Source organism: Dipteris shenzhenensis, chromosome 9, assembly GCF_047967505.1.
Source record: "Dipteris shenzhenensis isolate YYH24624 ecotype China chromosome 9, Dip_SZ_1.0, whole genome shotgun sequence".
In the NCBI taxonomy this organism is placed as follows: Eukaryota; Viridiplantae; Streptophyta; class Polypodiopsida; order Gleicheniales; family Dipteridaceae; genus Dipteris; species Dipteris shenzhenensis.
Window position 1 is genome coordinate 17099505 of NC_141604.1, and position 72089 is coordinate 17171593.

A 72089-nucleotide genomic window follows, 5' to 3' on the forward strand; every position below is an offset into this window, starting at 1 on the left:
GAACTTCAAGCCCAAGGAGTATTGTATGCCTAGACGAATGGAATGGGTAAGATATTTTAAGGAGAAGGGCAAAAGATTTGGAGAAATCTTCACTCACAAACACATGATTACTCTCAAATTCAAATGGCAAAAAGTTTTGAGGGGATGATCTCCTAGAGGTATTTCAAAAAAGAGGCTAAAAATAAAAAGTGTTGCCAAAGGCAACATGGATGATGAAGAGGACATTGAGCTAGAAGAAGAGAAGAAAGAAGAGAACCAGAAGTAGATCTAGATTGAGAAGAGGTGGATGATGAAATGATAGTAATAATGAGGATGAGTCAAATCAATCCTCTTTAGATTAGGTTACTCGTGTTTCATCTATGTAATAGTTTTAGGGGTTCACATTAATCCCCATAAAATGCACTACTTTTAGGGGTCGCATTAATATTTTGTAATATAATAAGTCCTTGAAGGTTGATTGGTCCCTAAATTTCTAGAAAAATGAAAATTAGTCAATTTATAGTTTGAGGGTGCCTTACTTGTAAGGGAAAGAAAGAGATTATGCGCTAACTATGACAAGGATGTGATTGTATATATCATGTTATGGGTTCTATGAAGGTTGATTGGTACCTTAAGTTGTCCATACCAATGACAACTAAAATATAGTTTGAGGATGCATTACTTATTAAAAAAAGAAGAAAAAATTATGTGTGGGCCCTACAACTACAAACTACAAAGCAAAATGTCCTATTTAGTGAATAGAAATACTCACATCCCTTGTGAATGCCTTAGTAGTCACAATTTTTAACACTATAGAAGATACATTGCTTAAAATAAGATTTCATGAAAGAAACATAAACATAGATTGTAGCCAAATGAGAGCTAAACTTACTTTGAACTACTAATCTACCACACTAAAGAAATCCTACTCCCATCTCCTATCACGTTTAGTTGAAAGATCAGCAAGTACATTCACATGAAATGTAAACCCAAAGTCAAGTTATGATACATAAGAAGATAATGCTTTATATTTAGATGAAATTTAGATTACATCAAATTCTTATTTCCTCTTTTTTGTTTTGTTTGAAGAGTAGAAGAGGACATATAGAGTCATCATATGTGAAGCGAGCTTCATGTCTTTTTGAAAGTTGAGCTAGATCCTTGGTTCTTTGTTAATTTCTCTGGTACACTACTAGATGGTTTCTCATTCAAACGCCTTGAAACACCAGTAAAAGGCTGAAAGGTGGATTGCGTAGGCTTCTTTGAACCTATAAAAATACAATAAAAAGCCAATATGAGAATATGCATACAATAGAGAAACAATAGTCGTAAAGCTCCGTAATAGGAAGACTTGGCATTACACTTTTTTCATTCCATCATTTAATGTGACATCTACCATAACTTTGAAATAGATACTAAATGAATAATCTATAGCCAAAAGGATCAATACAATCCATCTCTAGAATCTAGGTAAAAGAGTGGTTATTGTGATGGATGTGAAGAAAAAGAATAAAAGCATACTACAAACAACCAACAAAGAATAAAAGCATACTACAAACAACCAATAAAGTTAATTACCACAATAAAGAGGATACTCACCTTCCTTCTCTTTCCTTTGTACAAATAAGCTCATGGAATGTGCAAGGGGCTATAATTAACATGAGTTAAGAACTTCCACATCATCCCATGAGTGATCATTGATGCTATGTTTCCACCACTACATCTCTTTTGTATTTAGTTTTCCCATTGCATGTCACAAAAAGTGTTCACTTATCTAAACTTTTAGTTGGTTCTTATGTGTTTAGTTGATGGAAGGAGAACAATAGTGCAAACATACTATGTAAATTTGCTAGACATTGGTAGACATAATGCTTGATAAATGTATTAGCCAACAAAAAATAGAAGAGTAAATTCAGATGCTAAGTACTACACTTGACCAGAGAGAAAGAGAGAGAGAGATATAGATACATAGAGAGAGAGAGTATTAATGTCTATGAAGATGGTAGGGTCTATAAGACTGAAAATAAATGAGATACAATGAAATCTAAGAAATGCATCTACTAGAAAATGGAGAGCACAAACAACCCTTGGGTACACAAGCATGTGTACACACAAACACACTCATACTTGCACGTGTATAGATATATAAAGAAGAGTAAGCATAGAGACTATGCACTCATACTTGCATGTGTATAGATATACACACAAACGCACTCATACTTGCATGTTATAGATATACACAGAAGAGTAAACATAGAGACTATGCATGTCCAACGCTTTGGCAGACATGAAGAAGTAGACATTGGTAGATATAATGCTTGAAAATCCATAAGTTAGCCAACAAAAAATAGAAGAGTAAATTCAGATGCTAAATACTACACTTAGCCACTTGACCAGAGAGAAAGAGAGATAGATATGAGATAGATAGATAGATAGAAAGAGAGAGAGAGAGTATTAATGTCTACTAAGATAGACCTTAGAAGGGTCTATGAGACTGAAAATAAATGAGATACAATGAAATCTAAGAAATGCATCTACTAGAAAGGGACACCCATATCCCAAGTATGGTGTCTGAAATAAGAAAATAAATAACCTATCTAGGGCCCTTCTCCTTCGCGAGAGAGAGAGAGAGAGAGTACGTCCTCTTAGTTGACAAAAATTGGACACACTTAACAACTTTCTAATTCTACTTTACAAGTAGAACTAGAGAGTATGCTCAAGTTATCTTCATGAGGACCATAAGGGATCGCTCTTTTAAAACACATATAGCATGTACAACCAAGCACATACTTAAAATACACATACAATCAAAATTTTAGAGCTCTTTACATAATACCTAATCAAACTTTAGAGATTTTCACTAGTTTTTGACCTCTTCCTTAAAACCATACATGTGTGAAAATCGAATCTAAAGCTCTACTCTTGTGTACTTGTAAAAACTGCAACCCGTAATTCAGAAATCTCCCAAGAAAAAAAGAATGCCCCAAGGAAATTGAGGAAATTGATATGAGTACTACCTGGGGATGGAGAAACCAGCTCCCCGTGAGAGCCAATATTAATGGCTTGACCATTTGGTCGTGAAATAATTGGGTTCTTGGCATCGAGTTGGATTGCCACCATTTCGTCTTTCATCTTACCTCCCGGCGGTGCCACCACCTCCACCTCACAATCCGTTTCGATTATACAAATCGCCTCTGCTGGCTTTGCTTCAATAATTTCTACCGTAAATTCCTTGTTATCGTAGGCTACCACGATGCTGTGTCCCACCGTGAGACATGAGAACTTGGCCAGAATGGACTTCAGCCTGCAGCATTGCCAAGAAGGAGATCAGAATCCGGCACTACTTCCCCGGACTTCAAAACGCAATGGGAATTATGGGGTTTGGAGTCGATGGTAAAACTTACACAGCTTCTGGGTTCTGCATGTTCAGAAAACCCTTCTGCTGAGGCTGCATCTTGACATAGGTTCCCTTCGGAAGATTTACTGTCTTTACGGTGACGATATCGCCCTCCTCGAGCAACAAGTTTTCCATAATCTGTATCATTGGGATGACTTTTCATGGGAAATCCTCTAAACTTAAGATGGGCAATGTTCAAAAAGATAGTTCAGTGATGGATTATCTGGACGATCTATGTACCCAGCATGGAACCAACATCGTGCCTTCATCTGCGACGAACTCTTGTACTCCGCAATGTGCAGTGCAATATGTTGCCGGATTTTGTAACTCAAAAAGCATCGGGTATTCCGCATCTGACGATGCTGTGTACCGGGCAAAAAAGATTACTTCGAGAAAGAGAAAAGTCAAGGCTGTCTCGAATCGAATAGGGGGAAATGAGCTTACCCAGGCGACGTAGAGCTGATGGAGGAAGTATCACTAGAAGAACGCAGCCGTAAAAATAAGAGCAAGGACGTAACAAACATACCGTCAGACCATGATGAGCTTGTCAAATTTTCCATAAGAAACACAAATCAACGCAATTGTCACCTTTATCGCCACATTCCAAGTGGGACTGCAAAGGCAAAGAATACCGATCCGATCAGAAAGAATGAGCTTGACGGGCCCGGATTACGCTTCCGCAGGAGCAGCATCAGGTTTCACGTATAAAAAGTAATCACCTTGTCTGCCGAAGATGCTGAGTAGCAAAAATAGACTTCCTGAAATGGCATGCCTGAAGGTGTGCGCAATTCGCGATCGCTCTGGAAACAGTTCACAGAACTCATCTGAGACCAACTTCTATCAAAACACAACTGGATGATTGTCATGGAGTGATAATCACATCTCATTTTCTCTGGAATTATTCTACTCGTAACCGCATTTCTTGGGTTATATGCGCCAAGCGAGGTGCAAAACTGAGCGTACATTCACGTGCGCACACAAAATAGAAGGCCTTTGTTAATCCACCTATTTAATCTGATTAGGAGAAGACTATGAAACGTAAAGTGAAACTTTAGCCGTTCTTAATTAGAACTCCAGAGGGAAAGGATTGGGTATGAAGGAAATAAGGGTTGAACATACGAAGTCTTCAAATTCTGCGAGGGCACGAGCCATGGCATCCATCTCTCTGATCTCTCCCTCTCGACTCTCTGTGTGCTCGATCAGGTCTCTTATTCCTCTTCCTTTGCTCTTTCCTGCACAAACGACCATAATATATGCTATTCCTTACTCCATCACCTCACTGTACAGCCCACTATCGCCTCCAAAAAAGTTCCGGTCTTTTTTAACGTCGCATCTTAGAAACCTTCGTTAAAAATATTGATCCATTTGGATTAAATTAAAAGATGCCTTATTCCCTTGTGAAGATTTCATTCGGGCACATATGCCTTATTCCCAAGTAGTGGAAGAATCGAAAGGCAACTCACTTACATAAGGATTGATAGGGTTTAGTCCATCCTACCTTTTGCCCTTTTAATGTCCCACATGTATCTTTAGTTGGTCTTTTGACTCCTCTTAATGGTTGGGATCCCCAATCCATAACACACGAGTACCTTAATATCTTGACCCTTGAAAGACCACGTTCTTGCAAGTTTGCATTTCCTGGCATAAGGAGAGTCCCCCAATTTTGGAAAATTACAAAAATAGAGAGGGGGGGCATGCACGGGACTTAATCTCACCTGCTTTGAGGCCTGTGCAAAGTACCGTGACCATCATGTCTTATTTGTATGGTGGTTAGGGGGTGGTTAGACATCTATTATATATACATTTGATGAACAAAAAATAGTCATTATATTATAAACATATATAACCAAGGGTTCAATATGAGGGGGACTTTTAATCTAATAAGTTTATACGATATATATATATATATATATATATATATATAGAAGGGGTTTTCAAAATCATAAAATGTGATTTTTTAAAAAGGGAAAAGGAATGTAGGAAATGTGTGTCATAAGGGGTTTAAATATTACCCCTTGAATGCATGTAGTATGTAAGGTATTTTAATAGTGTATCGGTTGCCTCTTATAACATTCTTTATAGGCTCTTTATAGGCAGGGCTTATGAATCTTACTATGGATTTGTAAGGCATCCAAACTCAATACAAATATGCCCCTCTACCCTCCCCCAATGAAAAAAGAGCGCATCCAAACTCAATACAAATACGCCCCTCTTCCCTCCCCCAATGAAAAAAGAGTGAGCAAATCATTAGCTGAGTTTTTTAGTCAAAAGTGTGCCAATTTACTATGAGAAATATATTAACAAGAATTGTCTACCCTTAAATAACATTTGTCGTTGTAGTGAGTCTAGACTATATAGTTAAAGCTATAACTACATAGTTAAAGCTATAACTACTCTCTACTGATAAGTATGCATGGTATTCAAATAATTCATACTTCTTTTTATAGGTGCTCCCTTTTAAACATCTTTGTCTACTCATAACTTACAAGGCTCTCCCTACACATGGCACTTATGTGACAAAGCTAAGATGCTCCTTCCACGCTGATCTTTCTTGACTGATTGGTTGTAAAAATGCATTTGGTATTTGACTGAGACATTTCTTTTAAAAACATCCTTTTGATTTACTATCTATAAACAGCCTAAGGGCCATTTAATCCATGAAGCTAGCTAGAATTTGATTTCCCATCTTGATCATAATTTTATTAAAATCTACCAATCCAATTCTCCCATGCTAGCTTAGTGGACCATATCATTCACCACACTAGGTATCCATATATTATAATCATATTTTAAGTTGGAATTTCGCTAATTTGAAGTATCTTGGTGGCCCATGTATCCATATGCTTGCAAAATTTAGCTATGCAAGTTGATTGTAACATTATTCATATCCACCAATTTAATTTCCATGCATTTTTGATGGGTCACATCGACCACCTCACAAGATGCCATCCATGACTCTGGCTAGAATTTTAAAATCCATGTAGATCCTAATTATATTCAAATCCACCAAATCAAGTATCCCATATCCTAATGGGCCACCTTGACCATCTTATTGAGTGTCATCCATCACTCTTGCTGGAATTTAGCCACTAATTCGATTCTCCCATGCTAGCTCAATGGTCCATGTCAACCATCTCATTGCCGCATCATCCACCATGCTGGCTAGGACTTAGCATGAATAGTTCAATTCTTCCATGCTATCCAATGGGACAAATCAACCATCTTGATGGTCATCATCCACTACATTGGTTAGAAATTAGCCACAAAGTCAATTCTCCCATACTAGCCTAGTGGGAGAAATCAAACATCTTGCTAGGGGCATCATGCTAGGCATGAAAATTTGATCAAATTTTAGAAATATGTACCTGTTGTAAGTAGTAAACTCCAAAGCGATGGTGGTCCTAATCGCAGTGGTGCACATGTGTGTTCAATTGCTAGCTTGATGTCTATAAAACAAAGTGAAGTGACCTTGATTCTTCCACACTACCATGCAAGCAATGGTCCTCCAAGTGGTACAACTCCAAGTGATCATCTAAGTGGTGGTCCTCCAAGTAAGGCTCATGCCAATTCAATTAGTATCCTAATGGTTACCATGAAAATTGAAGTGACTTTTAGCCTTCCACACTCGATGATAGCCTTAGCCTCTGACCCTCAACCTCTCCATTTACTCTCAACACCTTGCTTTTTGCACTTTAGTCCTCCACTCTCACATACAAGTCTAAGCATCAATCTCTTCGTATTACTTCCTACTCTTGAGATCTCACTCCCTACAAGAAGGGATTTGCAGTGGTATTAATACATTCTATCAAAACATTTTGAACGTTTGATAATCAACCCAGGGGCATTTTAAAACGGGCCAGTAGCAAATTTTAACTAGTACCTACTATGGCAAGTTATCGCATGGTATATACTTATAAAATACCATGCGGTAAAAATATATACCGTGCGATGTTATGTACACCGCCCGCATGGTGTATCCATATACCGCACGGTAGAATGGATCACACTACGTGGTGTATCCATATACTGCATGGTATAATGGATCACACTACATGGTGTTTAGTGATACTAAGCGGTGTTGTTAATCTATATAAACCCATGCCACATTCATACTATTCACAATATTGAGATTCATAGTACTTCGTGGAGTCTTGGGAAAAACAAGAAGCATAAGAAAGAAGGATAAACAAAGCTACAAAGAAATTTGTAAGTTTTGTTAGTCCTTCTAAGTTCAAAAAAGTATCGGTTGACAGTGGTGGGCTCGCTTTTGCCAATCAGAAACCACTCGCACTCAGATAATAATTGGATATTTTGCATTTACATAGTATTAGGTAATGAGTTTGTTAGTTGCATGTAAGTTGTAACATTTTAGGTGTCTTTGGAAAAATATAGGATTTTAATTTTTTATGAAGTATTTGAGTTGGACCTTGTCTTTGGAAAGACTTAGGATTAGGTACTGAGATTATTAGTTACATGACTTAGGATTTTAATTTAGTTGCATGACTTAGAATTCTAATTTAGTTGCATGAAATATTGTAGGAAGCTTTAAAAAATGTAAAAGTTGACATTATGAGTTGCATGTTGTGATTCACTTTTGGAAAGGCTTAGGATTTTAATTGTACTTGCATGAGGTATTGTCTGTATGTTTTTTTAAATTTTAGCGTATGTATTTATTTATGAGTATGTAGCTATAGCCTATAAGTTATAACTATATTTAAAAAAAAGTCTATGAGCTAATTGGAGGTTCGCATAAGCTAACCTGGAACAACTCGTTCATTAATGAAGAATATTATACCACCTGCCAGTTGGGGGTTCCGTTAGGCCAACTTGGAACATCTCACATGTGGTTAAAAATATTTATATACTAGTAAAATTTTATAAAGTTGGATTAAAGAGTGACGAGAAAATATTTGACTTTGGGCTAGTTCCGGGCTCGCTTATGCTAGCCGTTTGCATCTCACTCAAAGTCTAGCCGGCTGTGGAGCTTGCAATAGCCGGCTTGTAGCAACTCACAAAATTATGGCGTACATCTATGGAGAGATTATAGTATACATAGGTTTACAATCCTTGCTTTTTATATATTATTAGATGAAAAAAGCTAGATATGATCCTGTTGCATATGTTACAATTTATAGCCCATGTTAGAATTCATATATACGCAATTTGTAACCCATGTTAGACTCCATACATACGCAAAGAAAAACAAGGACCCAAAGGAAGGTGACCTTGCGCTACTGTATAGTGTTAAGAACACAAGCACAAATTGAAATATACAAGAATGGGTTCGTAGCGGCTAGTGGAAATCACACCACGGGAGTCATGGAGAATTGCGACCCTTGATGATATTGAAATGGATGGTTATCATCATATTGAAATTAACCATGAAACATCATATTGAAATTAACCATGAAATTAACCACGGATGCTTTGCAAATCATTTTATGAGCCCTAATTTTTTTGCTTTGGCTTGATGCACCCTAGCTTCTTCTATCGCTTGTTGCTTCATTCGAGTGACTTCTTTTTTGAGTTCTTTTTCTTGGTGGATGGCTTGCAATGCTTGAAGTGTTAATGGGACGTAGTATTGACGATAACCATCCATTTTTGGCTACTAGCTATTAGTGGATACAATGGGGATTGGTTCCAGAAATATTGCTTCTGACACCGATGGCTAGGTTGACACCTGAGGTTCTATTAGCACCCTATTCTATCTAGGAAATGGATCCAACAAATCTATTGGTTCAATTAGTCCAAGCCTCTTCATCGTGTTAGAGAAGGTTTCCCTTAATTTAGCTGTTATAGAAGGAATAGGAGACTGGGATCATTAACTTTGGTGCTTGGAGCCATTGAGACTCTAACATTGGAGTGTTCTCCCATGTCTTCGCCTAGGCTCATGGACTCTTTTGAGCTAGACAGGTCACCTTGTGGTGGTTTGTGTAAGAACCAACTTTCGAGCGTGTTGACCCTAAGGATATAGAGCTAGGTGTGTAAGTCGATAAGAGGGTACTATTTGAGGCACTATCCTCAAGCTCACGGTTAGCTCCTAGAACTGTTCCTGATCTCAAGTGCATGTGTTGGTCAGCACAGTTGAGGCCCCAATTCTAAGTTGATTCCACTTCAACGTGGGGTCAAGGGATGACGTTAATGCTAGCATAGTGAATTGATAAAGCAGCAGTGATAACACAATGACTAACGTAGTGACTTAATAATGCAATGACTTGATAATGCGATGACTTGATAATGCAATGACTTGATAATGCAATGACTTGATAATGCAGCGACTTGATAACACGATGACTTGAGCGTGATAACTTGATAACGTGGTGACTTGATAATGTGGTGACTTGATAACACGATGACTCAATAACATAAGACTTGATAATGCAGTGACTTGATTATTGCAATGGTCTTGGAGTTGATGTTTTACCACTATTGCTATAAGTTGACTTTTTTATTCAAAAATTGTCAGTGTATTTAATGACAGGTGGTGGGCAATAGGTGAACTGCCAGTGGTAGGTGGTGTGAGACATTTAATGTAATGGATAACTGTGTTGATAACATAGCCGATTGATTGGCTCACTATGTTAATGATCTGACTCCTGACTAATTGTCTACTGCATCAATAATGCAATCACTCAGGAACACGTAGTTTCATCAATGACTTGTTTTTGGGGATTTTCTTGATTTTTGGAGTTTTTGTTCAAGATTTGTGGGGTGTGGGGATGCTATACTACCTTAGGATCTACCTACTCAATGCAAAAAATAACAAGACAAATCAAATTTTGAAGGACAAATGGATTGTTTTGCAAAAAGTGATGGTTTTCTTGTTTCGAACCACTTTGAAAATCACTCCTAGCATCATTTCTTAGTATTTTTGTTGAGATTTGCCATCATACACACCTTAGCAATCACCTAAATACTTTTCTACAAAATTTGAATACTAAGAAACACCAAACCACTTCAAAATTACTTCAAAAAATTTTCACACCTCTCTACACTCACACCTTCCTATAGACAAAAAACCAACAACTGTTCTCTAAAATACTCAGGGTAGGGAAATGGGTAGATGATGAGAGAAGAAAATGCAATACAAAAGCATACTTGGAACTCCCCAATAGTGGCACCAAAAATGTGTAATCCAATGATGATTCACATGTTGTGGTGATCTTACTGGTAGAGTACTCCTCCAAGCTACTCTGGCTTGAGAGCAATGCATGCAAATGCCATCCAATAGTGTCACTCTAATGACTCCCGGCTTGTTCCAATCATGAATATATAAGGAGAAGAAGAGGGATGGAAGAGGGGAGTGGAGAAGGGAGAGGTGGAGAAGAAGAAGGGAAGAGTAGAAGACAATATGGCATTCATGAGGGAACAATAGGCAACTCCATAGAGGAGAAGGAGAGATTGTAATCCAATGTGTGCAACCAATAACTGAATACCAAAGTCAACCATTTGGCCATTATACATGCCACCTTTTGAAGGGAGGGCCAACCCTATTCCCTTTATACCATTCTCTTTTCTCATTCTTTACAATCATCTTGGGCCCATTTGGCTCTAAGGCACAATTCTAGCTCTATGGACTTGTTACTATCCATCAAATGACATTGCTAACTAAAGTAGTTAACACCAACCTGATCCTCTGGGCACTAGGACAAATCCATAATAACGGAAAGATCGACTTGAGAACTCCATCAGTGTAAAGGTGACACCGCCCACTTACACACATCTTCTCCATCCATGGGCCAATAATAGGCCCTCGTGGGTAAGCAACTAGAAGAAATATGAGATCTTTCATAGCCACTAATTGAACCATAAACAAATCCAAAATCTAGATTTGACCTTTTGGGGCACCTATTGCTTAGCTCAATATCTCTCTCTTGAAGAAGTTTATGCCGATGCCTCTAGTTGAAGACGCCATCCTATACATTTCTTGTAAGAGGAGCAAGTTATATGCTCCATGCACTTTGATTGGCCCACTTTGGATGGCCAAAACTACTCTTAACCTCACAAAGGGGGTGGCCCTCCCAAAGCCAAAGATGCCACTGAGGTCCATCCTAGCTTGAAATGCTTGGCGGGTTGATGGCAGACCACTACTCTACTCATCGGCCATTGAAGCGATTCTAGGCTTCCATCCATCTTTGGGTCTCCTTCATGAAATAGTTAGAGGATCCCTCGCTACTCCATGCTCAAGAAACATGCTCAACTACTCCACCTAAACATAATACTCAATGGTACACTTATCGTGGAGAAAGAACTTGCTTTAAAAACTAACTACCAATAAGTGGAGTCTTACCTACCAGAATCGAGAATGGCTTTGTCAATGTCCCTCAGCCATGGGAGTGCCCCTCAAAGATGGGAAATGGAACCAAGCATCACCTTTGCCTCTGTGGGGAGTCTACTCTAAATCTCAAAGGAGCTGTCTAGACATTGTCCCACTATGCCCCTAGCCTATGTGAGTCTGTTGTCTGAGGATGCGATCATCATGATCCCTAATCTCTAGGTGTCAAATAAGAGGTTTATGCTCAAAGTCATCGATACAAATAGGGCAACCCCAAATGAATCCTCCGGTTAGCAGTGGTGGCTACATACCCTATGGAGACCCTATGAAGGCTTCTCATCAATGGGGAGCCGTTCCCTGTGAGGGGTGCCTAAGAGAAAATTCATGGATGAGATTGCTGCCATTGGCCACTAGTGCATGGAGTATTCTTGACAATCCCTCACTGACTTAGGAGCTTTCAAGCCTCAACACTTGGGGTAATACCTCGCACAACTAGCTTCCCCACCAGAAGGGCTTTGCTCTACATCTCTAGGCCAATGATGCCCAAGCCTCTCAATGTCTGGGGCATGATCACTATCTACCATGCATCTTTGGATCTAGTATTCCTCATGCCATTTTATACTACCCATAACAAGTTGTGCAACAAGTGCCTAAGCTTCCCCATGCATCCTTTGTGAAAGCACCAGCATGAGGCTATGTACCATACCGTGGTGAGGAGAACTTAACTGGCCACTAAGGCCCTCTATAAGGGAGAGTTTGTGATCTCCAATAGAGGAGATTGCACTTAACACTTTCTAGTATTGGTGCAATCTACTACTCTATTGATATGTCCAAGCCCGCCGATTGGCAACCAAGGTATCTCATTGTCTGCCCACACAGAATCCACCAAAAACTAAGCGCAGCCACCCAATCTTGAATCTCCTAGACCTCCTTTGTCACTATAAGGAAACCAACTGATTTGGTCCCTTTTATCCTTGGCTCGAAGGACCTATAGTAAATATATGGGCCCCTTGGACTACCCTAAACTCTTTGCTCAATCCTCCACACAGAGGGATCTGTCATCTACAAACTCTGAATCCAACAACTCCTCCTCCTAAGAGATTAGAGCGAGGCCAGTAGCCTAGCAATGCAAAAAGTAACCCAATGCCTCAGCTATGAAAAGCAAAAGGAAGGGGGTGAAGGGGCATCAATGCCACACACACACACACGCGCACATGCACACACATGCACACACACACAAAAGGCCTCACCTTTGTGGCCACCAATAAGCAGATGGTGCAAACTCCCTGCATACAAGGCCCTGAGACTCCTCTGATCCATTAGGTCTAAGAAGCCTAATCTATTCATATTGCCCTCCATGAAGGACCACTCCACCCCTATTATTAAGCCTTCTCGACATCCAAATAAGGACCACAAGAGGTTGAGACTCCTCCTTGGCCCAATCTAATGCCTCCCAAAAGGTTGTTTTGGATGATGTGTTCCTAAACAAAACCTGTCTACATGTATTGAATGATATCCCACTAGATGAGGCCACAACCACAAACTCAAGGCCTTAGCTAAGATCTTCTATGGGGAGTCTAGCAAAGTGATCGGTATCCATTGGCAAAGAGGAGACTTGCCCTCCCCCTTTGGGATCAAAAAAATACCAACCATAGCTTATAGACTACGAAAGAGAACCTGAATCAAAGATCACCTAGAAGGCAAGCAAAGGGCGGTGTGAATTTGCTCTTAGAAGAACCTAAAGAAGAGTGGTGTCAATCCACCTTCTCTAGGTCACTTCTATGGAGGGAGGGCATTGAGGGCCCCCTAAATCTACTCATTAGTGAAAGGTTCCTCCACTTGCTTGCTTAAACATGGATGGACCGCTATCATAAATGGGCCTAGACTATATGCCAAGCTAGAAGAACCTAAAGAGACTCCTCCTCAAATGCCGATCCAAGTTTGTAGTCATCTTTAAGATCTCTTAAGGGTTAAATTACATTTAACCACTCTCATATCTCAATCTATTTAGCTACATCCTTGCTGATTCAGGCCTAGTGGACAAAAAAATTAGTTTGGTCATCCTGTCACATGTACCCACCATCATGCTCGGGAAAAGAGATAAGAGTAATCTGCTTGATAGATCTCCTATCTTGGAGGTCAAGCCATGTTTGCAAGCCATTGACATCCTAAGTCTTGATTCTTGACATATTCTATGGAAGACTCAATGCTCTCTTATGCTTATATTGGAGCTTCTTACTACTCCTCCGCATTGCATCTGCTTCCCACGGAGACCCAACTACCCTCATGTTGGGTCTTGAGCTACTATAAGATCTCTATAAGGCATTTGGTATGTAGGCCCCTTTCTAGGTGAGTCCTCGATAGGCTGTCCCAAGTGTAACAAGATCGATGAGTGGCCAGACAGTGTGTTACTTATCAAAATGCTAATGGATCCCCCATTAGATAACATCCAATCACCGTATAAAACTTTTCTAGCAACTCTAGAAGCCCATGATGCCATCACTACCCAAAGGAGAAACAGAGGCTACGAGGAAGCCTAGAGAGGTGTGCCTCTAGCCAAGGGTCCCTACCACAATTGCAAAGATGAACTGCTCCCAAATGCTCCTCTCAGTCTTGTAGGCATCTCTGCAAAGAAGCTTTGCCTTGCTTGTCCTCCTAAATTGCTAAATTGTTAAAGTGCCTCCAATAATCCAAGAGTCCACATTAGAGAGGCTCTCAGTTAGCCACCTCCAAAACATGGCTGTTACTATCTACAAGGAGGGATATACACATTCAAGATACCAATTATGCTTCTAAGGGTCTTTGCTTAACCTTTTCCAAGTGGTTATGCCTACTTCCAATCCAAGTGCTTGGCCATTTTGTGAGTTGGCAAGTATTATTTTTAAATCTTGAGTTGCATTTCTTGCGAGGTTTTTAACTTGACCACTAATTGCTCAATTGCCAACTAAATTATCCTTTTCTATTAATGAGTTATTCCAAGCATTCTCACACAATAAGCTTAGCAAGACGTGGGCAAGGCCAATTTGGCTAATTGCTCCCAATCCAAGGCTCAACCTACCTATAGTTTGAAATATGCATACCTTTAATGTAATGATGTAACACCATGAGAATACCATACTATTGCACATGGTCTACATTCTCAATCAATCTTCCTTGCTTCAAAATGGTGGGAAAGAAAAGAGCCAGAAGAGAGCTACACAAGTTTTTTGGGTGGGTGCAGAACACCCTAATCTTCTATGTCATCCATATATATATGTGTTTGAGTATTGTACATAATTGGGGTTAAGGCATAGTGGCCCTTGACCCCCACAACCTCCCACTTAAAGGCTAATGTGCCTTTAAGGGAGAACAACCAACATACCATCCAATGCCCATCAATATAGGACAATACTCAAATGGCTAACTAGGTAGACTCTTCGTCAGCATATCTGCAGGGTTATTATCTATATGAACCTTGACAACCTCTATACGCTTGTCCTCAAGTACCTCCCTGATGCAATGGTACCTGACCTCTATGTGTTTGGTCTTTGCACGAAAAACCAGATTCCGTGCTAGCTAAATAGCACTCATGGAATCACTATGCAATGTCGGCACACCTATATGAATCCCCAAATCTCCCACTAGCTGATCAAGCCATATAACCTCCTTGAAACCCTCTGTGGCTGTAACATATTCAGCCTCTATGGTAGACAAAGCAACACACTTTTGTGCACGAGACATCCACGACATTGCACCACCTGCAAAGGTGAACAGATAACGAGAAGTGGATCTCCAACTATCCATATGCCCTACATAGTCTGAATCTGTATACCCAAGTACACTCATCTCTCCTTTGCCAAAGCAGATGCACATCTCCTTGGTACCCTTCATGTACCTCATGATGCACTTAACTACCTCTTTCTTGGATTAGCCATATACCGGCTAACAACTCCCACTGGCAATGTTCAATCTAGTAGCTATCATAGCCTACATAAGACTCCCCAACCACTGATGCATAAGGAACCTTGGCCATCATGGCCCTCTCCTCATCTAATGATTTGGGACTATCTACCTGACTTAGTTTCACATATAGAGGCAATGGAATACTTATTGCCTTCCCCCCCTCCATATTGAAACGCTACAACACTTTTGTAACATACTCCTTCTGTGAAAGCCAAAGCAGTTTCCTACTCTGGTCACGCGTGATGTGCATACCAAGAATATGACCTACAGGTCCCAAATCCTTCATATAAAAGACCTCATGCAACTTGGCCTTCAATGTATCCAGATCATAAGTGTTCTTGCTATCCAATAGCATATCATCGACATAAAGTGCCAGGAGTGTCTAGCTATTATCCTTAGCCCTTTTAGTGTAGAGGCAATGATCAATCTCACTTCTTCTGAAATCTTGGGACCACATGAAAGCATCCATTCTCTAGGCGTTGCTTAAGGCCACGTGTACTCTTTTTCAGCTTGCAAACCAAATTTGCAAACCAAATGCTTTCTTCAAAGCCTTCCAGTTGCACCATGTAAATTTCCTCATGTAGATCCCCATGCAAGAATGTCTTGACATCCATTTGCATAAGCTCCATATCCTATGCTGCTGTGCCACAAGCCCAAGTCTGCATCTAAGTGTGGTCATCTTCACAACCGGAGAGAATATCTCATCAAAGTCCACACCCTTCTCTTGCTTGAATCCTTTAGCAACCAAACGGGCCTTGTACTTAGGCACATCATCACCTGTGACCTTCATCTTGTAGACCCATTTACATGGCAATGCTTTCTTTCCATGTGGCAAAGAAATCAAGTACCAAGTCTTATTCTTCATGAGTGAATTCATCTCTAATTGCATAGAATACTCCCACTTGCACTGGTGCATCATAGCCTCCCTGTAGCATTTCAGCTTGTTGTCCTGCCTACATATCAGACACATTTGGCTCATCATTTCCACCAATAGATGATCCATCATCTGCTCTTGATTGTGTACCTGTGGGAGTACCTGGTGGCACCATTTCTTGCACATTTGATGCATGGACAGCTTGCTATCTATCAACATATGCGGGGTGAATTCACATCCTAGAAAGTGATTCTCCTCATTTCCACATCCCTTATGGGTGTCTTGTGCATCTTCTTCTCATTGAATACCACATCATGGCTTTATATGATCTTCTTTGCTTTTGGATCCCAGAGACGATAGTCCATCTCTCCACTTTCACCACCATAACCTAGAAAGATACATTTTCTAGACTTAGGATCTAGCTTCTTCCAAAGCTCTTTTAGCACATGTGCATATTGATGGGATATCTCAAGATGTATGCCTCAGGCACACCTTGGTTTCTATGTGTGAGTGCTAGAGGCACAGTTAGGTGCCCACAAGCACAGTTAGGTGGTGGAGAGCCACATAGGATGATTGAGAGAATCTAGGAGCAGATTGAGGAGATGATTGTGGAGCTCTGAAGTCATCAGTGATGTCAGTGAGCATGTATGAGGTGCCTACTTAAGGACCTCACTCTTCTTCATTCCATAATGCAAGTATTCTGAGTTTGTGTCCACTCTTTCCTTTCCTTTCAGTTTACCAACATGGTATCAGAGCCCTTTGATCCCCCTTGAGCCCATTTCTGCCACATCATCTTCTTCTTCTTCATCTTCTTCTTCCCCATTTTCCTCCTTCTTCCCAAAATCTTTGAGAGCTTAGTTCTCTGCCTACAAATGACCATTGCCCAAACCCTCTGAGCTGTAAACTCCTCTAGTATGGGCAAACTTCCACCTGCAAGCAATTGAAAAAAAAACGTCTCTGTTGGTTGCCATTCTTCAAACAGCACATTTTTTTGCCATTCTTCTATTGCTCAATACTCCCTGCCTGCTCCGCCATTGCTTGAGCCCTCTTAGGAGTAGATGGGCGACCTCAAGAGAAAATTTTGAGCCATTTTTCAGCTCATTTGGTTCAGTAACAAAGGAGAAATCGTCAAAACTCAGGTTCAGCCTACAGTAACTCCCCCGGGCAATAGCGTGTGCCATTTCGTCCAACCTCTGTGCTGGATCCTCTCTAGTATATGAGCTTTCTTTTGCTTTAGAAAGCCCTCTTTTCCTTGCTTTGAAGAGTGAGCTACAAGCCCTCCAAGTTCAGTCCTTTGGTTTTGATAGTTTTGATAAGTTTTTGAAGAAGATGCTACATAAGATGATATTCTAGCATTTCTGGATTTTTGAAACTTTCAATAACATCAGTACAAGTGTGGCTTCAGTTTTTCTTTCAATTGCTATACTGGGTTTTGATTGGAAAGTATTCATTTTAGCCACCTCTATGAAGCATGTAAGAAGAAGCATCATTGATTGAATATTGGTCACTAGTCTTTGCTACATCAAGTGCTTGTATTTTGGAAGCCTTTCAGTTATTTTTTTGCCTTGTAAGAGAGAAAGACACTGCCCAATATCTGGGTTAGACCCTCTCATGGCTACCCTATTGAATCTAGAGAAGTTCAATGGAAAGGGCTTCCACACATGGCAGATGAAGGTGAAATTTGCATTGATGAGGGAGAACCTCTGGGGACTTGTCAAACCGACTCCAACCGCTTCTTCTACAGCCTCCAATGCTGGAGAATCCTCAACTCTGACATGCTCGGCAAGGGATCCCGCTAGAGAAGAGAAAGCATATGGTATCATTGCTCTTGCTTTAGGAGATGATTATATTCACCTAACTTAGAGTCTCCTTCAGAAGCTTGGCAGAAGCTTGACATGATTTTTGGTGCTAGCTCTCACATCTCTAAATTATCACTTAAAATCTCTTTCTTTGAATTGAAGATGGTTAATGGCACTACTTTGGCAACTCATGTCAACTATATGCGGAGTCTTATGACTCAATTAGCTTCTATCAACTCTCCTATTACTCCAGATGATGCTATGGCAGTGTTACTTAAGAGTATGCCTGAAGATTATGATCACATAGTTACCACTTTGAAAAATCTTCCTAATCCTAATCTTGAAGGTATTATCTTTGCTCTCCAAGAAGAAGAAAGGCATATGGAGCTCAGGAAAGGCAATGACACTATTTATGCTGTAAAAGTCCAGAAGGGCAAGTATACCCCTTGCAATCACTGTGGAAAGACAAATCACCTTTCAAAGGACTGCTTCAAAATTAACCCATGCAAACACTGTGGCAAGAACAACCATCATGAGAAGTTTTGCAGAGCCAAAGCAAAGATTGAAAATGCAAATCTACTTTCACTTGATGAGCCTCCACAAGATGAGGCATCCTTTGAAGATTATGCATTTTAAATCATCTCTATGCTCTAGATCTCTCTTTTTATGTCAAGGTACTCAGCCTGGATAGTCCTCCAAAATGAATGAAATAAACTATTGTGTTTTTGTGTGTTTGTGAACACCTCTGGTCACCTTATGATGTAGGCCATGTGTATGTTTTGCTCCATGGTACCTCCTGCAAACATTGTGTGCATGTACATGCAGGGGAGATAACCATTGGAAGGTCTTTTTGTATCCCTTTTGTTTACCTTACACCCATGGAAACCCTTGCTAGCATGAGAACCTAGCCATAGATTTATCCTTGACCACCATGAGATGGCATGAGAAACTATGAGACTAGATCTATCCTTGACATAGCTTGAGGCATTCCCTTGAGGGGGGGTTTGATGGGATATCTCAAGGTGTATGCCTCACGCACACCTTGGTTTCTATGTGTGAGTGCTAGAGGCACAGTTAGGTGCCCACAAGCACAGTTAGGTGGTGGAGAGCCACATAGGATGATTGAGAGAATCTAGGAGCAGATTGAGGAGATGATTGTAGAGCTCTGAAGTCATCAGTGATGTCAGTGAGCATGTATGAGGTGCCTACTTAAGGACCTCACTCTTCTTCATTCCATAATGCAAGTATTCTGAGTTTGTGTCCACTCTTTCCTTTCCTTTCAGTTTACCAACACATATGCCTCACACCCAAATACATGCAAATGAGAGTAATAGGGCTTCTTGCCACTCCATGTCTCTTCAGGAATACCACCATCCAAACTCTTACTAGGTGATCTTCAACGAAACATGGGTTTTCTGAGGGTTTTGGGTTTTGGGTTATGGGGCGGGCTTGGGGGGCTTGAGAGATTTTGGGGGGTGAGTAGGTGTTTGAAGGGATTTAGGCCCCGGGTTGTTTGGTGAAAGAGAGGGGATTAGGGGGTTTGAGGGAGTTTGGGAGATTTAGGTGTTTGGGTGTTTGACTTGACTTGGGGGGATGGTTGTGGATGTGTGCAGGTGGAAAGGATGAGTAGTGACAGTGCATCAAATAGGGGGCCACCTCCCGGGTGTTTGGAGTGGCTTCATGAGATATTGCCTTGTCCTTGCACGCACTGCAGGCAAGGGGTTTATCCAGCACCGTATTGTCATGCGCCACTTGCAGATGTATGGAAAGGCGCCACCAGAAGAGGATATTGGTTGACATGCTAGTGCATCACAGCCCAAAAACCACCAGAAAGACTTGCATTGGAAAGCATAAATTGCAACCTTTCTTGAATGGTGCAGTTCATCTTTTCTACAACTAGATTTTGCTCTGAAGTACAAGGGTACGTGAGCTCCCTCTTTATCCCATGTGTATCACAAAAATGTTGAAAGTCATGAGAGAGATACTCTTCACCATTATCAATCCAGAGGCATTTAAGCATTCTACCTGATTGATTTTAAACCAAAGCTAGCCACTTCTGAAATACGTGGAACACATTGCTCTTCTGAGCTATAGCATAAGCCCACACTTTCCTAGTTGCATCATCAATGAATGTCACATAGTATTCACCCCTGCCTAATGATCGTGTAGGCATGGGACCACATATGTTTGAATGCACCAAATCAAGCCTTTCAAGCTCTTTCTTTCCCCTTCTTTTATGGGCTGATTTAGTCTGCTTCCCATAGAGACAGTGCTCACAAATTTCAAAATCAGAAAAACTCAAATGTGGTACGTAACCCAAACGGCATAAAAGTTTCATTCCATTCAGGCTCATGTGCCCCAACTAGCAATGCCACAAAGAGGTACTTGGCTACTTTGTTATTGCAACAACATGATCAGACACCCCTGATACATGTAAGGGATCCAATGTCCCACACTTTTCACCTCTTGCCAAAACAATAGAGCCCTTCTAAATTTTCCAACTTTCGAAGCCAAAGGTGGTTTGAAAACCAACATCATCTAGTTGACCCACTAAAATGAGACTCTTGGTCAGCTTAGGCATATGTCTCACATTTTCCAAAACAAAAGCAGGCCATTTGCAAAAGAAAACTTTATGTTACCTACTCCCACTATGTCACATGAATAGTTATTTCCAAGATACACACAACCTATCTTTCCACTATCATAAGTGGAGAACCATTCCCTATGGGGAGTACCATGGAATGAAGCACCATAATCCAAAATCCAATCCTGGGAATATGCATCATCTGAAGTGGTAAGCAATTCTTCTGCAGGTATACTAGACATGAAGAGAATGTCATTGTCACTATGGGGAGTAACATGGAATGAAGCACCAGAATCCAAAATCCAATCATGGGAATATGCATCATCTGAAGTGGTAAGCAACTCTACAGGTAGATTAGACATGAAGAGAATGTCATTGTCACTATCATCAATGATGGCTACATTGATCTCCTCGATCTTCACTTTTCCTTTATCCTCCCTTGGACTCTCTTCCTTCTTATTTGCACCCCAATTTCTTTTTGCTCTCTTTTCAGTTTATAGCAATCCTTTTTCATGTGGCCCTTCTTGCCACAATGGTAACACTCAATGTTCCATGCCCTGGATTTGCTACGAGACTTCCCTCTTTCTTGGGACTTCCCCCTAAACTGTGATCTGCCTTTGTGCACATTTAAGGCTGCATCTTGCTTGTTGCCATCCATAGACTTTCATCTAATCTCCTTGGCCCAACAACCTACCCACAACATCATCAAACTTTAGTACTCCACTAGGTGCAGAGTTACTGAGACAGCTGTATGAAAAGTATCCCATACGGATGGCAATGAACATGAGGAATATTACCTTAGTCTCCACATCACAATTTAGTTTCTAAGCCTAAAGCTAGTTGAAAATAATATTGAATTCATTCAAGTGAGAAGAAATGGAGACCCTTTCCTTCATTTGCAGCTCAAACAACCTCTTCATGAGGTAAACTTTATTAGAGGCAATTTACTTCTCATAAGTGGTAAATAATTTCTTCCACAAATCTTCCCTAGTCTACTCATTTACTACTGAGAAATAAACTAACTCTGCAAGATGAAGTCTAACAGTAGACTTTGCTAATGCATCCAACTCATTCCAATCATCCTTAGACATAGTTGTAGGCTTAGCTGCAATCCCTTCCAAGGGTTTAATCTGCTTCTTTTGAATAAGCACATCCCTTATCTGTTCTTTTCACAGAGAAAAGTTTGTCCCATGAAACTTTTTAATGTTGAAAAACTCATTTTCAGACATGGAAGAGGATGCCATGATGCAATAAAGCAAAATCCCAAATGCTAGTGCATGCAAGAGAGAAATCACGCCAAATACCAGGTGCACCCAAATATGTATTCCACAATGAAAGGTAGTATCACCAAACCTCAAAGGCTCAAAGCATAAAAAAAATGCAACTGACTCATGTGCATATACTATGCATCCATATGAGCAAATCTGGCCTAAAAGAAAATGTCAACTTGCAATAACAAAACAATGGCAAACCCAATGCCAATAAGAGCCAAAGGCCTCAAGCATAAACATTGTCCATGGCATAAGCATCAATAATGTCTCATCCAAGAGAGCATAGCACTATCAGTGCATCAATTACAATGTGTCAAAGCTATCCCTCAGCATAAAAAAGCATCTGTGTGCTAAACGTCCATCAACAAAGCATCCCACAAGGAAATCTAGGCCTATCAATGCATCCAACAAGGATCACAATGCATCCAAATGGCCTATAAAGCATCCACTGCAACCCAATTCAAACCGTGAATGAGCACACACGGCTCAAACTGCAACTAGAGTGATCTGCATAAGGTATGTCCCAAAAATCATGGCCCCATGACAATGACTGCTACTAAAATAGGGCCTGAGATGCCTCAAAACATGGGCGTCACTACATAATCGTACTCAATAAGACAATTTGCAAATATCTCTCTTCTACTAGAACTCCAAAATCCCAACCGATGAATGGGAAATGGGGAGTCAACCCTTGCAATTGACCTGTAAATGAAGAAAGGAACAAGGGAATCATCAAAAAACGTCTTTTTGCTCCAAAACCACTGTAGGCTTGCAAAAAACCAATCAAAAAAACCAAAATGACTTTTTTAAAGGTTTCTTCTAGGTCTCTGCACACTAGGATGCAGGTAAAGTCACCCATAGAGCTTCTCCTTCCTCCCACAAAGCTGCACAAGCAGACTTTGGGCTCTAGGCACACACACGGGCTCAGCTAGACCGCCCACAAGCATCAGGTAGAACACCCAGGCTCTAATACCAATTGAGAGTGCTCTCAATGAAAATGGAACAGAAAAGGGTGAGAGAGAGGGAGAGCTAGAAAAGAGCCACACAAGCTTTTTTGGTGGGTGCTAAACACCCTAATCTTCTATGTCATCCATAGATATATATGTGTTTGAGTATTATACATAATCGAGGTTTAGGCACAGTGGCCTTTAACCCCCACAACTTTGAGAGAGCAACATGTCATGAGAAGAAAAGAAGCACTATATTTGCTATGGGAGAGGTAAAAAATCCCCCCTTATCTTTCCTTTCTCACACATAGTTGTGGCAACCAAAAATGTCTATGTGGTGTAATATAATCCCAATTCGAAATTTGGTTATTTGAGATCTCAAAACTAAAAACTATTGTAGCTTGCTTCCTTATATCGATTCCCTTGTTCGATGATATAGGTACTAAAGATGTTTCCACACTTTGACACATCTCAAAACTTTTAGGAGATTTATAAATCCTTAGTATAGAGTTTACTACAAGCAATGAGCTAGTATCAAAGTAGTGGTACCTTGCTACATCAAGTCGCAAAGGTAAGATTAAGATTAAAGAAGCTTTGAGAAACCTTATGCTAGCAAAAGCACTTTGGAAAGTGGTCAATCAATGCATAGAGGCATAACTAATTCCAAGCAAAAGGTCCATGCTAGTAGAAAGCTTATTTTGGAGGGCTAGGAAGGCCTAGAAGCAACTTTTTATGAGGCCATTCACCAAAGCTAAGGAATCTTTAAAGATAATTAACCATGCAAGCAACTCAATAAGCCACATGCTACTTGAGAAATAATAGTAGTAGCATCATGTGTGAAGGTAGAAAGACAAGTCAAGACCAAAATATTAGAAGAGCTTGAAGGTGGTTAACAATCCTAGTGATTTCAAATAACACATTGGACGAGCAAATTCTCATTAGATCTCACAATTTGTGACAATCTCAAAAGGCAAGTCAAGAGCACCATATTAAAAGATCTTGAAGGTGGTTAACAATGGTAGTGAATTTAAGTAACACAATGGACTAGCAATCCTGATCAAAAGCTCAGAAATTGTGACAAGCTCAAACATTCAAACAAAAGATGCAAGCCAACACCAAGAAAAGACTCAACGAGGCCTACCTCAAAGCACAACCCATGCATCGAGCTCAGGTAGCATGCTTGTGTAGCAACTAGTGCCTCCAACCTAAATGACTAGGGCTACAATACCATAAGCAAAGCCATAGCTAGATGATGGCAATTCTTAGAGGCAAATAAATTCTAGAAGTGAGCCTTAAGTCAATCTCTTAAAGGAAAATAGATTCTAGATAGATATCAAGGTGAGCCCTAAGTAAAGTTCAAGGCAACATAGGATTGTAATGTAAAGGCAATATTGTAGACTAGTGAAGGTTGCCAAAAAAAAGGATGCTCAAAAAGTACATGATACCAAATGATAATAAGAGAAGAGAGGCCATATGCTATGATGTCTCTTTGTAGTAGATTTTGCTGGCCATTCATTCACCATAAGAAATATTAGAGGAGCAATGTAGGGGCCCCCATAGTAAGGTTTGAAGAAGCAAAAAAAGCGAGAAGTCTTCACTGCAAGTAAAATTAAGTGTGGCATGTAGGACATCCTAGTAGTGCTCTAGGGTTTTGAGGAAGCGAGCCAAGTAGTGACAACCATCATGGAGTAGCCAACATAGTGCAAGGCCAATGGATATAAGCTTGGCTCTTCAAATCCAAGCATCATGAGCAAAGTGTAAACGATAAAATTTGAATATAATTACCAGAAATAGACCTTTAAAGCTCCAAGCTTAACAAGATCCTAAGAAGGAACCAATGGGCTCACAAGAGCAATCGTATGGTTTAGGTAGGAGCTCAAGTTATGTTGGGGAAAATATCCAAAAAATGCAATAGTAACAAAGAAGTTTGTGAAAGAGAAGAATTCTCATAATGACATGTGGTAGTTTTAAAGTAGAGTCTTAGGTAAAAGCTTTCAACACTCATGTCAAATAGAGCCTTAGGTATAGATTTAATCACTTACGTCAAATTTAAGCAATGCAAATTGAAATATGTCAATCAAGATCATCACATAAAAAGGCATCTTAGAAAAAGGAAACGTTAACATATAGCATTGTGGGAGAGGAGAATTCTGATAGTAAAAGATGGTGGTTTTGGAAGAAAGACTTAGGTAGAACTTCAACACTTGTATCGAACTACATATAGTGCAATTCATGTTGAGGTGCTGGGATTTCAAAAGACTTATCAAATAGACTTTGGGAGAGGAGAATTCTGATAGTAAAACATGGTGGCTTTGGAAGAAAGACTTAGGTATAACTTTAACAGTTGTATCAAACTACATGCGGTGCAATTCATGTTGAGGTGCTATGATATCAAAAGACCTTATCAAATAGACTTAGCATAGGCACAAATCTTAGTTTTCACCCACTCTTTTAACTTAGTTTAGCTGCAATTTGTGTTGAGATGTCAAGATTCATCAAATATATGATGATAGTGGAAAAGTTCTAAATGCCAAGAAGTCTTGTGTTTGTTAAAACCAAATTTCATTTATGGAAATGCCTCATCTAGTCCTTCTTGTGGAAAATATGCCATCGAATCTTACTTCTTAAGACATCAACACATGATGCAAATGCATCCATAAGTGATAAAAGATGACTATGACAAGCCAAATGCAAGTGCAACACTGCTTGCCACAATACTTGCACAAGTGATGCATCTATTCAAGTATCGAAAACTGTGTGCTTCATTTATAAAGGCCAAGACCCTCTTCACACATCTCGATATCAAAACCCAATTATCCAATTGAAGGTATGAGATGCTGACAAAGTCATTCAGCATATAAACAAGATGAAGGCTCTAATTGATGGGAAATGGTTATGCAGGTACAGTTTTTGTTGAAAATTTTGTTTACCTTGAAGGATTCTACAATATAGCAATAATTTCTAGAGCCACTACAATCGAATATTATTTTATAATTTAGGAAGAGGATCAATGTAAAGGAATAGGGAAAGACTATGTGGATGAAGAATTAGCTACAAATATGTTTAATATGCTCTTTAAAGGCAAGAAGCCATAGTGGAATTCATAATATAGTGGTCCTTTGTCCAAGCTTTGGACATAAAAAATGGAATCAAACCCTATATCCTCCTTAATTTAATGCAAATTTTGGTTTGATTTAGCAAGTCTTGTAATGCCTTGGGCTATTTAAGGAAAAAACATAATTGATGTGATTGTGAACTTTTTTAATGAATTGCTACATAATGCATGATGTAGAGAAAATGACAAGATCATGCAAGTTTATTCTAATGAGTTGCATGCTTGCATGTATTATCACTTTAGTAAGATAAGCTGTACAACAAGTTGTGGTCAAATATGATTCTAAAATGAATCAGACATTTAGCATTTGATTGCCACAACTATGTAGTTTGTTTATTTATGCTTGCTGCATATGATGCTCACGATCTTGATGTGTAGCTATTTGAAGTTATGTTTGTTGGTTTTCTGCCACACCATTCACCGCTAGCCGTGGTCACCCACATCTTGCTATTTTGATTGTTTAAGCCTCTTGTAGCGTCTTGGCCTTCACCTTGGTTATGAACTATGCTTTGAGCTTATCATGCTCTCCTCATTATGCTACAACAAGAATATCAAGGCTATAGTGGTCCTTCTTTGGCTGCATTATATAGGCTTGATAGAAATTATGCTACTACATACGTGCATTGGTTCTTAAGTTAGGGTTTCATTGCAAAGAATAATGCACTATTACTCCCATACTAGGTTGTTGCCTTTGAGTACCTCTCTACTTTAGACCCTTGCAGCCTCAGCAGCAACATGTGCTACCTTTGTTATTGCATGTGACCCCAACACTACCCTCCTTATTATAGTGACTAAATGCCACTAGATGCTAGGCACCCATGTTTCTAAATTAAGCATTGTTGTTGCTATGTCTCATCATGCATGCCTAATTGGGCTACTCCATGAACTAAGTCATTGGCACTTTGTTTGATATCACATGCCTTTAGTACGTCATTGCTTGAGCTTAGGTCATGTTTTGCTTTGCTTGTAGGACGTTTCTTAGGGCCTTCAATACGTTGTGGCCTTATTAGTCCTTTATTTGCTTGCCCTTCTACTTACTTGACTCTATTGAGCTAGCCACCACATCTTCTAACTTGGTTTAAACCTTTAGAACAACAATTAACATCGTTGAATCCAAGAAAGGGTTTCAACTAATGTGAAGCCAAAGGGGAACCTTTTCACTAACCTTAAGGCACATTCAACACATTAATTGTGGAAATCTCATTCTCACACTCTTTACAATGTAAAGAATGTGACAAGGGGACAAAAGGGTTCTTTTCACCCTCTTTAATAGTCTTGCACAGCCTAAAGTTCTCACACAATGGAACAAAGACGCCGTTTTTGCATAACCACCCAACAAAACAAGCCTCACAAGCTCTCCTGTACATCCACTCTTTCTTGGATTGGACCATAGGCTCTGATAACACTGGTAGCTCACTCAGTCACACATTAGGAGAAGGAACATAAATTGTTGCTATACAACATGTAAATCGTTTTACACTATGAACATGAACATGATACACTTACCATCAAACCCTAGTGGGGTTTTGCTAACTCCAGAAGGATTGTCTATATCAACTTACAAGGGTTTTGCTACTTCCGTAAGGTTGTCTACAGTTACATACAAGTGGGGAGACCAACCAAGGAGTATACATATCAACATTTGTCTATCGCTACATACAAGGGTTTTGCTACCTCCATAAGGATTGTCTACAATTATATACAAGTGGGAAGACCAACCTCACTTATACACATGAAACATATTGACTATGTTGTCAGTGGACAATGAATTCTATAGACAACTCCGTCCCTCAGTTTCTCTCAAACCCAACACCCCAAAAATTTTGACCACCTTTCTCTCTAGTCCACCTCTAGTTACAGTGAGAGCTTGCTTTGATAAAGCTATAATGATTCCTCTAGCTCTCTTGGCTAGCCTCTTTGCTAAGCCAACCTCTAGTTACACCTAGAGGTTCGTGGGTATTGCCAAGGAAAGCTTGGCCATGGGAGGGCCATGGCTAGAGATTGGGTATACAATACTTCCTTGATTGGTCAAGCCAGCCAAGCTTTGATTATGGCTAGATGTTTCCTTTGCTATGCTAAGCTCTTGCCATGGCATGAGATCTCCTTGATTGGACTAATCTTTAGTGGCGGCCAAAGATACCTTGGCATTGCAAACCTACGCCTTGCTGTTTGCCTTGTCAAGGAAGCCTTTAGCCTTGGCTAGAGGTTTTCTTGTGCAGCCAATATTGAGCTATGTGCAAGCCCAACTTCTACCCAAGGCTATAGGCCTCTTTCCTTAGTGTTTCTAACCTCTAGATGTGGCAAGACGTCTTAATGTTCAAGCCTGATTAAAGAATTTTAAATCACCTTTACTTGCAAGGGCTACCTTAATTTTGTTGCTTTGGTTTTCTAATTGAAAACGATATTCTTTCATAATTCATGAGCATTGTGTTTATTCAATTTGTATGAAACATTTTGTATGTTTTAAGACTCGAAAAAAGGGCGATAATTGAATACATTTTGCACATGAATTTCATCGAGAAAGGAACCTTCATTTAAAACAAACTCTTAATTTTAAATACTTTAGAGGACATTTATAGCCCCTCAAAAAAGGAGTTACTAAATATCTATGCGGTTTTTCTCAATTCTAAGCCATATAAAATACATTAAGGGCCGCCCCCCCGCCCCCCCGTTTCAAGACACACCCACACACTCACACATCCAACCCCCCTCGAGACACACCCACGTACTCACACACCCAACCCCCTGAGACACCCCCACGCACTCACACACCCATGGCCAGGTTCGAGGGGCCAACAGCCTACGGTTACATGGGTGCAACCCTAGGATTCAAGTGCGGGCAGCCAGCTTAGGTGGGCGAACGCCCAAAGAGAGTGTGGTGCCAAAGCTCCACATGAAAGGGCGGGTTTGGGGCATTTGAGAGTCCAATGCATGAAAAAAGTTCAAAATTCATTAATTTAGAATTGGATATCACAAGGTTTTCCCTCCCAACTCTTGGAGGCAAAGAGTGCACTTTCTACAAGTCTCACAAGCATTTCGATCGAAGATATACGAACTGTTTGGAATAAGAAATCTGGAGTAGAACTAGTCACACAAGTATTTCGATCGGAGATTCCCGAAGCGCAGGCGGAAGAAATCTGGAGTAGAACCAGTCACACACGCATTTCGATCGCATATATCTTAAGCGCCGGAGAAAGAAATCAGGAGTGCAGCTATGAATGGGAAGCATTCGGAGGTGGGAGCTGAACGGATGCAACCAGAGGTGCTTTTCCAACTTGAATTTGTTCGTCGCCACCTTCTTTTTGAATTTGGATTCGGCGAACTTTAGATGAATTGTAAGGATGCTGCTACCTTGCTTCCTCTCTCACAACATAGTTCTACCGTGTAGATGTTGCCTGCCTGCTGATCGACATGTTTGGAAGGCGTGGAGCTCAACTCTGTTCCGAGCTTGCTCAAAATGACGACGATCGAGTGCGTCGTTTCAATGTAAGTTCCTGGTTGAAGATACATCTGAAATTCCACGTGTTTTGGAGTCATTGTACCAGCTTCTTAACCTTTTTTTAGTTTACCGTCGCTTAGTCCCTTGTTTTTTGTAAGGACTTTGTGTCAAAGAATTCTGTACGGTCTACGCATTGCTGAAAGATGGTGCTCCTTTAACGTTAACGAGACGTGGCATTATGTCTACAGAAGTAACTCGTCTGCATAGAATTGAAAAAGCTGCAGCGTTGAGTCTTAAGGAAATTTTGCAACCTGCTGTATCTCAGGCAGCGCTACTATTGCATTTTTACCCTTTTGTCAAGTGATCCGCACGTGCTGCCGTCATTTAGACAATGAAAGGCTTAAGATCAGTGCTCAAGAGCGACCGAAAGCAGATCCTTTTTTGAGGCCCTGCTCTTATAGGCCGTCGGTGCTAATTAGCTGTCACGAAGTCTTATACAAATCTTATATCAAGTTTGGTCAGCTCAATTTCATGGTCCTGAGGCCTTGCCTTTTTTATATATTTTTGCATGTAACTAGTCAAAGGTACTATCAGATGTATACCTGCACCAGCGTTCAGCATAGAGAGTTGCACAGTATCTGTTTTACCTCTGAAAGCTGCATAGTTGACAGCATTCCCGAGCAGCTTGCAGTAGCAGATGAACCAGCACGAGGGTGCTGTCGTTGATAAATAGCTTGCCATCCAAGAGCACTACAGCAATTCCATCTATTAAGCGCAGAAGCAGAGTTAAAATCCACACTAATGGTATATCAGAAAATTCTGCAATTATTTGACCTCCAAAGGGGTAAAATCCGATTTGCACATCTTCTCTCAATTATAAAGAGTTTGCTGTTTTCATTTTCAATTCGCCGAGCATTCTTCCTAGTCAAGCTCACTTTTTAACTTTAGTTACGCTGAACCGTGTTTCCATTCTCTTAAAAGAAGCAGAGCTCTAACCTTGAATCAGAAGTCCCCAGGAAAGGCATTGAGACTATCAGTGCTTGCAAAATCTCCTCTGGATTTGCCATGATAGTTTAGTCCAGCTTGTGTGATCATTTTTTATCGAGTGCTGTTACTTCAAGCCTGCCTTTGGAAATTGAGGATGAAACTCCAAAGGCACTGCCTGTGGCCTAGAAATCGGCTTTTGGATGAGAAGAGTCCGCCCCTTTTCTGAGTGCATTGGCTATGGTTCTCTGGTTTGCATGCTTCAAATACAGATTTCTTTCATTGGTTCTTTCACTGGCTATGGTTCTCTGGTTGGCATGCTTCAAATACAGATTTCTTTCATTGGTTCTTGCCACACTTAACAAAAGACATACTGGTAATCGTGCCCAAGCTTGGGATCAACTCTCCCCTCTGACTCCCTTTTTAACCAGGGCAGCTCAGTCCTGTACTTCTGATTCCTCATTGTTCAACTACGATTTGTGTGCAGATACCATAACAAAACGAATTAGTACTTCTAGAGAAGCGAGTGTTGAAAGAATTATTCAGAGGCTTTGATTGTCCTGTTGGCTCTTGCTTGATTTTGTAGTTCTTCCACATTTAATGTTCTTCTTCTTAAAAAGAAAACAGAGTATTCTTTATTGAATCAAAGAAAAAATAAATACAAGAGTGCTTTGATTGCAACATTCCTGACACGTAGAGATAGGAAATAACAGCTTCAAACAAAGAGAAACCATGTTGGAGGCAGATAATGCCAGCCAGTCCTTGCATGCCTCTCGAAAACAGGAAATCCTGTCTCCATGGCCAAAGGAGAGCCTCTTGCTCGTTTGAGCTGCCTCGGAGCTCAGACTTCTCTCCACATACCACAGAGGTTATGAATCGAAGCTAAAGATGTAGATGGGAGACTCTTGAGTGGAGATAACAGTCTCTCATGGCCTGAGAGCATTATGTCCACTTACATGACCTCCATATTGTGCCCAGGGCATGTCCTAGGATAGGCAGTCATGGGATATTATGGGCGGGTGAGGTTCCTCATTGGATACTAGGGCCTCAATACCACTTTTGTGTGGCTTTGTGGAGGCTACCTAGTTGCCTACATGTACCTGCAAGGTTCCCAACTAAGGTTGGTAGGAATGATTTGGTGGCAAATTAGTGGCCATAAAGTCAACTTTGTGGGCTGCATACAAGGCCTATTGGGGGCCTACATATAGGCTTCTTACCTTCCTCTAGGCCATTAGGAAAGCTCTACTAATTATTATGCAGTTGTTATGCCTCTTGTAATCTATGTACCACAGAGCTCTGCTCACTCAACCATCATCAGGAGAGCGCCATTGGAGCAGCAGTAGGGGCGATAGCACTTACAACCATGGCAGTTATGTGGTATTTTAATGTAAGAAAGGCTAGTAATCTGATATCATTAGCGAGCTGAGGAGCAGAAAGGAGACTGTAATGATAGTAGAGAATAAGATATTTGTATTGCTTCAAATGTCAGAAGTGTGTCTGATCCATCAAGAGGCTCTCTTTTATAGAGAGCGAAAAGCCACACATGAAAGTGTTAGAAAAGTGACCTCTCTCACAGAGGGTATCCCGCAGCGGAAGATTGATTGGATTACACGCAGAAGTGCTTCACTATGGAATCAATGCTTCATCAAGTGTGTGTACTTTCACAACATTCATGTGTATGTGCAGACTTGCAAATAGACTGTGCTCAGAGACAAATATAGAAGCAACACTTTATATTTCCGTCCATCCACAAACTGGACAAGATACAATACCAGAAGGTTCTCTTCCGAATACCTAGCACCTCTAGGTCTCTGAGCGTATGTTGACTCTTTGTCCAAAGGATCCCTCCACTGAGCGTATATAGACTCTGTATCCAAAAGATCCCTGAGCGTGCTCCACTGAGCGTATGTAGACTCTCTTCCCAAAAGGATCCCTCCACCTTGCTGTCCGGAACTTCAGCCTAGGTGGGCACCTCCTTCAAGCTTAGTCTGCAGCTCTCTAGCCCTCTTCTCTCCTCCTGGATGAGGCCCATATGATGCTGATCTGCTGCTTCTTGCTGCTCCTTGGAAGGTTGCTCTAGGTGATGCTCAATGAGGCCCAAAGCCTCCTCTTATATAGGCCCAAGGCCTTCCCAAAACTACCGACCAGGCAGGGGGGAATTGGCCGACCCTCTGCCCTAGAACCAACCCCAAGAGGGGCCTGCCTCAGCCAACCTGATGCTCCCCCTCTGGGGCTCTCAAAACTAGGACCACATGGCCCCTGCTTTCATGCTAGGCCTAGCCCTTGATCTGCCTATGACCAGGCCTGGTTGGCTGGTTACAACCAGCCCCAACCATCCTGTCCATGGCCCACCTCAATGCTGGTCACCCTGCTCCATATTGCGCCATCTTCAGAGCCCTGTTGCAAGCTGTACACCTGCCCACAGACCCCCACCATGCTGTGCCATGTGTGCTGCTCCAGATCCGCCTCTTCCAGGCCAGATCCATGCCTTGAATGCCTCACCATCTGCTTGTACATAGGCACCATCTGTTGCAGCCTCACCGCGTTCCTCTGGAGCTACATCCAGCCACTGCCCTGCTCCTGGACATGCCTTTGCCAGTTGCCTACTCCACAGCGCTGATCCATGCTCCCGGAAGGCTTCAGGTATTCTCTCAAACCCAGGTTCACCCCCAATGCTTTCCTCATATGGGGGCTTACAAACAGGGAGTTGACCTATCCATTTCCAACAGAAAGGTGTGCGCTTCAAAGGGTGTGTGCATGAAGGAGTCTCTTTTGAAGGGTGCAACCCTCAATGAGAGGGTACATTACAATGTTTCAGGGGTTGTTGAAACTGAGAGAGAGTGGTAGAACTGAATGCTTGAAATGTTGGAAGGACAAACTTGAAAGGTTGACTATGGTCATAGGATTTGTGAGTGATCTAATCTATGATGTCAAGGTGAGAGCCACATGGGATGATTGAGAGAATCAAGGAGAGGTTCATGGAGTGATTTGTGGATCTGAAGATGCTCTTCCATGAGCTCGATAGTGTGTTGTATCTTTTGCCTACTTAAGGCTTCTTCCATATGAATAAATATACTTTTTTTGCATTCTCTTGGTTCTCTTCATCTCTCTATCTACGAGCCACCATAGCTTCCTATTCCCTATTAAAAATCACCCAACAGAGGGTATGCATAGTGGAAGACTGATAGAATTGCCCAAGAGCTCACACAGTGTGGTGTGGGGTGTGGAATCACAAACTTCTTAAACTTATGTGCATAGAATAGATGTGCAGACTCATCAATAGACAATGAACCAACCAGATAGAGAAACCACCCAAATAATATATTTCCGTCCAAAGCTATGGACACAATACAAAAGAGATAGATCCAAAGTCCCACCAATGGTGTGGTCCTCTGATCTTACCACAAGGTTTTTCTCCTATCTGCCGGCTATCTCTAGACTCGAGCCCGCGTGCTCCACCTCGAGCGTAAGTAGACTTTCCGTCCAGATCACAACACCTTGCTGCCCTAGAAGACAGCTAAGGTCCAGCAGCCAACCTCTAGGGAACTCAGTCTGCAGCACACCTTTCACTCTCCTTCACCCCCAGAGGCCCAAGGGAGTGGCTTCCGGCTGCTCCTGTTTGCTTCTGCTCTTGCTGGATGGTTGGATGAATTATGAGGCCCAAGGCCTCTCTTTTCATAGGCCCAAGGCCTGTTGCAAAAAACTGACCAGCAGCATCATTCTGGCCGACCCAAACAGGCCGACCAGTCTGCTGCTAAAACTGCCCCAAGGGGCTCTCAAAACAAGGGCCTTTGGCCCTCCATTCCATGCAGGGGACCAGCCCCTAGGTTTGCACATGTGCTCGCCTGGTTGGCTGGCTCCAACCAGCCCCACCAGCCCTATCCAGTGGCTGACCCAGCTCCTGCTCCCCCCCACCATGTCTGCGCCATGCTGCAGCCCTTTGCTGCGCCATGTCCTGCCCATACACCTGCTGTGTGCACTCGTACAGGTCTGTACCATTGCTGACATTATCACGCCTTTGTTCCAGGCTTGAGATGTTGCGCAGATCTGCTCTGCTCTGTCCTTGACAGTCCCCTGGCCATTTTCTGCCAGATCTGTCCTCGAGGCAAGCTTCTTTCTGCCAGGTACTCTCCTCTCTTTGTGTGTGGTGCTGCCCATGTGGCAGCCCTCTCCCTCTCTCTTTTCTTTCGCCCACATGGCAGCCATGCTGCTGCTCATGTGTCAGTCTCTCAAACCCTAGGTTCACCCCCCCATGCTCTCCTCATATGGGGGCTTACAGATGGGGAGGTGACCTTTCCAACATTCCCAATATGTGGTATCAGAGCCTCCTTGAGCCTCTAGTCCATTCTAGCTCCAAAATGCCACCTCCTCATCTTCTTCTCCACCCTCAACCCTCTTCTTCATTTCTGGCCAGAAATATTGTGTTCAAAGGTGGTGGAGAGGCAGACTGATTTCTGTCAAGCCACCAGCTCCTTGCAAGCGATTGTACCTGAGTTGTGGATGTCTTCAAGCTTTGCAAGAGACGAAGCTGCAGTTGTATTCGGTTATCATTTCTCAGAGGACACCTATTGCTCGTGAAAATCAGCCGACTAATGTGCAGAACATTTGTGCTAATGATTCAACAAGTATATTTGAAGCGGCGATATGGTTTGCTGTGTATTCCTTCCAGCTGGTTCACACCTTCAGCGGCAATGTCTTGCATGCGAGTATATTTGCGGTTGCAGCTATTAGTCTCATGTGTTTCTTGTTGATTGCAAAGAGAGCTCGTAGATCTGCTACAAGCTGCTACCATGGGACTGGTTATGTATGTGCAGATGAGAACAAGATCTTTGCAGTCACATTGAATTCAGAATTTGAAAGTTGCACCTTGGGTGGTTCATCAAAAGCTTTGACATTGAAGTCATTATGTATTTCCACATTGTCAGCTTCAGCATTCTCAAAAGAAACTGATCTTCATTGACACTCTTTCAAGAGAAGAGGTCCCATAATTATCTTTTATGTGCTTGAGTCGAGTTCTCTGCTCGGATGTTCCCCAAAATGATTCTAATAATCATGAGGTTTTGAGTTCTGGTTAACCTTTCAGCTTTGAGATTTGACAAACTGTCAAGTTTGGGTTGAAGGCTCTTCTTAAAATCCCCACTTTGTTTTGTGAGGGATGTTTCTTTGAGTGATCACCCGTTTTGGGCTTTTACACCGACTTTGTTTTGTGAAGCTCTTTTGATTTTGAGCATTCACTATTTTGTCAGGGGTAAAGCTATTTGGACGGTTTACCATTTTATGTAAACCCGTATCTTCGGTTTGAGGGGGGTGTTGGAAGGACAAACCTTGATAGGTTGACTATGGTCATAGATTTGTGTGAGTGATCTAATCTATGATGTCAAGGTGAGAGCCACATGGGATGATTGAGAGAATCAAGGAGAGGTTCATGGAGTGATTTGTGGATCTGAAGATGCTCTTCCATGAGCTCGATAGTGTGTTGTATCTTTTGCCTACTTAAGGCTTCTTCCATATGAATAAATATACTTTTTTTGCATTCAGTCGGTTCTCTGCATCTCTCCAGCCATGTTTATCTACGAGCCACCATAGCTTCCTATTCCCAACATGAAAAGCGCCCAAGGAGCCCCTTGATATAAGGCTTCAAGAGACGGAGAAATTTGCCTGGTGAGAATGGAGGAGAACAGGTTGTCGAAGGTTGTCTCATATGTTGTTCGACCAATGCTGGATGAGTAAGTATCATTAAGTATGGCCTGCACGAAAGGAAGCAACTATTTCCATTTGTTCTGAGAATCATGACAATATGCTTTGGAGAACATCGAATGACATCCATTCTAAACTTCTGTCTGCCCATTTGACTGCGGATGAAAGGCACTGGATAATTGTAACTTGGTGGCAAAATTTTCGAATAAGGCATGCTACAAGTGTGAAGTGAACTTGGGGTCCCTGTCTGAGGTAATGGTAGGCAGCAAGTTACCAATAGGATACTAAAACCAAATGAAAGGCGAGCAATGTCTTTTGCTGTGACTGTCAGATTGCAGGGTATGAGTATGCAAAATTTGCTGAACCGATCAATGATAGTCAAACACTGTGTATTGCATGCATCTGGAGACGTTGGGAGAGGTCCCTTGAAATCAAGAGAGATATCCTGAAATGAGTCTTTTGGAATGGGCAATGGCTTGAGCAAGCTTGCTGCCTTCTAATGGGATGCTTTAACCTTTTGGCAGATATGACAGCACTGGACATAGCTGTAAACATCATGTGGCATTCTTGACCAGCTCTAACTTCTCCAATGTACGGTTGATGTCGGGATGGCCCTTGACAAGAGAATCGTGGGCATCATGGAGAAGAGATTTCCTTTTGTCTTTAAGAACACAAAGTTGATTCTTATAAAACAACCATCCATCTTGAATAGAATAATGGCCTAGATTAAGAGATGTGACCAAATGGTATTGGGTGCCGAACTTGGCTGAATGTGTATACTGTGCCTTCATGCTATCAAACTTGAATTTTGAGCACAATTGCCACCTGAATAGTCTGGATGGATGACTTGCGGTTGAGAGCCTTGTCAATTGGATTATGCTTGCCACACGGACATACTCTATCATATTGCCAAGTTGTTGAAAGATCTGACTCCATAGTGATTGTCAATCACTCCACTGCGAATTGGGCATTGTTTGTAGTCATTTAAGTGCTTGATGATTAATCTTAACCGTGAAAGTCCTTTCATAAAGAAAAGGCTTCCAGTGCTTAAATGCGTGCATAACTTCCGAAGAATTTTCATACAACGAAAAAAATTTCTCGGTGTAATTTAACTCCCGATTGTAGTAAGCCTCGGGTCCATCATCTTGTTGTAATACCTGCCCTTGCCCCAATGGCCACATTATTGGCATGTGTGATGACCAAGAAAGGATTATCCTAAGACGCTAGCTTCATGAGTGGAGCCGTGGTAGCCAACTGCTGTAAGTCATGAAAGGCTTGTAAAGTTGTTTCGGTAAGTAATATCTTCTTTCTGCGAGTTTTCACCCCTTTCAATAAGTGTGAGAGGTGTTGCATGTGTCAAGAATCCATCCATGTGAGAACTATAAGCTTGGCAAAGACCAACAAAAGAATGGATCTCGTGAGCCGTCGTGGGGATAGCCCAACTGGTGATGGCATGAACCTTTTCAAGATCCAAGCGAATGCTGTCTGCACTTATGATATATCCCAGATATTGGATCTCCATCAGCCCAAATTCACTCTTTTTCCATTCAATTTGAGCTGATTGTCGCATAATAATTGAAGGGCATTCCATACATCCTTCAACTCCTGCTCGGTTGCAGCTGAAAATACAAGGATATCATCCATAAAGATGAATAAACACACTCCAATGTATTGAGCAAATACCCATGACATCATTTTGTTGAACGTGGGTGGTGCATTCTTGAGATTGAATGGCATAACCATGAATTCATAATGAGCTTGCTTTATCTTGAATGCTATCTTTGGAATGTTGGTGTTGAAAATGCGGACCTAATGGTAGCCACTCTTTAGATCTATCTTGGAAAAGAACTTCGCACCGTTGAGTCTCTCCAAAATGTACTCGATGCGGGACATAGGGAACTTATTCTCACTGTTAGTTTGTTGAGTGCTCTATAGTCAACACATAGGCTGTTGACTTATCCTTCTTTTGAACAAAAAGAATGGGATCCGCGAATGGCGAAGAAGATGGTCTGGTGAATAAAGGGGGGAGGGGAGAGGGAGGCTGTCTATATTTACTCCCTCTAAACTATCTTTGCACATGGTGTAGGATTCTATATTTTTGTTTGTCATCTGCCAAAAGGTTCAACTATGCATCCTGGCATATTCGTATGCCATAGAAGATAACTTGAAGGGAAGACAATACTAGCTCCAGCGTATGGTTCTGCCTTTACTCAGAAGAGATTGCTTATGGTGTTGTTGGTAGGCAGACCTTGTTTTCTTGTTTATTGTAAACTGCATAGTTACATCTGGAACCCCACTGACTAACAATATTCTCGCTTATCGTCAGAATGACCTATTTGACCAAGTTGTGGACGAGGCAAATGAGCACTACCATCAACTTGAATCAAGGATGGTGTGAGTATATCTGATATGTCTTGGCGTTGCTATATGAATCAGGCATCCGTCTTGCAGTGGTAGACCTCATGATGAAATGAATTAATATTAGCCTTAAATTTTTGGGTGCCCATTTAATGCTTGAGCAAAATCTGCAGAAAAATGCAGCAGGAAGGTTTGGACATCGAGACAACACAGAACAGTGATTACTTTGGTGCCCTAATACATCACCTTAGTTTGGTTCGTAACAAGCGCTGTCTCCTGGCTTACATGTATGCTTCCTGGACTTTTCAGAAAAGGCCTTCCATTTGTCTATAAGATGCCTCCTTGCAAGTATGGCAACTTCTGAGCTTCACTTTCAATTATACTCCAGATACAGTCGGGCTGAGAGGATACAATGCTTGAGATGGCAGCTTGGCGCAGTCCTTCCAGCTGACATCCAAGAGAAGTTGAATTTCTCAGAGAAGGAGTTTTTCAAAAACTATTCAGACCTTCTTGGCTCGTATATGACAAACATAGACTTAGACTTGACAGTGGTATGGAAACAAGCTTGTGCAGCTTTGTTTTCAGACCTCCTTGGTGAGGCAAGATTACTTGTGCAGAGTTGACTTTTCTGGAGACCTAACGCTTAAGAGATCTATGCAGGATGCAACACCACCAAAGGATCCCTACATTCAAGTCAGAGTCATAGACGATATTGGTGAAGTTCTTCTTGATGATCAGTCTACCTCATTACTTCGGAATTCAATTCATTTGATGAAGCGAACTGAGGCAGAGTCCCTTGTATCTCAGGTATGGCATAAGGTTGATTCACTGTTTTGCAATGCCCTTTTCTTGGGTGAGTTTTCAGGCAACCTACATTGAAAAAAGGATTAGTATCTATATCTTTGGGTACTAAAATGCCTTGTATTAATTCTGAAGGGACATATATAGATAAACAAACACTATGAATCAGTCCGTCTCCCAATGGGATAACAGGAGGACCAAAAGATTTCCCAGAACGCAAAAAAGCCAATGCAAGGCCACCCTGCTGACCCAAAAACATCTATGTAGTGCCGATAAAGCTTCTATCAGATGTATTATGTTTTGATCATTTTATCACACTGATCTACTGCGTATTGTGATACAGGGTATACTCGAAGAATTTGTTGGATAAAGCTGTCTGTGCTTTTCCATGGAGAAGCGATAAATAGACGTTCAGCAGTTCGGCTTCGCAACTCTATTATTCATTGAAATTCTTTGCATGTTATAAATTGACACTTCGATAAAGAAGTCTCCAACACTGCTTATGTGTAAGTGGGTCTTTGATTCTCAAAGAATATTTGAATGAACTTGAATTGCCTACCATTCTGCCGCCTATGGGGTTGTGGTCTTCAAGAGACACCAGCTGCAACTAGACTTTCACCTTGTCTTGTTTCATGCTATAGACGATCAACTTAGAACATATCTTGTAACAGGAAATGTTCCGATTTGTTCAAACTAGTGATGTCATTCATGATTGCATGAGACATCTCTATATTATGATCCTTGGTGCTCTTCAGATGATGCTGCCACACTTCCTATCGTCTTTCATTATATTACATCTTCTCTCAAGTGGTACTTGATCTAGGTTTAACTGCTCTGCCTCAAAACAACAAAATAAGATTTGAAAGTTGAGATTTGGTATTTGGGTGGCTTGTGCAGTGATGCAAGCTAGCAAGGAGAGAGAGAGAGAATACATCCCCCCTCTCTCTTTAATGGGCCCTCCTCTCTCTTTAATGCGAAAAGAGGGGATAGGAAGAGAGGATAGATGCAAAAAGAGGGGATGGGGATGAAGAGGATGGGGCTAACTCTGAGAGAAGAGTATGAGTATATTGGAGATGGGAATATGGGAAAAGGATGGAGATCGATAGGATGAGGCTGGCATAGGATGGGAATACGTGCATACGTTGCACATGCTCCTTTTTCTATCTTCATCCACTCCCTATCCTTTCCATATACTATTCTTTTCCTCTTTGTCCATTACGAGAGATGAAGGATTACAGATTATAAAGGGACCCATCACCCGCCAAATGCTTTGATGGTCCTTAAGTTCCAACTATCCCTCAAAAAGTGCACCTCCCTCCTCCCCTACTTGCAAATATTACCCCTTTTATACCTACTAGGGTAGGATAATCTTTCTAAAACCTCTCAAAAATCTAAAATTTTCCAAAAGTGCAAAAAATGGCTTGAAACACTGCCAAAACTTTCCCAAACCATTTCTACATACCCAAATCACTTACAAAATTGTGCTCTATTAATGTGAGAAGTTTGATTCAATACATAGGAGGTCTTTAAGGATTACTTGATTATTGCAAACTCATTGAATTTGAAAGGGTTCATTTGTCTTTGATGCAAGAAGAAATTCTAAAACTTAAAGAGACTCTACACAATAACCATGAAAAGTTAACATCAGAACAAAAAGCATGTTCTAATTCTACTAAACTTGTAAATTCTGAAGTTAAAAACCAAAAATATGCTAATGCTAAAGAAAGGACAAGAGGCAATTAAAGATAATCAATAACAAGGAAAATTTGTTGTTAGAAACTTGGTATCTCAAGCAAGAGCTAGGTTTATTAACTAGGAAATTAGAAAAATAAAGAACTTGGTTTGGTGGCAATTAAAGATAATCAATAACAAGGAAAATTTGTTGTAAGAAACTTGGTATCTCAAGCAAGAGCTAGGTTTATTAACTAGGAAATTAGAAAAATAAAGAACTTGGTTTGGTTATAGGCATCGCAATAAAGCTATTCTACCAATGGAGTGCTTCACAAATCGTGGCGGAGCAATTACAGTGTAAGTTATATGGTATGAATCTTCTAACTATTTTTTAATTGCAAAATGTTTTTGTCAATTCTCACAAAGTGTATTTTTCTTATCACATCAGCATGATTTTTGTAGGAATATTATGAATGAGGTTATTGGAAAAGATATGTGGTAAAGAGTGATCAAGAAGAGATAATTCACTTTCATTCTTAGGGATCCTTGTTTGCGTGCATTGTAGACATTAAGACTTGGGAATTGTGTGATCAAGGGCTTGCTCTAGCAGTCATGATCATGTGTGCGTGTGACTGTGTGAAGCATACTTAGTGCCATGAGGTGTTTGGACCATGACACAGGTGATGATGTAGTACAAGGTTCGCTCTTGAAGAGGTGCTATTGATTTAGGAGTTATCTACTTTGATGTAAGAGAGGTGCCTATGATTTAGGCTGCCCTCTCTCTCTTTCTATAAAATGAGAGGCTTCCCTCTCAAATCAATGGAACATTCACTCTTTGGTTCCCATTCTATCTTCCATGATGCACTTCTACTCTCCCACTCCCCAACAGAGATTATACTTGATTTAAGAAACATGATATAGACCCATCAAAAGTCATTCATTCATGTGACGTTAGTAGCATTACTAGACCCATTAGTAGTTGTTCATGCATGTGATGTTGCTAGCATTAGTAGAAAAGCTACTTGGTTGTTTATAATATTTTTCTAAGTGCATTTGGAGGTCAAGGTTTAAAGAACCCATTGTTGCGAGACCAAAATATATTAGATTAGCAAGGAAGAAAAACAAATTTGTTTTCCAAGATTTGCTAGGTGGATTTCTTCACATATCAGATACCAATATGCTAGAAGAGATAAACAAGAGAAAAGTCCAACGTTTAAAAAAGGAAGTTGGACAAGCTACCAAGGGGATAAAGCAAAGATCAAGCACCTTTGAGCACACGAAGTTTTACAATGTTTTTTCGATGTACGCAAATTCCATGCTATAATGGTATAATTTTACAACATTAAAGCATGGAGTAGGTGATATTTCTTTATTTACTTGAGCTATACTTTCTTAAAGGACTTTCTTAACAGTTTAACTTTTATAAATTTTCAAATTGTAGAGAAATATTTACTTTTGTTGTTATAGAGTTAGATGAGTGTGATGTTGTGAAAGGCCACAAGCTAGAGAGGGTGACCATTATACTTATGAACAAAGTTGTTGAACATGAAAAAAATATGAAAATTCAAGAAGAATTTAGTGTTCACTCAAAAATACACATTTGGTGGCTTATTGCATTTGAACTATCTAAAGAGACACACTGTACTTGAAGTGGGTCTTTGATAGATCTCAGTTTCCAAGTGTCATAGATGCCCAAGCCACTAGAGAGTTACTTCATGTGTGGAAGTATTTGGCTTTTTTAATGTTTAGTGGCACATGTCAAGTGACCTAAAAACTTTGGAGTGCATATTTTGACGTGGAGACGAGTGCAAAATGCAACATACCCATGCCTTTTTTGCGTGCACCCACAATAAGGGCGAGTGAGCAAGGACAAGAATAGGACAACATAGGGTGAAAGGAAAAGGAAAGCAAATAAAAAATTCAAGAAGAATTTAGTGTTCATTCAAAAATACACATTTGGTGGCTTAATGCATTTGAACTATCTAAAGAGACACACTCTACTTGAAGTGGGCCTTTGATAGATCTCAGTTTCCAAGTGTCATAGATCACTAGAGAGTTACTTCATGTGTGGAAGTATTTGGCTCTTTCAATGTTTAGTGGCACATGTCAGTGACCTAAAAACTTTGGAGTGCATATTTTGACGTGGAGACGAGTGCAAAATGCAACATACTCGTGCCTTTTTTGCCTGCACTCACAATAAGGGCGAGTGAGCAAGGACATGAATAGGACAACATAGGGTGAAAGGAAAAGGAAAGCAAATAAAAAAAGGAAAAAACAATGGAAATGGTAGAGACATGATGAAAAATTTAGTTAAAGATATGGTAGATGATGATGCTCTTAAAAATGGATACAGTCCAAGTGGACCAATGGAGTGATGAGTTACGATCATGAAGCTACTCCCAACATAGATGAAATTGATGAAAAATTAGATGCAATTTAAAAAAACCATTACAAAGAGTATATTTTTGTATGTTGATGCTTACGAGTTCGTACAGACTCCCGAAACTAATATGTATGCAATTGTGAAAGACATAAATCTCACAATCTCATAAGCATCGGAGACTTAAAGCAAAGGACAACTACAAAGCGTAGTAGGAAAAAGAATAGACTGTATATTCATTGCAATGAACAAAATAGAAATAGAGAGGCGATAAGATGCATTGTATTCATAATATAAATAGATCTCTGTTGTTCAACATGAGTAAGATGCTCTCAACTCTTGCTTCCTCAACCGTAATACCAAAATATAATCCAACTGCAATATAGATTGAGGTATGAAGAGATGCACCCTACAGGTGGTGTGTCTCTTTGTATCTGAATACTTACTAAGGTATAAACCCGGATTATCTCCTAAATATATGTGTTGATTTTAGCTATGCATCACCGGCACCTCGATGGACAGGAATTTTGAAAAAATTCATGACCTGACACACCACTAAGTGTTAACAGTTAATTTCTAATGGTTCACAAGCAAACCCCTTTCATGAGGCAACATCTCCTCAATCCAAAACCATACGATCAACATAGAAAAGAGCTTGGTGCAATACCAAGATTCAATCTGTATCCATACACAGTTGTTTACTATTCCCCAATAGAAATTATTGCATCGAGTACTTATTTAACTATAGTATCTCTCTACTCTTTTAACGAGAGGATTTAGAATTGCACTCATAGGAGAAGCCACGTGGAGGTTCGGGGAGTTTCTGGAGCTTTGGAGAAATATTTTGGAGATTTGGGAGGTTTTGGAAGGTTTGGATCGGGGAGGAATTCCAGAGGTTTGGGGAGGTTCTAGAGCTTCGAGAAGTTCTCATGTTTGCACAATGTTAGATCATCATCCAAATGAAATTTCGCCATTAAATCTCAGGCAGAAAGAGGAGGGTGCAACGATGCACGTGGTAGCTAGCAAAATGCTGGAAAAGGGAAGAGGGAAGAGGGGAGAGCACAAGTGAAGAGGGCAGCGAGCCAGACATGCGCAGACACTATAGATTGTTGTGGGAAGCGAGTGTAGGCATAGGGCAGTACGGACTGCGCAAGCGCTATGGACAAAGGGTGGCTACATGCGAGTAAATGCACATGGAACTTAATGGAGCACATGATCGAAACACGCGTCAATAGCCAAAGGGAGTTCCGTCTTTGCTAATGGCGGGACGATTGTGGAACAATCGAGATGACAGCTAGACGAGACAAGTCACATGGGGTTGCAAGAGGAGACGAGAGAGAGAGAGAGAGAGAGAGAGAGAGGTATAGTATATATAATATATAATATATATATATATATTTATCATATATATATATATATATAGAGAGAGAGAGAGAGAGAGAGAGAGAGATCCATAGGTATAGATATATGTAGGTGTATATGTATGTACAATACTTTTTATTTGATTTTTATTTCTTTTTTAGTAGAGGTATACGTAGACAAATAACTATAGGTATAATGTGTATACATTTCTTCACACGGCAAGTTCCTTAGATGAGGCTATTAGAAGGATAGCAATTCATTGCATATATTGACAACAATTCAATAGTTTTAGGGCAGGTTCATAGTTTTTAGTATTATATATGTATATGTATATGTACGTGTGTGTGTGTGTGTGTGTGTGCGTGTGCGTGTGTGAAATTTTACAATTTGTTTCTTTTTGAAGGCATGAAAGAGAGAGAGAGAGAGAGAGAGAGAGAGAGAGGGGGGGGGGCGGGGGAGTTTTGGTGCAAATGCTTTGCCCCTTGATCAACATTACAGAGTCACTCATCTAGGTGAATCGTTTAGTAAACTGATCATAGAGCCAAGCCAAGAAGGGCCTAGGTCTTGCAACTTAAAATTGTATTTCTTGAAATAGAAGAGATTTTAAGATCCCACCTTGAGACCCAGCGAAGCGGGTCTCTACTCTAAGGTGTCGTACGTAGGTCATGCTACTCGTTTTTGAAAATAGGAAAACATATTAAAAAGAAAAACGAGTAACAATATGTGTTGAAAAACACATATGTAGATGGGAAGCATAATGAGCTTTGTACTGGTCCACAAGGGTAGAAGTATCTAGAAAAACATTGTCATCTGAGATATTTTGAGGTTGCAGATCACGATTGGTAGATAAGTGTCACTTGCAATAGTCGTGTGAGTATCTATACGAGTAGGTGTAGCAACAAAACTATGTTTTTCCTCAACAATTTGGCACACTCTGTCAGTTAGATCATTCAAGAGTGTTGCATGAAATGTATGCAAAGACATAGCTCCCTCTACTTCTTCCTGTGGAGGTGATTTATTTGAAGTTTGCAATAAAATTTCTGCAACAACCTGCTACTCTTGCACTGCATCCTAGTCTGGATTACTTGGCGATGGGAATAAAAAAGAGATTGCATTTTTTGAATGATTAACTGCAATTAAGACTGTATTGGAAATGATAGGAGGTGAGGAAGGGCCTGGAGCACTCAACACTTCGCTCCTTGCTCATCCTAAGTGTAGAGGGACTCACCCAACATAAAACCCATCTTCACCTCATATAATTCTTTCTATGAAGTCTCCAACTTTTCTTACAACATGGTTATTCTAACTGATTCCTCTATTCTTAAGTAATCTCCACAGGGGTGGACCAATGTCTCTATTATTTTCCCCTTGACTTGTTTTCAAATCTCTTTCATATATGCATTCAACCGTCTCTATATATCTTGGAATTACTGAGCACTAATAAACTTACAAAATCTGCTTATATGGTGCCATCATCCACCACTCTATTCTGGAACAGCACATTCTGAGTTTTGAGCTCTGCATTTTCTTTTGTTATTTGATCCAACTGTTGAGACAGAGCACACTTGGTATCATTCAGCCACCTGTGTATGTCCTCTATAATAGTGCTTTTAGTGGTAAGCAGGTCTGGTAGTTGATATATGTTCTCTTCAATCACTTGATTCTGATTTTGCAGGGTTTCCATAGAAGACTGGGCCTACACAATTTTCAGTTGAGATTCTTTTTTAACATCCTCTATCACCTTGATCAGAGTCTCCCTTTCCTGCAGTCATTTTAACTTTTCCTCCTTAAGGGTATGGATTTGTAACTGCAGTCTTGGCTATAGCTTATCACCTTGTTATGCATGTGATTTTTAAATTTCTCATGGCCAGCCTTGAAAGTTTCATGCATGTTTCTCTCAATGTTCAACTCATCCAATAATTCATCCATATGCTGTAGTTTCCCTCCTACGACAGTGTGGAGAAAGATGAGTTAAGTTGAGCTAATGTTGCATCACCTTGAGCCAATGTGATTCTTGGAACAACTAGAATTGCCTGTGTTGCCCCTTACATCTACTACTATACACTTTCAATCACTTCTGGCATCCTTCTTGCATCATCCAAATCTTTTATATCTGGGGAGGATATATGAATCACCTCATCAGGGTTTTCAGTGGGTTTAGGCATAGTAGACAACTTGAATTCCCTTGTTTAACTTTCCTTCTGCACCAAGGCACACTAGAACTCTAAATCTAGAGGGGGATTTCAATATCTAACGTTGTCATGCCAATTGAGTCTTGCATGCTCCCAAGAAATTTGAATCTCAACGTCATGGGCTTTTTGGTACCTGAACTAATAATACTAAAATGTGGTGGGGAAGGCAAAATGTCATCCACTACTCTGGGAATCTTATAAGATGCATGTGGTTCTTCCTATGTGTAACCTACCTTCATGAAATCAATCCTCTTCTGAAAGGTTAGTGGGTCATGAGGCTGCTCAAGTGCACCCAATGGATGTTCAGGCAAGGTGATAGCATTTGCATATTCATAAAAGGTAGCCAACATCTTCTTGAGATTAGATTGGGTAACACTACGTTTGTCTTTGTTAAATTACACGGCATAGTGGAACAGAAACTGAACAAAGAATAGAGAGTACACAGCAAACTGGAGACGAACAAAATTTTCCTTCAATACTGATGTAGTACAGATGCCACCCGTGCGCTCCCACAGTGGAGCTTAGATGGTGATCTAGATAGATACTAGGTGAAGAGCTACTAGCTGGAAGATCTGATTTGATCTGATCTTATCCAATGGACTGGGAAGGTCGCCTCTTTAAAGCTATGAGGGCGGTAGTCGGATCAATGTAGTCGGTGGAGTGGACCAGTCAACCTAGTCGGTGGAACCGACTAGTTGTCCATGGAATATTTAGGGAATATTCCCTATACCTTCCCCCAGACCCTAGTGAGAGCAAGGGGCTCCCACACAATCAAGACAACGTGTCTCATTGTGCTACCAGCTTACCTACCCTGCCTAGCCCATAGGCTAGACTCACATAAATCACCTTTCTACCATCAACGGTCTCATTGATAGACCTCATCTGACATGCAAGTCAAGATCCATCCACTGTCCTAGACTCACACATGGCTTCTCCTCATATGCGGGCCTTACAACTTGAGCACCTTGAACCACTGGTGGTTACCAGGAGGATGGGGCATTGAGCATATCTAACACCCCCCCTCAATGTCCACCCGTAGGTGAACTACCTTCTCGGCCCCATGCCGAGTCTCTGAAGATGACCCTGAAGCTGATCCTTCCCGAGTGCCTTGGTGAAGATATCTGCTCCATTTTTTATTGTTGGATAGTAGACCAATTCCACTATCCCGTCCTCAATCAAATCATGCACATAGTGATACTGAACCTCTATATGTTTTGTGCGCGCATGAAACATTGGATTTTTAGCAATGCCCATGCAACTTTGATTGTCGCACCTCAGCACAGTTGCCTCATCCTCTTGCACTCCCATGTGCCATAAGATCCTCCTCAGCCACACTGCTTCACATGCAGCAAAACATGTTGCCTTGTACTCAGCCTCAGTAGAGGACAATGCCACTGTTGGTTGTTTCTTACTGATCCAAGAGAAGATACTTGAACCTAAAGAGAAACAATATCCAAAAATTGATTTCCTAGAATCAACATCTCCAGCCCAATCTGAGTCACAATGACCAGCCAAGGAAGTGCCCATACCATAGGTGATGCCATAATCAAGAGTGCCCTTCACATACCTGAGCACTTGCATCCTTGCATTGCAATGATTCTCTCGGGGCTTATTGGAGAACCTACTCAAAACGTCAACAGCAAAACTGATGTCCAGCGTGGTGTTGCACAGATAGATGAGACTGCCGACCAACTTCTTGTACCTCCCGATGTCGGCTAGTGGTGAGGCATCCTCTATAGATAGCCTCGCATTTACCTCCATAGGTGTAGCTATCTCCTTGCACTCAGACATACCAAATGCCTTCAAGATATCCCTTGCATATTTCTGCTGAGAGATGAAGATCTTGCCTGGCTCTTGCCAGAATTCAATCCCCAAATAGTAGTGCATCAAGCCTAAGTTTATCATCTCAAACTTAATGCTCAACGCCTTTTTAGTTTGCTAGATCATGTCTTCATAGTCACCTGTAATAAGGAGATCATCCACATATAGAACAATAATAGCAAATTTTTCACCTTTCAAGTACACATACAAGTTAGCATATGAGGCACATCTTTTGAAGTTTAATTTATGACAGAATTTGTCTATCCATTGGTACCATGCTCTTGGGGCCTGTTTCTACCCGTACAAAGCCTTTTTCAGCTTGCATACCTTGTTCTCAGAATGGGGGGCCTCAAACCCTAGTGGTTGAGTCACGTACACCTCCTCCTTGAGGTCTCCAATTCAAGAATGCTGATTTAACATCCATTTGATAAACTGGCCACTTTTTATGAGTAGCCAGCGATAGTACTATGTGAATAATGGTCATTCTCGCTGTCCGAGCGAAAGATTCTTGAAAATCAAACCCTTCAACTTGTGAAAATCCTTGTGCAACCAATCTGGCGTTGTACTTTTCCAAAGTCCCATCGGCCTTGTACTTTACCTTCCAAACCCACTTGGTGCCAATAACCCTTTTGTTAGGTGGTCGATCTACCAGCTCCCAAGTTTCATTCTTCATGATGCTGTCATATTCTACTTGCATAGAATTTTTCCAATCTCAGTCTGTAAGTGCTTCCTCCAAGCTCGCACGTTCCTTTACTTCTACAATAATCTCAGCCATCAAGGCCATATTGACTATGTGAGCAGAAGCCCTCCTTTGCTCCTCGATTCTTTGAGACCACCTTAGCCCATCTACATGCTGCTCAACAGACATAGGCATCTAGTTATCATGGTCGTAGAGCTGCCTTACCCATCACAGCAATGGCTTTTTCGGTGGTGTAACAACAAGTTGGTGACTCATACCTTCATCATCTGATATTTCCTCCTCCTTTATAGCTCATGGGATAGGTCCATAGTGAATTACCTCTTCGCTTGATGATAAATTGGAAGAGCTCTTCTCTGCCTTCACTGTGGCTGCTCCCTCAATACCACATCGCGGCTTGCTATGATCTTCTTTGCCTCTTGGTCATACAACTTATAGGCTTTCTTCTCATCACAATAGCCTAAGAAGATACATTTGGTGCTTTTTGGTTGTAGCTTGTTTCTCTCTTTGTCTGGTACATGCGCATAGCATTCACACCCAAACGTTATGAAGTGGGAGACAGATGGCTTCTTACTGCTGTAAGCCTCATGTGGTGTTTTACCTTTGAGTGTCTTTGTATATTTGCGATTAAGGATGTAAACCGCAGTATTGACAGCCTCAACCCAAAGGTAGTTTGGCACTCCAGCACCTTTCAACATACACCTCCCCATCTCCACGGTGGTCCGCATTCGGCGTTCAATAACAAAATTTTGCTAAGGTGTATATGATGTCGTCGTTTATCGCTTGATCCCTTTGCTCTTGCAAAAGTCTCCAGACTCTGTAGAAACAAACTCACCACCACCATCCGATCTGATTTTCTTTACTTTTCTCCCTGTTTCATTTTCAACGAGTTGTAGCCATTCTTTCAATTTACCAAAAGCTTCAGCCTTTTTGTGAAGAAAGTACACCCACATCTTCCTGCTATAGTCGTCAATGATCAATAAAAAATAGGAAGATCCCCCCAAGGCCTGTGTAAGCATCTTACCACACAAGTCAACATGCACCAACTCTAGAGGAGCGTTTGCTCTATTCTTGCTTTCTTGTGGGAATGCCTTTCTCTGTTGCTTGCCCATCATGCAAGCTTCACAAGTTCTTTGATTTCTGCAAAAGTTGGTAAGTGAGCAACCATACCTTGCTTCTACATCTCCTTTAGCACTGCAAGTCCGATGTGGCTGAATCTTTCGTGCAAAGTTTGCTTATGCCCACTCCAATGGTGGTTGTAAGAGCACTTAGCTCATACAGGTTGTTCCTCCTTACTCCTGTGCCAACAAGATTGCCAGCACTATCTAGAATTTTTGCTCATGTCTTGTTGAACCTCACCTCATCGTCAACGTTAGTTATGGAAGCAACTGATAGCAAATTTCTCTTGATTTGTGGAACATACAGCACATTAGATAGTTTCTTAACATCTCCATTTACATAAACAAATGAAACTGTACCTGTACCCTCAACAGGGCATTTTGCATTATTTCCAACCGTCATGGTGATGGGTTCCTGTAGAGGTTGCATGGAACAATATAGACGCTTCTTGTAGGTCATGTGACGGGAGGCACCACTATCCAACACCCATGAATCAGTGGTTGAAGCTTCTTGAATTGAGGAATACTCTTCCTCAATGGCCAGAAATAAATCCAACTTTGCTTCCGCTGTGTTAGTTGTCTCTTTCCCCTTATCTGTGTTCATCTGGTTTCTTGACCCAGCAATCTACAATCACATGGCCCTTCTTCTTGCAATAGAAGCATTCTCCCTGAAACTTCTTCTTGCCGCCCTTCTTCTTTTTGTCACCACTAATAGAGGACTCATCTTTGGTTGAGGAACCACCTTTGCCTTTTGCAGTGGCAGAGAATGCAGCATCCCCATTGCCACCTCCGTCTCAAGCTTTGAGCCTCAATTCCTCCTCCATAAGTAAAGCATAGAACTCCTCAAATGTGAATGGTTGGGGTCTCACCTGAGTGTTAAGCACTGTTACTAGTCCATCAAACCTTGGTGGATATCTTCGGAGACACCGCCTAGCTAGCTCTTTGGTAGTCTTTTGTATCCCAGCACCAGCCATCTGGTCATGCAGATTTTTTATTCGGGTTATGAATGCCTCCACTATCTCTCCTTCATTAAACTTCTCAGCTGTGAGCTGATTTTTTAGGTTCTAGATCCTTGTCTGATTTCGCGTCTCATATTGACTCTTTAGTATGTTCCAGGCCATAGATGCCTTAGATGTATGCTGAGAATCAAGGTCAAAATACTATCAGTAGTACTTGTAACCAGGGCACACAAAGCATCTGCATTCCTATGTTTCCAAGCTTATAGAAGGTTGGCATTAGGAGGTATCGTTCTCCCCGGATTTGCTGGGTCGGGGGTTTCTTGTGGTTCTTGGTTAGTCCCCATTACTATCTCCAAAAGCTCATACAAATCCAGAATAGCAGTAATTTTAAACTTCCACAGAGTATAGTTCGTACCATCTAGCTGGCCTTTAGTGAAGGCTGGTGGGCAAATCCTCAATGCCTAGATTGTTGGTATTATTGGTGCAACTGCTGAACTCAAGCCGCTTCCTGATGCCATCACTCTGTATGAGGTTGAAGCCCTGACACTCTTCTGCTCTTTGATCCTTAGAGCCACCTGCTCTGATACCATGTTAAATTACACGGCACAGCGGAATAGAAACTGAACAAAGAATAGAGAGTACACAGCAAACTAGAGACAAACAAAATTTCCCTTCAATATTGATGATGGCTCCATCCACCCGTGTGCTCCCACAATGGAGCTTAGATGGCGATCTAGACAGATACTAGGTGAAGAGCTACTAGCTGGAAGATCTGATCTTATCTAATGGACTGGGAAGGTCGCTTCTTTATAGCTATGAGGGCAGTAGTTGGATAAACGTAGTCGGTGGAGCCGACCAGTCAACCTAGACGATGGAGCTGACCAGTCAACCTAGTCAGTGGAATCGACTAGTCGTCCATGGAATATTCAGGGAATATTTCCTATACCTTCGCCCCAGACCCCAGCAAGAGCAAGGGGCTCCCACACAATCAAGACAATGTGTCTCGTTGTGCTACCAGCTTACCTACCCTACCTAGCCCATAGGCTAGACTCAGATAGATCACCTTTGTACCATCAACAGTCTCATTGATAGACCTCATCTGACATGCAAGTTAGGATCCATCCAGTGTCCCAGGCTCACACATGGCTTCTCCTCATATGGGGGCCTTACAACTTGAGCACCTTGGACCACTGGTGGTTACCAGGAGGGTGGGGCATTGAGCATATCTAACACCCCCCCCTCAATGTCCACCCATAGGTGAACTACCTTGCCGAGTCTCTGAAGATGACCCTAAAGTTGATCCTTCCCAAGTGCCTTGGTGAAGATATCTATTGCATTTTGCTATGTTGGACAGTAGACCAATTCGACTATCTCGTCCTCGATCAAATCATGCACATAGTGATACTGAATCTCTATATGTTTTGTGTGCGCATGAAACACTGGATTTTTAGCAATGGCCATGCAACTTTGATTGTTGCACCTCAGCCTCATCGTCTTGCACTCCCATATGCCATAAGATCTTCCTCAGCCACACTACTTCACATGCAGTGAAACATGCTACCTTTGTACTCAGCCTCGATAGAGGACAATGCCATCGTTGGTTGTTTCTTACTGATCCAAGAGATGATACTTGAACCTAAAGAGAAACAATATCCAGAAATTGATTTCCTAGAATCAACATCTCGAGCCCAATCCGAGTCACAATGACCAGCCAAGGAAGTGCCCGTACCATAGGTGATGCCATAATCAAGAGTGCCCTTCACATACTTGAGCACCCACATCCCTGCATTCCAACGATTCTCTCGGGGCTTATTGGAGAACCTATTCAAAATGTCAACAGCAAAACTAATTTCTAACGTGGTGTTATACAGATAGATGAGACTACCGACCAACTTCTTGTACCTCCCGATGTTTGCTGTGGTGGTGAGGCATCCTCCATAGATAGCCTCGCATTTACCTCCATAGGTGTAGCTATCTCCTTGCACTCAGACATACCAAATGCCTTTAAGATATCCCTTGCATATTTTTGCTGAGAGATGATCTTTCTTGGCGCTTGCCAGACTTCAATCCCCAAACATTAGTGCATCAAGCCTAAGTCTGTCATCTCAAACTCAGTGCTCAACGCCTTTCTAGTCTGCTGGATCATGTCTTCATTTTTCACCTGTAATAAGGAGATCGTCCACATATAGAACAATAATAGTAGATTTTCCACCTTTCCTATACACATACAAGTTAGCATTTAAGGCACATCTTTTGAAGTTTAATTTATGAAAGAATTTGTCTATCCATTGGTACCATGCTCTTGGGGCCTGTTTCTACCCGTACAAAGCCTTTTTCAGCTTGCATACCAATGGGGGGCCTCAAACCTAGTGGCTGAGCCACATACACCTCCTCCTTGAGGTCACCATTCAATAATGCTGATTTAACATCCATTTGATAAACTGGACACTTTTTATGAGCAACCACTGATAGTACTATGCGAATAGTGGTCATTCTGGTAGTCAGAGCGAAAGGTTCTTGAAAATCGAACCCTTCAACTTGAAAAAATCTTTGTGTAACCAATTTGCCTTTGTACGTTTCCAAAGTGCCATCGGCCTTGTACTTTACCTTCCAACACTTGGTGCCAATGACCCTTATGTTAGGTGATCGATCTACTAGCTCCCAAGTTTCATTCTTCATGATGCTGTCATATTCTACTTGCATAGCATTTTTCCAAGCTCAGTCTGCAAGTGCTTCCTCTAAACTCATAGGCTCCTTTACTTCTGGAATAATTTCACCCATCAAGGCCATATTAACTATGTGAGCAAAAGCCCTCCTTTGCTCCTCGATTCTCTGAGACTGCCTTGGTCCATCTGCATGCTGCTCAATAGACACAGGCATCTGGTTATCATGGTCGTAGAGCTACCTTACCCATCATGACAATGGCTTTTCCGGTGGTGTAACAATAGGTTGGTGACTTATACCTTCATCATCTGATATTTCCTCCTCCTTTATAGCTCTTGGGACAGGTCCATAGTGAATTATCTCTTCGCTTGATGATAATGTGGAAGAGCTCTTCTCTACCTCCACTGCATGTGGCTACTCCCTGAACACCATTCCCTGAACACCATGTTGCAGCTCGCTATGATCTTCTTTGCCTCTCGGTCATACAACTTATAAGCTTTCTTCTCATTACAATAGCCTAAGTAGATACATTTGGTGCTTTTTGGTTGTAACTTGTTTCTCTCTTTGTCTAGTACATGCACATAGCATTCACACCCAAACGTTCTGAAGTGGAAGACAGATGGCTTCTTACCATTGTAAACCTCATGTGGTGTTTTACCTTTGAGTGCCTTTGTATAGCTACGATTAAGGATGTAAACCGCAGTATTGACAACCTTAGCCCAAAAGTGGTTTGGCAGTCCAATACCTTTCAACATACACCTCCCCATCTCCACGGTGGTCCACATTGGGCGTTCACTAATAGAATTTTGATGAGGCGTATGTGATGTCGTCATTTGTCGCTTGATCCCTTTGCTCTTGCAAAAGTCACCAAACTCTGTAGAAACAAACTCACCACCACCATCCGATTTGATTTTCTTCACTTTTCTCCCTGTTTCATTTTCAACAAGGTATAGCCATTCTTTCAATTTACCAAAAGCTTGAGCCTTTTCGCAAAAAAAGTACTTTCACATCTTCTTGCATAGTCGTCGATGATCAATAAAAAATAGGAAGATCCCCCCAAGGCCTGTGTAGGCATCTTACCGCACAAGTCAACATGCACCAACTCTAGAGGAGTGTTTGCTCTATTCTTGCTTTCTTGTGGGAAATCCTTTCTCTATTGCTTGCTCATCATGCAAGCTTCACACGATTCTTTGATTTCTGCTACTGCAAGTAAGTGAGCAACCATACCTTGCTTCTGCATCTCCTTCAACACTTCAAATCCGATGTGGCCGAATCTTTCATGCCAAAGTCTGCTTGTGCCCACTCCAGTGGTGGCTGTAAGAGCACTTAGCTCATACAGGTTGTTCCTCCTTACTCCTGTGCCAACAAGATTGCCATCACTACTCATAGCTATAAAGAGGCGACCTTCCCAATCCATTGGATAAGATCAGATCAGATTAGATCTTCCAGCTAGTAGCTCTTCTCCTAGTATGTGTCTAAATCACCATCTAAACTTCACTGTGGGAGCGCACGGGTGGACGAAGCCATCACCTGTACTACATCAGTATTGAAGGAAAATTTTGTTCATCTCCAGTTTGCTGTGCACTCTCTATTCTTTGTTTAGTTTCTGTTCCGCTGTGTCGTGTAATTTAACATGGTATCAGAGCCCAAGCAGCTCCAAGGATTGAAGAGTAGAAGAGAGGCGAGGGCTTCAACATCATACGGAGTGATGGCATCAGGAAGTGGCTCGAGTTCAGAACCTACACCAACAATCCAGGCGTTGAGGATTCGCCCGCTAGATGGTACGAACTATACTCTGTGGAAGTTTAAAATTACTGCTATTCTGGATTCGTATGAGCTTCTAGAGACAGTACTGGAGACTGACCCAGAACCACAAGAAACCCTCGACCTAGTAAATCCGGGGAGAATGATACCTCCTAATGCTGACCTTCTATGAGCTTGGAAATGCAGGAGCACAGGTGCTTTGTGTGCCCTGGTTACAAGTACTACTGATAGTGTTTTGACCTTGATTTAGCATACATCTAAGGCATCTATGGCCTGGAATATATTGAAGAGTCAGTATGAGACACGAAATCACCACTAGATGCACTCTAATGAGCCTCCATCAATATCGTGATCCAGTAGAATTCTTGCAATGACCGGAAATGGATTGCTCCTCAAAGCGATTTGATTGGTGTCAAAACTCACAAAAAACAACCAAGAATGATGAATCATGCTGAAAATCGAATAGGTTTTGAGTGTTGATAGTCTTTTTTCGTATAGATCAAGCTGAAAAAGACCTTGATAGAAAGTGCCAGACAACATCAAAGCATAGTCATTCTCTTTGTCTCTGACTGCACACTTGTCATCATTAAAAAAAACCTGAAATCATCCTCTATTGAGTGAGGACACTGAAAGCAAATTCTTCTTTATCCTTGGCACATAGAGAACATCTGAAATTTTGAAATATGTGCCATCAGTGGATATGAGAATAATGTCTCCCACTCCACACATTGAATAAGAAGAATTATTCGCCCAAGTCACCTTCTTTTTGGTGGGTGGAGGATTCAGAGATACAAATAGACTCTTCTTGGAAGTGATGTGCTTTGAAGCACCACTGTCAAAATACCAAGTATGAAGTGTCTCATCGACACTAAGAGAGCATGCATCCTTTGAAGGATCATAACTGCAAGTCAAGAAAGCATATGGGTCATCATCATTAGTGGTTGTAGCATCTGAACTACCCACTGAAAAATCTGAAGTGCAAGACAGAAAGGCATAATGCTCTTCCACAAAGTTGGCTACAACATCTCCCCCATCGTGAGAATGTGGAGCTGATGCATCTGACATAGCCATACCAGAATCCCTTTTCTTCTCTTTGGCTATGCACTTCTTGCATTCTCCAATATAATGACTTGGCTTCTTACAATAATGATAGATGCCCTTCTTTTTTTGCTTATTTGTATCACCCTTTGCCTTATAAGAGGGCTGTCTTGAATCAGCTTTATGCTGATTTGTGGGCTGATTGGCTTGTGGCTTTTGCTACCCTTTACCCTTGGGCTTGAACTTGGAGAGCATAGCATGCTCGCCAACCCGGGTTGCCATATTTCTATGAGTCTACTCCTCTTGCAACAACAGAAGTCCTACCAACTCGTGAAAAGAGAGAGGATTGCTGCCCCCCCTCAATGACAAATTCAGCGAGGTGTGGAAACTAAGATAGGACTTAGGAAGAGAGTTCAGAGTGGTGGTGATCATCTCTGAATCCAGAATGACTTCATCAATATTCAGCAATTGTTCCCTCAAGTCTTGAAGCTTTGTGAGGTAAGAATTCATGGAATCTCCCTCCTCAATATGCATATGGGAAAGTTCTCGCTTCATAAAGGAAACCCTGGCATCATTTCTTGCTGCAAACATACTCTCTAGTATCTCCCAAGGTACCATAGATGTCTGTTGAGATATGGTGCCATGAGCACATAATTACAGGCTAATGTATGGTATAGGAATGCATTAAAGTAGCCACCCTAGGATGTGGACTACATGATGTGGAGATGTGGATCAGGGATATCCACAAGGAGAAATGTGGATGAGGATCCCACATGTGTTGACTATTCAAAGGTCTCTCTCTATATAAGAAGCTTATCGTGTATTGTTGATTACACACATTTGAATAGATTGAGTATTGCCTACTGTATGTCTCTCTCATGGAGTTTCTTCTATGGTTTGATCCCCCTTGATCTTTTGCTAATTCCATGTTGCACTAGGAGAGCACGATCCGCACTCACACAGTATCAGAGCCTAGGTCTTGCTCTCATACCTTAGTTTTTTAGTTCATTGTCTTTTCATCAGGATTGCTCATGTTCTTCTCGTTCTTAGAGATGAAAATCTTGAGAATGTGCTTCCTAGACTGTTCTTATTGAGGTCTTGAGATAGAGAGGTATGTTTTCTTTGACATAAGTCCTTGTTCCATCGAGGCAGCAAGCCCTTCGTTGTGAGGCACCTTCATTATTTCACTAGCTCTTCTTCTAGAGTTCTTTCCTCTCTTCGATTCGGTTCAGAAAGTTTGTCATTTGGAGTAATGGAGAGAAAGTTACACTCATTTTAGTGTCCTTGCTGGAGGCATCATTTGCAATCAGAAGTTGTAGATGGGTTCGCGGTGCTAGAAGCTCATTGGTAGGTCGAGCTGTAGTTGCCTACATTCGTGAGCAGAGCTAGGGAGCGTGCATGGAGGCTGAGGGTGCTGACTGGTCACGTAGTAGAAGGATTTGGAGAGCCTATCATCTAGAGCAGGCATTTGTTAAAAGAGCCTCACCCTTGTAGAAGGCCATTACAGGCGTTATGGAGTGGTTGAAGAAGTCGATGTGTTGTAGTTGCCACACTGCCTATCAATAGGCTAAAGAGACTACACAAGAGGAGAATTCCCTTGAACCAGAACTAGAGAAGCAGAATACAACTGTGAGAGAATAGATCTCTCTCTCAATGAACCTTAGAGTAATCACCAATGATGAATTCCTCTCAAAGGACTCAGAGAAAAATATGCCAGTAGCAAACTTTTGAGCTCTCGCACAACCTCACGGTTGCTGATAGCATCTACGTCTTTAGTGCCCATCAGCCGATCATCTACGACAAGGACTCCAAACGAGTCTCTCCACACCATGCTTTAACACTGACTAACAACTCCAAATAGCCCACCAAGCCTCACAGGCCACGACTCAGGAGCTACCTGCAAACAAAATAGCTACTCGACCAGCCAACTCTGACAACAGCGCCTATGCTAAAACGCTCCAACAGATGACCGCCCAAGAAGGTATAGAAGCAGATCATTAGAGGTGATGGAATTCGGCAAAATCGAGCACATACTCTTTCTGAAGCCATGGCTAAAGGATCAGAAGGTAGAACGAAGTAGCGGCGGCAGCAACGCTAGCTACCTCCATGCAACCAGATCGATGGCAGAGGATGCTTTCCAGATAAGGCTGGGGAGAGGAAGTGTGTAGTTAGGTTTAGTCCTTGGTCAGTTTCTTGCCACATGGCAGATAGATTCTAACCCTGGTTAGCACAGTGGTTAAGTTTAGTTAACCTTGAGTTCAAAGGATTTGGTTAGGTTACACAGGGTTTGGTTCAGTTACAGGTTGGTTGAGATTCAGTTTGGCCAAAGTGGTATAGTGCCACCTAGGCACAATAATCTCTTACTAAGCACAGTGTGTGTGCAGCATATGAAGCCCTGTGCCACACCATCAAAGGCCTCTTCTTCAAGAACCTTTGACAAGGTGTAACTTCCAATCCAGGAAGAATTTCCAAAAAGGAAAAGTGATCGTATTTTTTAGCTCTACGTGCCTATCAAGTGAAAATCATTGTTAGCAATTAGACACGCCATTGAAGCAAAACGAATCTTATGTTAAGACCTTTGCAACAAATGTAAAAGTGATGCATGAATGCAAAAAGCATGTCAAAAGCACAAGTGCATGAGATGACCATAGCACAAAACATGGCATCCACACATAAAGCATTAAGGCACATGGAAGAAAAAATCATCATGCATCAAGCTACATCAAGCAAAGAAGAGAACGCCATCGACATCAAGCATTGAGAAGCAACAACCTTTCCACCTTTAGCCTATATTCTTGTACAATCAAGCCTGACCACCTGAGAGTAGCTATGAAAGCACCCATGGGAGGTATTGAAATGTAAAAGCCACACTTGACCACCTTATGTAGCAAGGTATGCACTAAGGGGAGGTGATGGAATGTAAACTCACATCTGACCACTTGCGGTAGCCAATGGATCATGGCACCAAGGGGAGATGTTGAGATATGGTGCCATGAGCACATAATTAGAGGCTAAGGTATGGTATAGGAATGTATTAAAGTAGCCACCCTAGGATGGGGATTACATGATGTGAAGATGTGGATCAAGGATATCCACAAGGAGAAATGTGGATGAGAGGATCCCACATGTGTTGACTATTCAAAGGTCTCTCTCTATATAAGAAGCCTATCATGTATTGTTGATTACACACATTTGAATAGATTGAGTATTGCCTACCGTATGTCTCTCTCATGGAGTTTCTTCTATGATTTGATCCCCCTTGATCTTTTGCTAATTCCACGTTGCACTAGTAGAGCACGATCCGCACCTTCACAATGTCTTGCATGACCGAACATGAGGTATAATGAACCTCTTAACAAAAAGAGAAATTTCTGAAAGGGCTTGTGCATCTCTAGAGTCCCATCTTTTTTGCTCTGTCGTGGGGGCTCTTGGAGCGGCTGCTCCAATTACTTGTGCTGCATTTGAACCTCTACCCTTGCCTCCAGCTATAGGAGTGACAAGTGTAGTCGCTGTATCTGGTCTTGCTTCATCTCCACTGACATAATCCCAAAGATGTCTGCCAACCAAGATATTGCGAACTATGAAACTCCACAAGGAGTCGTTGGTGCCATCCAACTTATCCTCCTGTGTGAGAACTCCGAAAACCTCATCGGGGTTGTTATGAGCCATTTTCACCAGATAATTTCAAAAAATACAACATACTGACCAAGTAAAACCCCTTCCTAGGATGTAAAATGCACAAGTGAAATCTGCAAAGAAAAATCTACCCATAGTGACAAATACTGTCAGCCTATCAAAGGCTCAAAATGCACTTCAATCACCCTGCAAATGCTCTCAATCTACCAAAAAACATTGCAAAATTTGCCAATGTCTACAATGTCACTCAAAATGAGTCCAAAATTACCTACAACAGTCCCAAAATGTTTGTACACTACCAAATTGCATCAGAATGCCAAAAGCCCGAATTTCTTCAGGGAAATTGCATCCAAAAGAGGGCAAATTGACTGATGCCAAATTGCATCAGAATGCCAAAAGCCCAAATTTCTTTAGGGAAATTGCATCCAAAAGAGGGCAAATTGACCGAAAGCCCCAAAAATGCAAGAAATTGCAGTGTAAAGCAAAAAGCCCCAAATTTTTGCAAGAAATTGCAACTCTAAAAGGGGCAAATTGACTAAAAGCCCCAAATTGCAATTTATCTGCAAAAGACCCAAATTCTACTGCCAATGTGTGCAAATGAGCACACCCACAATCCCAAATGCACCTGCTTGAATCCACAGCCAAACAATGGCTCCCTGCAAAATGCACCTGTGTGCATACACAAACAAAAGAGCCCCAAAATGCACTCTGTGTCTGTTACCCTGCAAGAGTAACATGCAAATGGTACGAAGCTGCAACCTGAAAGGAGCACCTTGAAGCCAAGAGCAGAAGTGTATGGACAGCTGCATGAAGAGCTATACGGACAGCTGATGCACTGTGTACGGATGCATGCGAGATTTGTACAGACGCCTGCGTAGGTTGTACGGATGCCTGCGCAAGTTGTACGGATGGCTCTACTCAACTATACGGATGACTGACAGAAGTGTCTATACAATTGTACTATAGAGTTATACGGACATCAGAAGCAGGTGGTGCAAGGCAAGACCACCGTACGTCTGTACGATTGTATGGCCAAGAGAAGCAGGTGGTACAGCACAAATACATGTATGTCTATACAATTGTACGGCTAGAAGATAGCGCACGTACGGCTCAGTACTATAGTGTACAAACTGCTCACAGGAGCAGTGTACGAACGGCGACAGTTTTTCTCTTCTACGAATGACAACACTTGTACGAAAGGGAGCAGATTGGCACTGGGCGTACGAAGGATTGCACTGTACGGAACAGCCAACTATGGCTATATGGAATGATTCACAGGTAGGTAGCTTCTCACGCTTGAGCTGAAGCTTGTGGGTGAGAGAAGGTCCGGGAGCTCTAGCTGCTCTAATACCAAATGATATAAATGGAGAGAGAGAGCAGGAAGCCAGAGAGAGAGTGAGAGTTGAACAACGAATGTGCAATAGAATAGAGTAAAGCAATACAAAGAGGGGATAAGGTTTTGTCTAAGTAACAAGCCTTATCCTTCACTAATCGTAGTACCTCTAAATGAGGGAAAAGTGCCCCTAATCCACTTATTGACTTTATAGTGGTCACTGCCTAGAATTTATCAATAATTCTAACACATATGCCCCTGTAAAATAACCGCAAGCCAACCAAGTACAACAAGGTTCAAGAGGGGGCATCCCACTATGATTATTTACAAGGAATGTGCACCCTTCCTCTAGAGGCTCCTATGCCTCCTTTGGTGTTGCCGCCCATGTATGAAAACCTTTCACCTGTTCCACTGCAACGCCTGGTGGGGAAGGGTGGGGGCTCACTTTGAACAAACTTGCCAAAGCTCAAGGAGCATTAATGCTCTACTACATCAAAGATGATATTGGAGCTCACATTCTAGCATATGTAAGAGCACCATTGTTCTCCCCATCTTTGAGGAATGATAGAAAACCAATCAATCGCTCCAAATGTTTTGGAACACATGAAGCATTGATCTCCCTCCAAGGATTTAGGGGGGTTAAATCTAACCACTATACAAAGAAGGTAGAGTACAACATTAGATAAAGAATTTCTCCCTTGCACAAGGGGCCAAGACTGACATAGTTCTCAAGACCAACCATCAACTAACCTAATATTCCTTCATATGGATACCCTAACAAGAATGAGACTCTTGAATGTCCCATATTTGTGTGCATGAGATAGCAACTAGACAACAATTAGAGCTCACTCCTATAAGTCATTGCTAAACCGCATGTTGTATGATGGATGAGAAGATTTTACGAAACTCTTACTATGTTCATGTGCCAAATGAGCTTAGAAGACATCTTGATGCCAAGTCACAAAAAAGGGTACGTAAGGGAGGGTCTAATGATTATAGTGAAGCCTGTCAGCTATGGGATCTTTGGTAAAAGGCAATTCATTTTTTCTCGCTGTTATTGATGATAAAGATAGCAATTCTAGTGAATAGCCAATACTTGTTCAAATGCCCACTTTAAGACCTTTGGAACTATTTTGTAAGGTTAAATAAGAAAGCTCTAGGCAATGAGCAATCCATGGTAGTGACTCCTAGAAACAGTAACATTGTTATGCAAACTCAACTCATCAAGGAACATCCCAGACTGGGATAGATGGACGAATACTACCAGCTATGCTTTTGTGAATGATTGATGAAGATCAATGAGGCAACAATTTATCCAAAAACTCCATAGTATTCTAGAATGGCAAACAACAATGGATGAGGTATATCAAGCCATCATAGACAACAAGACATGGACTCTTGCAAAACTGGTTAAAAACAAGCATAGTATTGGATGAAAGTGGGTCACAAAGCTAATCTTACTTTGATTGTCAAATTGACAAGTACAAATGCCCATTTCTTGCCAAGGGATACTCATAGGACTATGGAACAAGTTATGACAATACTTTTTCTCTAATTGCTAAAATGGCACTGCTAGAACAATGACTACTATAATTGCACATTATAATGTGCCCATCTGCTAAAGGGTTTATAATCTGCCCATCTGCTAAAGGGATGTCGAAAATGCCTTTTTGAATGGGTACATTCAAAATGTACATTTTTGAATGGGTACATCAAGGATCAACCTAAATGTTATCTTTTTTTGTTTAGGAACATCTCAAAAACCAAGCCCATAGGTAGTTGAATGCCAAACTTGATGCTTTTCTTCATCTTGGTTTTCAAACTTTAGCTTCCATATATTCTCCAAACAAGTCAAAGCATTCTCATTCTTTATGTTGATGCTCTGCTTATAACAAAGTCTTGTCAGCAATTACTCACCAGGGTGAAAGAAAAGCTTATAGCAAAGTTCTCCATAAAAAACAAGGGTCATCTTACATTACTTTCTTGGCACAACGATTTGGAGATCAGATTCTCATATCATGTCAACTCAATCCAACATTTGGGTATGCTAGAGAGCTCTTGAAGTAGTTCCACATGTTGTGTGGAAAACCCCTTGACAATTCATTGGAATCCAATGTAACTAAGTATTTGATTGAGAGAATGCCATTGGTTATATTTCCACGAAATGAAGATGTATCTTTTACTAGAACCCTGCATCTAAATATTTATAGATGGAGGATAGATTATGTTACTTCAAAAAGATCATGAAAAAATTATAGGTCACTATTCAGACATTAAGTGGTTGTTGAAGTATCAACATGAAGAGTTGAAGTCTCTTTTTTTTTGCAAAAAAGAGACTTCTATTAAGTATTAAAGAAAACCGTTAGAGCAAGCTCCATACGGGAATACGGGATACACCATGCAATGCATGAAAAGCTCAAGAGCCAAAAAGAAAGGATTGGGGCTGATAGTGCCATATCAATCCGGTAGCAACCTCCAAGAAAAAGGGAGAACCCCTCCAAACTCCAAGAAATACAGTCCTCCTAGAAGAGGCCACCCGTGAAGGGCCCTGCATGCTAGCCCATATGGCTATCAAAGTGTATATTGTGTCACTCCAAATACCCGAACACCTGTGATGGATATATCTGGGTGTCGTCCAAGGCCTCTGTGCAACTGGCTCTCCAAATGTGCCAAGAGGAAATGCTAGCCAAAATCTCCCAAGAGGTGTCCACTGAAACATGTGAAGCTCTGAAAGGAATATGTGATACATCTTGAAGAGAGCAGGACTCTATCACCTGTCGGCGGATCGAGAGTGCCCAAGAAGAAGGCTCACTCTCATAAAACACCTCGGGCCGAGCCCCAAGTCATGAAGAAAGGGGAAGTATGAAAAATGCTGAGTATGCGAGCAAATCCTTTCCAAACAGTCCTCGCTTGATTGCAGTCCCAAAGGCAATGTCGCACTGACTTCTCTGCAGAATGACAGCGAGGGCAAGTGGGATCAGCCCCAAATCATGATCTCCACAAGTTCACTGCAATCCCTCCATGAATAGAAAGCCAAAAGAAGAGAGTGATCTTTCTATTTCTGAGGGATTTCCAGAGCCTCCTCCAAAATTCCTACGCAAATCTGCGGTGATGAAGAAGCTATCCCAATGGGGGGCTCTGGAGGGAATCCAACCTCTACTGCTCAACTGAAATCTCCTGGCATTATCAGTCGTGAAACGAAAGAAGGGAATCCCCCTCTCTCGGTGCTCATGATCTATCCACTCCCACTCTTCTGGGTCCCACTGCAAGCACCTGATAGGTGCACCTCCATATAACCACAACCTCTAGGATCCTAGGGCCAAGAGCAGAGGGTTGGGGTCTAAGTACCACTGCAAGCTAGCTCCATGGTTCACAAAACCAGCAATCCTAACATGTTGAAAGGAAACCTCTAGAAGAATATCATCCGTAAATCTAGAGAGTATACCTCCATCCCCAACCTCAAAGAGAAGCATCTTCCTCGAGACCTCGAAGAGCGATCACCTGTAAAGAAACTATTGTCCTTGAAAAAGCTCCCATCCAAGTGGTGGAAGTAATAGGCATCTCAACTGTCCATTCCACCGGGATGGCTGCATCTATCTACTGAATCCTGCGTACTACCCCTCTGGGGTGACTCACGGATTACAGCCTCTAATCCTTAAGTATCCTGACAAAAGCCTTCAAAGTGCCTACTTTGTAGGCGGGGCCTCTCTTCCATCTAGACCACTGCATATAATGGAAAGTGCCCAGTGGTCTGCCATGCTCATCAAGTATACTATCGTTCCAAATGATCGGCTGCCTATCAATCTCTTGAAGGGTAGAGAACGAAACCCTTCGAAGAGTGTTCTTGAAGCTTCCCCAAGCTTGGAGGATGGCAGTCATGAGAGGAGAGTAGGAGACCTAAGAGAGGCGGAAGTAAAAATCCAGCGAGGACTGTCCACCCAATCATCTCCTAAGGTAGGTGTGCAAGCTTTAATGCGTCCAAAAAAGAAATCCTTCCAAGGTTCCTGCCCAGGCATGAGTCCCCTCACCACTACCTTACAAAGCAATGCCCTGCACAGCAAGTCCGAGTCAATGATATTAAGGCCCCCTTCCCATGTAGGGAGAATAATGGTCTCCCAAGCCACCCTCACTGCAACATCTATCGTGCCATCAAGTCCACTCCATAAAAAATTTATGACTGATCTAATGAGCTGAGTGATGCAATCCTTAGATCGGCACCAACAAGAACACACAAACCAAGCGGTGGCCAAGAGAACCTGGTTCACTACCACAACTCTAGAGGCAAGGTCGAATTTGACTGAGCTCCAAAAAAGGAGCTTTTTCCTTATACTTTCTAGTATTGGGGCAAACTGTTATGCTGGAGAGATGCCCAATCCTACCTGGCATCCTAAATATCTGACAGGAACACCCCTCTGAATCCATAAAAAGCCAATGTCAACTCCTCAGCTTGGAGTGTCCTCGTCACTGATCCAAAAGCCAAAGGATTTATGCCAGTTAATGTGTGTCCCTACAGCTGAGTAAAGAATCAAGTGACTGCGAAGAGGCCTCAATAAAAATAGCAGTGTCATGAGCCAACTCATAGTCAAGAAGCTCCTGCTCCTGTCTCAAGGGCAATCTCAACCCATAAAGCTCAGCCTAAGATCTAAGAAAGATACTCATAGCTTCTGCCACAAAAAGAAAGAGGAAGGGGGCTAAAGGGCATCCCTGACGAACTGATCTGGAAATCTGAAACCTGTCACCCCTTATCCCTCTAAGCAAAACCTGGCTCTGGGCTGATCTGTAAAGGGAGGCCACCCCTCTAATCCATGCATCTGAAAATCCAAATCGTAGAAGAGTGCCCTCAAGAAAACCCCAATCTATATGTCATAGGCTTTCTCAAAGTCCAGGAGTAGAACTGCCAACCTCTGCCTGCTCTGCATAGCCCACTCTGTGACTTCCCAAAAGGAAAAGATATTATTATATATGCTCCTGCCATGCACAAAGCCTGTCTGAGTATCATGGATGAGGTCTGGAAGAAGGGGCTGCAATCGGATGCTGATCGCCTTGGCAAGGATTTTGTTTAGAGTGCCCAAAAGAGTGATGGGTCTCCAATGGGATACAAAATTCATGTTGCCACCTTTCGGGATAAGGTGAATGAGTCCCTCGGTCAATGAGTCAGGCATCTCACCCGAGTCCCAAATGCCCTGCAGGGCTGAAGTAATATGATCACCTATCATGTCCCAAAAGGCTGTAAAAAAAGGAGTAAGACCATCGGAACCAGGTGAGTTTAAGTCTCTTCAGTAAGTGAATGTTCCAATTACTTCTAGACTTTTGGGATCATCAAACTATTATCCAATCATATCTTTGTGTGACATAACATATTTAGAAGGAGGGTCCTAAATAGGCATCAGAAAACATTCCTTAAGAATATTTTATTTTGATCATCATGTGAGATTCCAAACTAAAAAGCGTAAACATATCCACAAAAGTTGTGGACCTGGATCAGGAACAAAAACAACTAATATGACTATCCCTCCTCATTACTCAGCCAGTCATCACAAAGAGCAGTGGTACTGCATGCATTCTATATTTCATCAGCGTGATCTGGAATCTAAATACCTTTCATTGACAAATATTTGATTTTGATCAGCATATGAGATCCCAAACACCTATCCCTCTCCTGAATACCATTCATTAAGAAATATTTGATTTTTCATCACCATGTGAGATCCCAAATAAAGCGTAAACATATCCACATAACTTGTGGACCTCGTCAAGAAATATGACTATCCCTCATCATTACTCAGCCACATCAAAAACAGCAGTGGTACTGCATGCATCCTAGATTTTGTCAGTGTGATCTGGGATAACTCCTAAATACCATTCATTGAGAAATATTTAATTTTTTTCAGCATGTGAGATCCCAAACACCTTCCCTCTTCATTACTCAGCCAGTCATTACAAACAGCAGTGATACTACATGCATCTCGAGTTCATCAGTGTGATCTGGGATAACTCCTAAATACCATTCATTGAAAAATATTTAATTTTGATCACCATGTGAGATCCCAAACACCATTAGCAAATCTCTATAAAAGCGTAAACAAATCCACAGAACTTGTTGGACCTGGATCAAGAACAGAAGCAAGTAATATGACTATACCTCCTCATTACTCAGCCAGTCATCACATACAGTAGTGGTACTGAGATCATTCTAGATTTCCTCAATGTGATCTAGGATGACTCCTAAATACCATTCATTGAGAAATATTTAATTTTGATCAGCATGTGAGATCCCAAAAACATTAGCAAATTTCTATAACAGCATAAACATATCCACAGCGTGGCCCTGGATCCAGAACAAAACCGAGTAATATGACTATCCCTCCTCATTACTCAGCCAGCATCACAAACAGCAGTGGTACTGCATGCATTGTACATTTCATCCAAGTGAGATCCCAAAACCATTAGCGAATTTCTATAACAGCATAAACATATCCACAGCATGGCCCTGGATCCAGAACAAAACCAAGTAATATGACTATCCCTCTCATTACTCAGCCAGCATCACAAACAGCAGTGGTACTGCATGCATTCTACATTTCATCCAAGTGATATTATCCCTCCTCATTACGCAGCCCATCATCACAAACAGCAGTGGTACTGCATGCATTCTACATTTCATCAGTGTGATCTGTGATAACTCCTAAATAGTCACCGTTCAAAGTAGCTAAGGCCTTGAATTGCCTAACCTCCTCAAACCACTTGAGTCCCAGTATCTTGAAGCGCACCACAGTTCCAACTTTAATCTCCGACCCATCACCATTCCTGAAGCTGGAAAATTGCATGCTTCCCCTAAAATTATATTCAAACCCCGTCATTGTTTCTGCATGCAAAAACACCTCCTCCAGAGGTCCACAAGATAAAAAGCATCCATGTTTGAGTACTTTTACGACCTCACCATGCAGAATTTCCCCTTTCTTGGGCTTGAAAACAATGCAATTAAACTCCACGGGAAAAACAACTGCACCTGTGTGAGAACGGACCTTACCTTCCCCCATGTTTTCAAGGGATGTGGGAGTAACATAGTAGCCATCATTTTCACTACACTTTAAGTTTTTCATGTCCTCCAATAACTGAATAAGAACAGAGGCCTTAAGAAGAACCCCATTACGAAGCTTGTGGGGTTGTAGCACAACACGACGGTTCATGCCAATTTCATAGAACATGGTGTTTATGTGTACTGTAATGACCAGACAATACAGTAAATGAATCTCTCTCTCTCTCTCTCTCTCTCTCTCTCTCTCTCTCTCTCCACACACCACACACTTACATATTATGAAAGTTCCATGTAAGCATGAACAAAATGGAAATAAATACCATGAACATGCAAATGAATACCATCCTGCATAACAGGAACAATCTATTGTGACATCTCAATGGAGCTATGGCTACCCAATAGTGGGTGTACATCATTGCACATGTATGCATTAACAGAAATGCACATCTACACATGCATATGCACATCTGGATCTTGCATCTGCATGCACGAGCACACACAGCACATGCGTGCATGTACATGCTGTTGGCACAGATGAGCATACATTTATGCAAATGTCTTTGTAGCTGAGTTCTGAACTGTCACACTCCACAGACCACGGCTCCTTTGTAGCACTTCAGAAGGATGATTACAACATTCAAATAAGTATCCATTGATTGCAAAATGTCAGAAATGCAGCAGAAATTTGCAAAGGGAGAGAGAGCAGAAATGCCCAACTTCTGCTTTATTCATTGGAGAAAACCTGCTTGAAAGCCCTCCAACAGCTGGCCATACCAGCCTCTACCAGCCCATATCCGGCTAGCCAGGCCCTACATCTAGCCCACGTGCCCTGGCAACAGCCCCCCCAACTACTAGCAGAAAACCAGGGAGAGAAGAAGAGAAAACTACTACCATCCTCTGCCGGCCACATCCACATAAGAGCCCTCACTCCCTATGGTACAGACAGGAGATGAACAGAATTCTAACACCCCCTCTCAGCTCCTGGATGTGGAAGTGATCCCAGTGAGCTGGCATGTTGACGGTGCTCAATCTGCTGTGGTAGAGGCTTTGTAAAGAGGTCCACCACATTGTCCTCCGTCAAACAAAAAGCTAGCAAGATGTCACCATCCAAATCTTATCATGAACAAAGTAAGACTATCTCTGCTTGGTCTGGGCATGGAATACTGGATTCCGAGCAATAGCTATACAGGTATGGTTGTCACACTGGATGGCTGTGGGTCCCTCTGCTGAAAGCCAATCTCGCCAAGTAACCTTCTCAGCCATACCACCTTGCCCACAGCACCACAAGCAGCCTGATACTCAGCCTCAATACAAGACCAGGCCACAGTTGGCTGCTTCTTGCTGCTCCATGAATTGCTCCCAAGCCAAGGGTAAAACTGTATCGTGAAGTAGAACTCCTCATGTCACGATCTCCTCCGCAATGTGGACTGCATTACAAGCATTGGCAGAAACGCAATTCTCCTTAGTTTTTGGTATCCATTTTCATACGTCTGCTTAGTGCTTGTCATAACTGTTATAGGATTCAGGAATACGTTTCCACCATCCGGGCTGTCAAGTGCTCTCTGAGGTGAATCCAGTAATTGTGGTGCTGGAGGGTCCACGGTTGCATCTTCATCGGCTTGCTTCTTTATATCATTTGTACACCATGAGCTGGAGAGTGGGTGTTAAAGTTTATGGCATCTCATAGTGAGAGAGGGATTCTTTGTGGGAGTGCCCAAGTATGGGGGGCTAGGAACCTGAACATATTTGCCAAGGTCAAAGGCAGACTACAGGCCGAGTGGTGACCTGGTTAAGGCTGGCTCGTAAAGACAACCTAGGCCCAAGGTTAGGGTAGAGTTGGCGCCTAGTTTGAGCACCCAACCAGTTCGGGTCACCCAACTTGCCTGGTTGAGTCAAACTGACCTTACCCAACACTGTTTGGGTCGGATCAGCCCGACCTAGTGGTTGGGTCAGCCTGACCTGCTCGTCAGGTCAAGCCAACCACAAGGTCCGCCAATCAGCCTGCTCCAAGCAGGCCAGCCAGACTGGCATGGGGCCTATATATAAGCCCCCCTCTCACACTTGTACTTGGTCACTTGGAGCATTTCTCCTCAATGGCCTCCCTTGGCTGAGATTGTATTCCAGCAAATAAACACTTGCTTTTGCCTTTGATTTGGTGTCATTTTCTCTCTCTCTCTTTCACATGCTTTCACATAAGTATGGCCTTAATATCCATGTAGCTGCCAATTTCTGAGGAGTTGTATCCATGTAGCTGCCGATTTCTAAGTTGTTGCATGTATGTTAACAACACCAAGTCCTTGTCCTTTCATGAGGGGTTTAACTATGGCCTTAACCACCCTTGTAGCTGCTGATTGTTTAGCTGCTGTCTGTATGTCAACAACACCAAGTCCCCCTTCTTCTTGTCCTTTAAACAAAATGAACATTTGACTTGAGAGACCTTCCTCTTATGTAAGCCACCCTCCCCAACAAAATATATTTACATTAATATATTGATTCAACCATTGTGGAGAGGGGGCCTAGCACTAGAGAAAAATAATGGCCATTGGGTATATACAATGATTTAAGACTTTTTTTCTACCAGCAAGGTTGGCTTGGAATCCACTCCATTTTTCCAGTTCTTAAGTTCCTTCTTGTTGCCACCCTTTGGGATTAGTTTAGTGATACACCATTCAGGTGAGTAGGGAGAGACCCATTAAAGAGGCTCGTCTAGGAGGCAAGGTTCAACTACTTTTATAGAATTCGATGGGGAGTCCGTGGTTTTACCATCTGCCGTGACATTAACAGCCTCCTTTAGTTCCTTAAAAGTCAGTGGTGCTTGTCTGGTCTAGCAACAAACCATTGCCTCGCCTGTTTGCACTTATACTATCCTGGAGCACAGCTTGATTAACGTCAGGCTCTGTTGATAGCAACTTCTTAAAGTGTACCACAATGATCTCATTCTTGAGGAGCAATG

General features: G+C 41.6%; 3 protein-coding genes across 4 annotated transcripts in view; 1 reads left to right on the forward strand and 2 right to left on the reverse strand.

Annotated features, from left to right (window-relative positions):
- Positions 1-989: 989 nt before the first annotated feature.
- On the reverse strand, positions 990-4594 carry LOC147898294 (ubiquitin fusion degradation protein 1 C-like). Its single transcript, XM_087379693.1, has 8 exons — positions 4496-4594; positions 4096-4176; positions 3965-3989; positions 3821-3853; positions 3617-3738; positions 3384-3514; positions 2997-3283; positions 990-1247 (listed from the first exon to the last, which is right to left on the reverse strand). Exons 1-8 carry the CDS (start codon positions 4535-4537, stop codon positions 1111-1113), a joined length of 858 nt encoding a protein of 285 aa, XP_087235819.1. The 5' UTR covers positions 4538-4594; the 3' UTR covers positions 990-1110.
- Positions 4595-29115: 24521 nt separating this feature from the next.
- PSF1 (partner of SLD five 1) lies at positions 29116-40252 on the forward strand. Of its 2 annotated transcripts, none has more exons than XM_087379606.1 (7): positions 29116-29445; positions 29572-29669; positions 38630-38697; positions 38835-38948; positions 39050-39212; positions 39322-39468; positions 39806-40250. In XM_087379606.1, exons 2-7 carry the CDS (start codon positions 29595-29597, stop codon positions 39830-39832), a joined length of 594 nt encoding a protein of 197 aa, XP_087235732.1. In that variant the 5' UTR covers positions 29116-29445; positions 29572-29594; the 3' UTR covers positions 39833-40250. The 2 variants fall into 2 exon arrangements, with proteins under 2 accessions (XP_087235732.1, XP_087235733.1); XM_087379607.1 differs by lacking the exons at positions 29116-29445; positions 29572-29669 and adding exons at positions 30264-30466; positions 38390-38495 and having other exon boundaries at positions 39806-40252.
- Positions 40253-68379: 28127 nt separating this feature from the next.
- The window catches only part of LOC147898296 (DNA-directed RNA polymerase V subunit 7-like), a 5202-nt gene continuing 1492 nt past the window's right edge, over positions 68380-72089 (reverse strand). Inside the window, exon 2 of the mRNA XM_087379478.1 lies at positions 68380-69319. Within this exon, the coding sequence (XP_087235604.1) occupies positions 68751-69305 (555 nt within the window). The 5' untranslated portion in view covers positions 69306-69319 and the 3' untranslated portion in view covers positions 68380-68750. The remainder of the gene's footprint in view (positions 69320-72089) is intronic.

What these genes read in the sequence shown, in the direction of transcription:
- LOC147898294 (XM_087379693.1), bottom strand. Translation starts at nt 4,537, where the DNA reads ATGGATGCCATGGCTCGTGCCCTCGCAGAATTTGAAGACTTC. An exon ending in ATCAGCTCTACGTCGCCTGG is followed by an intron (nt 3,739 to 3,820) that starts GTAAGCTCATTT and finishes CCCGGTACACAG; the next exon opens with CATCGTCAGATGCGGAATAC. An exon ending in GCTGGTTTCTCCATCCCCAG is followed by an intron (nt 1,248 to 2,996) that starts GTAGTACTCATA and finishes GTATTTTTATAG; the next exon opens with GTTCAAAGAAGCCTACGCAA.
- PSF1 (XM_087379606.1), top strand. Translation starts at nt 29,595, where the DNA reads ATGTTTGGAAGGCGTGGAGCTCAACTCTGTTCCGAGCTTGCTCAAAAT. An exon ending in CAACTTGAATCAAGGATGGT is followed by an intron (nt 38,698 to 38,834) that starts GTGAGTATATCT and finishes CAAAATCTGCAG; the next exon opens with AAAAATGCAGCAGGAAGGTT. An exon ending in TAGACTTAGACTTGACAGTG is followed by an intron (nt 39,213 to 39,321) that starts GTATGGAAACAA and finishes AGATCTATGCAG; the next exon opens with GATGCAACACCACCAAAGGA.